This window comes from Henckelia pumila, chromosome 4 (assembly GCF_033568475.1).
Source record: "Henckelia pumila isolate YLH828 chromosome 4, ASM3356847v2, whole genome shotgun sequence".
Taxonomy (NCBI): domain Eukaryota; kingdom Viridiplantae; phylum Streptophyta; class Magnoliopsida; order Lamiales; family Gesneriaceae; genus Henckelia; species Henckelia pumila.
In genome coordinates, this window is record NC_133123.1 from 155,658,988 (window position 1) to 155,720,021 (window position 61,034).

The 61,034-nt window shown below is 34.1% G+C and overlaps 1 protein-coding gene across 2 annotated transcripts; it reads right to left on the bottom strand.

The window, feature by feature from the left end:
• Positions 1–46,678: 46,678 nt before the first annotated feature.
• LOC140866571 (transcription factor PIF7-like) lies at positions 46,679–50,405 on the bottom strand. 2 transcript variants are annotated; one of them, XM_073271596.1, is made up of 6 exons: positions 50,270–50,400; positions 49,046–49,799; positions 48,858–48,950; positions 48,419–48,484; positions 47,301–47,723; positions 46,679–47,050 (listed from the first exon to the last, which is right to left on the bottom strand). In XM_073271596.1, the coding sequence occupies exons 1-6, from the start codon at positions 50,314–50,316 to the stop codon at positions 46,931–46,933; spliced, it is 1,503 nt and encodes a 500-aa protein (XP_073127697.1). In that variant the 5' UTR covers positions 50,317–50,400; the 3' UTR covers positions 46,679–46,930. The 2 variants fall into 2 exon arrangements, with proteins under 2 accessions (XP_073127697.1, XP_073127696.1); XM_073271595.1 differs by having other exon boundaries at positions 46,681–47,050; positions 50,229–50,405.
• Between the last annotated feature and the right edge of the window lie 10,629 nt (positions 50,406–61,034).

Here is a 61,034-nt window from a genome sequence, read left to right on the forward strand (position 1 = left end):
CTGAATTGTTGCCTACAGTAGTAGCTGTTACTTCACCTTTGGGTGGAGGAATTGTTTCTGTCCGACTAGTCAGGAACTGTGAACTTTGTTTTGAGGGGAATTTGTTAGAATTCGACTGTATTGTACTTGGGCTATCAGATTTTGATTGTATTGTCGGGATAGATGCTTTAACCAAGTACAGGGCGACAGTTGATTGTTTTCTGAAGGTTGTCAGGTTCAGACCTGAAATGGCAGACGAGTGGAAATTCTTTGGTAAGGGTTCTCGATCTAGAATTCCTTTGATTTCAGTGTTATCTATGACTCGTTTGTTACAGAGAGGTGCAAAAGGATTTTTGGTTTATGCGGTTGATGTACTGAAATCTAGCCCAGCTTTGGTTGACTTACCAGTGGTTAGAGATTTTGCTGATGTGTTTCCGGAAGATGTTCCTGGATTGCCACCCATTCGAGAGGTTGAATTCAGCATTGACTTAGTGCCAGGTACTCAACCTATTTCAAAAGCTCCTTATCGTATGGCACTTATTGAATTGAGAGAGTTGAAGGAGCAGCTTGAGGATTTGATTGCCAAGGGATACATCAGACCTAGTGTATCGCCTTGGGGTGCTCCTGTTCTATTCGTTCGGAAGAAGGATGGTTCTATGCGGCTCTGTATCGACTACCGCCAATTGAATCAGGCTACAGTTAAGAACAGGTATCCTTTACCCCGAATAGATGACTTGTTTGATCAACTGCAGGGTTCTTCTGTATACTCTAAGATTGATCTGAGGTCAGGCTACCATCAGCTGAGAGTGCGAGAGGAAGATGTTCCTAAGACCGCATTCAGAACGAGGTATGGTCACTTTGAGTTTATAGTCATGCCGTTCGGTTTGACTAACGCTCCAGCTGTTTTTATGGGTTTGATGAACCGTATCTTTCAGCGTTATTTAGATGAGTTCGTCATTATTTTCATCGATGATATTCTTATCTACTCGAAGAACCGTACTGACCATGCAGAGCACTTGAGAATCGTCTTGCAGATTTTACGAGTTGAGCGGTTGTTTGCCAAGCTATCAAAATGCGAATTCTGGTTAGATCGAGTTGTCTTTCTCGGTCATATTATTTCTGAAGATGGGATTTCTGTCGATCCCAGCAAAATCGAAGCGGTTATGAATTGGCCTAGACCGACATCAGTACCTGAGATCCGAAGCTTCATGGGTTTAGCTGGTTATTACCGTCGTTTCATCGAGGGTTTCTCATCTATTGCCAAGCCTATTACCCAGCTGACTCAGAAGAATGCGCCTTTTGTCTGGACTTCAGATTGTGAGGCTAGCTTTGTTGATCTGAAGAGGAGACTGACCAGTGCTCCAATTCTTTCTATTTCGAAGGGTACTGGAGGTTTCACAGTGTATTGTGATGCTTCTAACCGAGGTTTGGGTTGTGTTCTTATGCAGCATAAGCATGTGATAGCGTATGCATCGAGGCAGCTGAAACCGCACGAGACTCGTTATCCTGTTCATGATCTTGAACTTGCAGCGATTGTATTTGCTTTGAAGATCTGGCGTCACTATCTTTATGGTGAGTCTTTCGAGATCTTTTCTGATCATAAGAGTCTTAAGTACTTGTTTTCACAGGCAGAGCTGAATATGAGACAGAGAAGATGGTTAGATCTGTTGAAGGATTTTGACTGTGAGATCAAGTATTACCCAGGGAAGTCGAATGCAGTTGCAGATGCTTTGAGCCGAAAGCTTTGTTCTCTATCTCTTTCAACTATCGGTGTTTCTCAGTTGGTCGATGATTGTTGCACTTCTGGTTTAGAGTTTGAAACAGATAGGGAGACTATCAGAGTGTTTGCTATTCAAGCCGAGCCGGAGTTGTTTGTTGCAATCAGAGAAGCACAGAAGTCTGAGCCGAGCATTCAGGTATCGGTAGAGAAAGTCAGAACTGGGCATCAGTCAGAATTCCAGGTTAGAGATGACGTTTTGTTTGTGAATAACCGTATTGTTGTGCCTGATATTTCGGAATTGAGACAGCGTATTCTCCGAGAGGCTCATTGCAGTCGGTTTAGCGTTCATCCTGGAGGTCGTAAGATGTACAACAATCTGAAGAGTCAGTTCTGGTGGAAGAGAATGAAGGACGATGTTGCGAGATTTGTATCTCGGTGTTTGAATTGTCAGCAAGTGAAAGCAGAGCGGAAGCGACCAGGTGGTCTTTTGCACAGCCTATCTGTTCCTGAATGGAAATGGGATCACATTTCTATGGATTTTGTCACAAAGCTACCACGATCCGTTCGAGGATGCGATGCTATTTGGGTAGTGATCGACCGATTGACGAAGTCCGCGTGTTTTATTCCGTACAGGATGATGTATCGCCATGATCAGATGGCTGAGTTGTATGTTAGCAATGTTGTGAGATTGCATGGTGTGCCGAAGTCGATCGTTTCAGACAGAGATCCTAGATTCACTTCTCACTTCTGGCACAGTCTTCAGGGGGCACTTGGTACTCGATTGCATCTGAGTACAGCTTATCATCCTCAGACAGATGGACAGTCAGAGCGGACTATCCAGACGTTGGAGGATATGCTACGAGCGGTAGTGCTAGACTTTGGCACTAGTTGGCAGGATTCTTTGCCTCTTGTCGAGTTTTCTTACAACAACAGCTTCCAAGCGAGTATCGGTATGGCGCCTTTTGAGGCTTTGTATGGTAGAAAGTGCCGATCTCCGTTGTTTTGGGATGAATTGTCCGAGTCACCAGATTTGGGACCAGAGATGCTTAGAGATATGGCAGAGCAGGTTAAGATCATTCAGACCAGAATGAAGTCAGCTCAAGATAGACAGGCGAAGTATGCGAATGTCAGACGTCGACCTCTGAGTTTTGAGCAGGGAGACCGTGTATTCCTTAAGATTTCTCCGTTCAGAGGCACCGTCAGATTCGGTAAGAGAGGAAAGTTATCTCCGAGATTCATCGGTCCGTACGAGATTCTCGAGAAGATAGGCGATCTTGCCTACAGACTTGCACTTCCTCCGTCTTTATCTGGTATTCACGACGTTTTTCACGTCTCTATGCTGCGAAAGTACCAACCAGATATTTCTCATATCCTTCAGCCTGACGAAGCCGAGTTAGACGAGACCCTGAGCTATTTTGAGCGACCAATTCAGATCTTTGATCGGAAAGAAAAGCAACTCAGAACCAAGTTGATTCCGTTGGTGAAAGTGCAGTGGAGCCGTCACGGAGTCGAGGAAGCAACTTGGGAGACAGAATCTGACATGAGACAACGTTTTCCAGAGTTGTTCGGATGACGTGAGTTCTTCTTACTGTCTTTAGTTCTTTATTCTATCTTATGAGTTGTGGTTCTCGTTGATTTCGAGGACGAAATCTCTTCTTAGTGGGGGAGAATTGTAACGCCCCGTTTTTATCTTAATTGAATTTATTTGAGTTAATCAGAGATTACAGAGTTCTCGAGCCGGTTTGATTTTGATCAGGGTCCTTTTTGCAAAAATTGGATTTTTCAGGGACTAAAATGCAAATATGGAATTTTATATATTATCTACAACTTGATTGGATTGAGATTGGTCTTCTTCTCCTCCTCCTTTCCTTCTCCACGCCTCCAACCTCCATTAGAGAGCCAAACGTGAGTTTGGAGCTTTCAAAATCCAGTCCGAGCTCGATCCGTCCGTTAGAAATTAATTCTGAAGGCAGATTATCGATCACTGCAGTGAGAGCTCTGTTATATTGTAAGTATTTCTCCGATCGGATATGTTTTGTTTTTCGGAGGTTGTTAGAATCGATTTAGATTCTAGTATGTTGTTCTAGACAGAGTTCTGATCGTTTATTATCTGTCGGTTTTGAATTAGAGCGACGTCCGGATTTGTTATGATTTTTGGAAGCCATTTTCGAAAATGTGGATTTTGAGATTGATGGGTTTGCTTTGTTATTGTTGTTTTGGGCATTGAATTGAGTTGTTATCAGTATTGAACTGCTGTCTGCGTTGCCGGTTTGTTCAGTTTATAGCCGTTATGCCGTCGGTTTGAGTTTTGGGTTTTCGAATCGTTTTTGTATTGGTTGAAGTCTTGGTGTGTGAGTGATCGTGGTTGTTGATCATCTCTTGTATCTGAACAGATTCGTTTGGAGTTGTCAAGCCCTGAGTTAGCAGCTGATTGATCGTTTCAGAGTTGGACGAAGATCGGTAATGAGATTTACCTTGATCCGTAGTTGTTGTTTAGATTGTATAGTTGTTGATACAATCTTTTGTTGTAGCTTTCCTGGAGTTGGAACTACTGCATTGAAAGGTAAAAGCAGTCATCGTAGCGGGATAGCATACTCGGGACTGTTGGTTCTCGAGTTTCCCTTTTTAAATCACATATTGCATTGATACTTGTTCTAGCACGTGAAACTTGTAATTGTTGATTGATTGAGTTTTTTTGTTATGTGGCTTATGTTTATGTTTCTGTTATGCATTCATCTTGAGCCTACTTTGATTTCAGCGGGCAGAACCGCCCTTTTTGTTAGACGTTTGGGAACTATGATTGAGTGGCCTAGGTTGTAGTATTTCGCCTAGTGCTAGCATACTCATTATGGTTGCTCAAAGTCAAGAGGAGTGGGATACGTGGCACCACCTCGATTGGGAGAGTCGGTGAGTTGTTACGTGATCTCATCCTCGGGATCCCAAAAGCAGAGCAATACTCCCGTGTTTATCAGAATCGATATCCTGGTTTTAAAGACATGCATATCATTAACTTCGACGTGAATATGTGGTTTGATAGCATGTTGTATATTCATTACTTGATATGTTGCTTTTACTGGGATTATCATTCTCACCGGTTATCCGGCTGTTGCTTTGTTTTGTATGTGTACTTGGCAACAGGTGGGGCAGGAACAAGTCAAAAGAGGCATGGTTAGCTTCGAGGGCAAGTAGTAGAAGTGAGACTCGGTTTAGAAGTCGAATTAGCATGTTTATCTAGTTTAAGATTGAAGCATGTTAGAACTCGAACTTGATATGTTTTGTTATTCGAATTAGTTTGTATTCGGATTGTAATCTGAAATCGAAGTATGTTGTTGTTGTATCGATTTAGACTTCTGGTTGTTTTTAGGCCTTCTGAAAGCATGACTGGTTATGGCATGTTTCCCTACACCCTGTTATTGTAATTGTATTTGAAGGCATGTCGGACCAAGCGCAGAATCCCTTTTCATTTTCTGAAGCCTGAGCATTTCTGCCCAGGCCTTCCGCGCGCGGGCGAGGCGTTCCTCGCGCGCGCGCGAGGCCTCCGTTGGGCCTCTGAATGGTTTGCCCGCGCGCGCGCGAGCTTGGTACCTCGCGCGGGCGCGAGCCTTTGGTTGGTCTCGGGATCGTTTGCCCGCGCGCGCGCGAGCTTGGTACCTCGCGCGGGCGCGGGCCTTTTAAAAAAAAAAAAAAAAAACTTTTGAATTGTTTTACTCTTGGATTCTTGTTCGCTTACTTGTTGTTTAATCCGAGATTAGTGGTTTAGAATCGAGGTCTCACATTTACCGACTCTATTGGGGTCATCAGGTGTCGGGATTGGGTACAGTTACAACACATATAGGAGTCGATGCTTTGTTGTCAAGGATTCACCACATACTTGCGAGTGTGGATATCCTATGCAATCTGAGGAGATATTAGTGTGACGAATCTCTGGCCAGAGTACATGATGTGTTTTAAGAAATGGTTTCTTAGTAGCACATGCGATGTCACTATTTGATCTTCAAGATGCATTGCATAGTTATCGAATCTCGAACGACTCTCGATTTACCAATGGTTGTTGATTCGATCGGGATATATGGATGAAGGGACCGTACTGTACGCTAACCAAAATTTATTGGTTCTTGCAGGCACTATCAGTGATACCTAGGGAATCATGGGGCGATGTTGCTAGGCGCTCTTACCATGATTCGATGGGCAAGTCGGAAATTGTTGTTCCGAGTCACAAGGAGTTGTGAGCCCACGGCTAGCTGTATCCCTGAACCATTGCGGGTCACACAGAGTAATGGATTTTTAATCCTTGTTGAGATAGTTAAATTTAAAGAGTTAAATTTAATGAACAAAGAAGTGTGACTTCTTATTTAAGAGTAGAGGAGTAAGATTTCCTAAAATGACATAGGGATGGGCATTTTTGGAAACCACTGAATTCGGATTCAGAAAATTTATCTTGACTCTAAAAGATGCAGAAATGGTTTCTGTGAACATTGGTGAAATTGGTTTATCAATCTGAGTCACGATGAATTTTATATTAATTTCTGAACATGCGGGCTTTGCTTGTCAGGCTTGAACTTATGACTAATGGGCCCTAAGCTGTTAGCAGCCCACATTATAAATAAGTTATTGCAGTACAGAAATAAGACAACAGAGGTCACAAAATATTTTCGAAAACCCTAGCTGTGTTTTCTCTAAGTGGCCGTCCCCCTCCCTCTCTCTGTCGGGAAAATCCAGCCTGTGAATTTTGAATTTGCAGTCTGGTTTAACGGATCAAATTCGTTAATTCTCTTCGTAGAAACTTCTGATAGATTTTCTAGTGCAATCTATCAGAGGGATTAAATCTCTGTTCGTGGACCTGATTGAAGAACAGTTCGTCCATCAGTTCCTGGGAGATACAACAAGAGCAGAGTAATCTGTTGGTGTCCATAATCTCGATTCGAGATTGGAGGTAAAAATTTATAATTGTTATTTAATTTTTACACACACAATTTAATCGTATAGTTTTGATACCCATTATGGAATCGTTCCATATAAAATTTTTAAACTTCCGCTGCACCGGGTATCAATCCTGATTGATCTGATCGACGGTTATCCAACAGTGGTATCAAAACCAGGTTGCTCAGATCAAGCGATTAAATTAATCGATTGTACAAAAAAATTTTAAGCCTCGGTTTTTGAAACAAAATAAATTTTTTTTTAAAATAAAATTTTTTTCGGGCAAAACACCGGGCAGCGATTTGGATCGCTGCCCATGGGCGGCGACGTGATCGCTGCCCTAGGGGCAGCGACGGGCTGCCCGGCCCGAGCCCCTTTGGGGCGCGGGCGGCCCGGGAAAAATTAATTTTTTTATTTTAAATTAAAATTTTAATATGTTAAAATTCTATTTTTGGTCCGATCGAAAATTGTTTTGATTGGTCCACGAGGCGTCGGATCGAATTGTTTGAGTCCGAAAATTTTAAAATTGATTTTTGGATAAATTTGAATTTTTAGAAAATTTATAGATTTTATCCGTTAAATCAGATTTTATGAAATTAATTATTTTTGGTACAATTGATGATAAGATATGATCTTATGGAAATATTGAGTAAAATATGATTTTATGTATAAAATTGGATTTTATATGTAAAATATGATTTTATTTGATAAAAAGATAAAATATGATTTTGTATGTAAAATAAGATTTTATATATGGAATATGATTTTATCCTTTTAATTTAAATTGTCATTGCATGTTATCCAATAAATTAATTTTGAATTAAATATTATTGGATAAGGATGATCGATTGCCATGACCAATTTTGTAGGTGTATGTTAGGAATTTACATTTGTTTTTATTGTTGTTGGATTTATTAATGGGTCTGGTTTATGACCCAATATGAATTGTCATATGTAATAAAAGTGGGCCTGGTTTATGGCCCGTTCCCACCCCTTAAAATGTATCCCCTACTTGTCATGGTTATTTATTGTAAATACATTAGACTTAGTGGGAGATGAAGATTTGAAGACGGAGGTGGGCCCAGCAGACAATAAAGACAGAAGAAATGTAAATTGGAAGCTCAATGTAATAGGATTGCATTGCATACCTGCATATTACCTAGGATTGGACTTAGACTCGTGATTGGCAACCACGGGTCGATTAGAAATGGAATCGATCATCCTATATAATATATGATATTATAGTTGTATGCATGTTTTAGACAAAATTGTATGAATCTCGCAAGCATACAAATTTTAAAATGATGAGACAAATTTTCAAAATTAAAATCCCTCATTTTAAATATGATTTAAAATTGATATCAAGATAAATAAAGGAAATTTAAATATTGTTTAAATGTTCCTACCTTCCATCAACGATCAATGTATGAGATGCTACCCGCGGATACGGTCCGGCTCATATTATTGGGGGGGGCCGTTCGTCGGAAAGCTGTACATTGGATCGACAAATGTTGTAAGTTGGGTGGAACTCCCATGGGATCGGCTCATATTATTGGGGAATCCACATGGCGACCGTCCATCACAACTTAATATTGATGGGTCATCTTGACATGTCACAATAAACGGCGTCATATTATTGGGCCCTTAATTGGACATGAGGTAAAAACGTGGAGGTTGCTTTGGAAGCAATTGGGCTCTACCTTTTGAAAATTATGGTTGGCTGATATTATTCGGGACCATAGTTTGTCAATTGGACTCCATGTTCCCACTAAGGAAAACAGTTTCCCGTTTTCACTAGAGGGTAGTGAAACCGTTAAAATAGTGGGACTGAGATTCATAAAATAAATTTTGCCGATTTTATGTCTTAGTAAATTAATTAAAAAATCACCGATAATTGTCTGTTTCATCTCAGTATTTCATTAAGATGAATTCGCGCAATCCACTATTCTCTACTCTCTAACAAAATAAACTGACTGGCGCAAACAATACAGAATGATTCCATAAGTTAAGATTGTCCTAAGTTCGAAAAAGATTTTCTAAGTGTTAGAAAAGGCTTCTCCGAAAACAGCCCCGGCTGATGTAACTGCCGAAAGGTTGGCCGAACTAGAGAAATGGTTGGACCATGATCTCAAGGCCAAATGTTACATGCAAAATTGGACAAGTCTAAACAAGTTTGCCATCACTGCAAGAAATCCGGTCATTGGAACGTAACTGCAAGGAATGCCTCGAGCAGTTGCGAACTGCAAAGGGTATGTTTTACATTGAAATAAATGTTTTTCTTAATACTACTTCTTGGGTATTGGATACCAGATGTAGATCTCACATTTGCAATGAGTTGCAAATGATGACAAGAAGTAATAGGCTAAGGATGGGTGAGACCCAGTCAAGGCTCGGAAATGGTTCCAGAGTTAAATTCATAGCTATGGGAAATATTTGTTTAAATTTTGCAAACCAATTTTAAGTTGTATTATGAGAAAGATATTTTTATTTATGCCAAAGATTTCATTAAAATATTATTTCTATTTCTATGCTTGATAGAGATGGGTTTTCTTGTAATTTTGTGAATGGGATTTGCAATATTTACAAGAATGAATATTTGTTTTGAAGTGGACAATTTAAAAACGATCTATATAACTTAAAATTAAAAGACGTTCCAATAAATTATGTTGATAAACCGATAACAACGAACAAAAGGAAAATTGATAGTCAAAACCCGGCAAACCTTTGGCATGTCAGGCTAGGTCATATTTCCTCAAGGAGGATGAACAAGCTAGTGGGAGAGGGCATGTTTGATATGTCTGATATTAACTCTCTACCTACTTGTGAGTCCTGCCTGAAAGGAAAAATGACTAAATCTCCTTTTAAGGGGAAACCCGAGCGTAGTCAAAATCTGTTGGATTTGATCCATACAGATGTTTGTGGTCCATTTAGAATTGGTACTCAATTTGGCCACACCTACTTCATTACCTTTACTGATGATTATTCAAGGTATGGGTATTTATATTTAATGAAATATAAGTCTGAAGCATTTGAAAAGTTCAAAGAATTCAAGGCTGAAGTAGAAAACAAGCTAGGTAAAAGTATTAAAGCACTTCGATCGGATCGAGGTGGAGAATACTTATGTACCGAGTTTTTGGACTATCTGAAAGAGAATGGGATTCTCTCTCAGTGGACTCCTCCTATGACACCTCAGCTAAATGGTGTATCGGAGCGTCGTAATCGAACTTTGTTGGACATGGTTCGATCCATGATGAGCTTCACTGAGCTTCCACCTTCGTTTTGGGGCTATGCGCTTGAAACGGCGGTGTTGTTATTGAACAACGTCCACACCAAAGCAGTGGACAAAACACCATATGAGTTATGGAATGGCAAAGCTCCTAAGTATTCGTACTTGAGGATTTGGGGATGTCCTGCTTACATGAAGCAGACAGTGGGAGATAAGTTGGATAGTCGATCCACCTTATGTTATTTTGTAGGGTATCCGAAGAATTCAATCGGATATTATTTCTATCATCCTGATGAAACAAAGGTGTTTGTTTCAAGGAATGCCACCTTCTTGGAGAAGGAGTTCTTATTGGATAAGAAAGGCGAGATGATGGAACTCGAAGAAATTCGAGAAGAACCCGAAATACAAAATAATGATCCTACACCTCAGGAACCAATTATGGACACGCCTATACCTAGAAGATCCGAGAGGACTTCTAGACCTCCTATTCGATATGGTCTTCTTCTTGAAGGGGATCAAGATGAACCCGATGTTGGATGTGATCCAAGAAACTTCAAGGAAGCAATTTCTGATGCGGATTCAAAGTTATGGTTTGAAGCTATGCAGTCGGAAATAGATTCGATGCATACAAACCAAGTTTGGTCTTTAGTAGATCCTCCTGATGGAATTGTTCCAATAGGGTGTAAATGGATCTACAAGAGAAAGCTTGGGCCTGATGGTAAGGTATTGACCTACAAGGCGCGATTGGTGGCGAAAGGTTATACTCAAAGACAAGGAGTTGACTATGATGAAACCTTTTCACCAGTTGCAATGTTCAAGTCCATAAGAATCCTTATTGCCATAGCTGCTTGGTATGACTATGAGATATGGCAAATGGATGTGAAGACTGCATTTCTTAATGGAAACATTAAGGAAGAGATCTATATGACGCAGCCTGAGGGATACACATCCATGGGAAGCAAGCATAAGGTATGCAAGCTTCAGAGATCGATCTATGGTCTCAAACAAGTATCAAGAAGTTGGAACCAGAAATTTGATGAAACAATAAAGGATTTTGGTTTCATCAAGAACCCGGAGGAACCATGCGTGTACAAGAAAGTAGTTAAGGATGCTGTGACATTCTTAGTACTTTATGTTGATGACATCCTACTCATTGGGAATGACGTAGGGATGTTGCAGTCAACAAAGATATGGTTATCAGGTAGATTCTCGATGAAGGATTTGGGTGAGGCATCCTATATTCTAGGGATACAGATCTATAGAGATAGATCTAAGAGAATGATAGGACTTACTCAAGCTACTTACATCGAAACCATATTGAAAAGGTTTTCAATGGATGGGTCCAAGAGAGGACATCTACCTATGTGTCATGGAGTTTCTCTATCCAAGTTTATGTGTCCCAAGACTGATGAAGAGATAGAGAAAATGACACATGTACCATATGCGTCAGCCATTGGTAGTATCATGTATGGGATGATATCTACCAGACCGGATGTAGCATTTGCTCTGAGTGTCACGAGCAGATATCAAGCTAATCCCGGTCAAATGCATTGGAAAGCCGTGAAGGACATTCTTAAGTACTTACGAAGGACTAAGAATATGTTCATGGTATATGGAGGAAGAGAACTAAAATTGGAAGGCTATACCGACTCTAGCTTCCAAAGTGACGTGGATGACTCGAAGTCAACCTCTGGATTTGTGTTCATGCTCAATGGCGGTGTTGTCTCTTGGAAGAGTTCCAAGAAGGACACCACAGCGGATTCCACCACTGAGGCAGAATACATTGCAGCATCAGCTGCTGCTAAAGAGGCGGTTTGGATGAGGAATTTCGTCCAAGAGTTGGGCGTCATTCCTGAAGTTGTTGGTCCAGTCCCGGTGTACTGTGACAACACGGGTGCCGTTGCTCAGGCAAAGGAACCAAGGTCTCATCAAAAATCCAAACACGTACTGAGGAAATACCACATCATCCGGGAGATTGTGGAAAGAGGAGACATCACTGTCGAAAGAGTGGCCTCTGCAGACAATATCGCTGATCCACTTACTAAGCCCTTGCCAGGACCATTATTTGACAAACATCGCGAAGAAATGGGTCTACGTAGTATGACTAGTTGGCTTTAGGGCAAGTGGGAGATTGAAAGAGTGGGTGCCCGGTGAGCCAACTTGTGGCTAAGGGCTTTGATGACTCTTTGTATAAACAATCTTTTGTTTAATATAATTTACACTTTTTTTAATGGCAATGACTTTATCTTTCTTCATATTGTTATATTGTGATATACTATTGTTGTTTTGATAAAGACCTTGAATATACTATAGTGTATGTAAGATGTGGTAGTACATGGGGATGTCTATCATGAAACACATCTTATAGTCACTGTATATTCTAAATGGTTCCTAGTCGATTGAGTCGTCCGTTAATAAGGATAAGGATCGCTCGAGATTGAGACTAGCATTTGCGATGCCGAGTACCACGTTTCATTGGTATGGAACATAGAGATGTTCAAAGCATGCAAATGGATATTCATACGATGAATGATCGAACTACCCTATCCGGACTTTCCAAGTGGTTATCACTTATCGAGTGGATGAAGTCCGCGGTTTTGGTTTTACACCATTAGTCCTTACTACTTGAAACATCATTGAGACTCTATATGCTAGTACTGTACTTTGACTCGTTTACCGACACTATTGGGGTCATCAGGTGTCGGGATTGGGTACAGTTACAACACATATAGGAGTCGATGCTTTGTTGTCAAGGATTCACCACATACTTGCGAGTGTGGATATCCTATGCAATTTGAGGAGATATTAGTGTGACGAATCTCTATCAATGATACCTAGGGAATCATGGGGCGATGTTGCTAGGCGCTCTTACCATGATTCGATGGGCAAGTCGGAAATTGTTGTTCCGAGTCACAAGGAGTTGTGAGCCCACGGCTAGCTGTATCCCTGAACCATTGCGGGTCACACAGAGTAATGGATTTTTAATCCTTGTTGAGATAGTTAAATTTAAAGAGTTAAATTTAATGAACAAAGAAGTGTGACTTCTTATTTAAGAGTAGAGGAGTAAGATTTCCTAAAATGACATAGGGATGGGCATTTTTGGAAACCACTGAATTCGGATTCAGAAAATTTATCTTGACTCTAAAAGATGCAGAAATGGTTTCTGTGAACATTGGTGAAATTGGTTTATCAATCTGAGTCACGATGAATTTTATATTAATTTCTGAACATGCGGGCTTTGCTTGTCAGGCTTGAACTTATGACTAATGGGCCCTAAGCTGTTAGCAGCCCACATTATAAATAAGTTATTGCAGTACAGAAATAAGACAACAGAGGTCACAAAATATTTTCGAAAACCCTAGCTGTGTTTTCTCTAAGTGGCCGTCCCCCTCCCTCTCTCTGTCGGTAAAATCCAGCCTGTGAATTTTGAATTTGCAGTCTGGTTTAACGGGTCAAATTCGTTAATTCTCTTCGTAGAAACTTCTGATAGATTTTCTATTGCAATCTATCAGAGGGATTAAATCTCTGTTCGTGGACCTGATTGAAGAACAGTTCGTCCATCAGTTCCTGGGAGATACAACAAGAGCAGAGTAATCTGTTGGTGTCCATAATCTCGATTCGAGATTGGAGGTAAAAATTTATAATTGTTATTTAATTTTTACACACACAATTTAATCGTATAGTTTTGATACCCATTATGGAATCGTTCCATATAAAAATTTTAAACTTTCGCTGCATCGGGTATCAATCCTGATTGATCTGATCGACGGTTATCTAACATTGTGTGCGCGTGTGCTTTACAAACATTAATATTTATTTAAATTGGCAGCAAATCTCTAAAGTTTAAACCATTTTCTCTGTTTGATAATCTCGTAAGGATTGTGTGCGCGTGTGCTTTACAAACTTTAATATTTATTTAAATTGTCAGCAAATCTCTAAAGTTTAATTTTTTAAATAAAATTAGGACTATTTTAATTACAAGTATTGAATATTTTCGTATTACTCCTCGTGGGATCGACACTTCACTTACTCTTTACTAAAACTTGACAACCGTGCGCTTGCGAGCGTAAATTTCGCAACACCACTGATGTGAACTTTTGATGTCACTGATGTGGGCTTTTAATGCCACTGATGTGGACTTTTGATGCCACTAATATGGGCTTTTTGATACCACTGATGTGGGCTCTTAATGCCACTAATGTGGGCTTTTTATACCACTGATGTGAATTTTTTATGTCACTGATGTGGAGTTTTGATGCCACTAATGTGGGCTTTTAATGCCACTGATGTGGGCTTTTGATACCACTGATGTGGGCTTTTAATTTTTGTTGCTGAATACTAGACCAGTTTTGTCTCTATTGGATTTCTGTGTCTCATGCAGTTCACTCAACAGAGCTGATGACTTATTCCATGTTTGGAATTTTTCAGTCATCCTCCAATTTCTTGCTTTTAGTTGTTGATTTTCAACATATAGCTCTTCATTTTGGATTCTGAGCTTTGCAATTTCTTCTTCTAGATTAAATTTGTCAACTGGCATTTTCCAATATGGTTCAGTTGAGCAGTCCAGCGGATTACTTTTCTCAGTCTTAATTTCTTCAATTACCAAGCAGAGTTTTTTATATTCATTCGCCATCTCATGTAGTGCTTCAGATAACTCTTCCCGAGTGAATTTTTCAGAGTTAAAGTCAAATACATATTTGTTGGCATTTGGTAGATCAAATTATTGCTCTTGTGCTTGAATAAAAGATTGTTCATCATGAGCCATAAGTCACCTGTCTTTTTCTTTGATTTTCTAAGTTGCAGGGCTATCTGAGTTCGTTCTTGTGATTCTGACATGTGTTTTTGTTTTGTTTTGGTCTTAAGTTTTTTGTGGTTTTTTTTTTCAGGGATTATGTTTCAAGACATAACGACACTTGTGTCTAACCACACGGCGTTCAAGGATGTTTTTGACATATTTGTTGACAGATACAGAGACATGAGAATCTCTGTTGTTGCTGGTAAATTTGTTTACATTAAATTCCATTTTCCCTTTCTCCTTCTGTTCGTGTTCAAATCTTATCGTAGGATTGTCAGAATTTTGAGCAATAGTAAATGCATGCATACCAGATTTGATATGTTGAATAAAGGTTGTTTCTTGATTTCTTACATCAAACGGCTCGGGTCATCCTTATATCAGATTATATTTCTGTTGGGATCTTTATAGACTTTTTACGGGAATCAGTATTTTCTTGGATCCCTTCTTATGCTCAGTCTTGTGTTAGTTTTGGTATCTTGACCCAACTTCTTATTGAGCGGCATAGTCAATATTGGCTCTTTTGACGACTCTCTATCGACCCGATATGAAAGATTATTGGATTATCTCTTCAGTGTCTGACGACTATATTAGCCACATTATTTGGCACATCTCAGTAAGCTCAAGAACCAAGAAGTTGTTTCAACTGTGGAAAAACAAGACATTTCATTGCCGATTGCCCCAAACCAAAGAACTTTGACAAAAGGAAAAGTTCAAGGAATGACAGACATACCTCAATACAGAAGCATGAAGCATTGGTTGCAAAGGACAGCAAGACCAAGTGGGCAGAAACAGACAGTGACTCAGAGGAATCAAATGGTTCCTCTAGCTCAAGTGATGATGAATAAGAAGTCAAATGTCTTATGGCAAATGATCATGAATCTCCATCCACCAGTGAATAGGTATTTGATTTTAGTCCTGAGGAATTTACCAGAGAAGAACTAATCAAAGCTCTTCATGATATGGTAAATGAATATCATCAACTGTCCTTAGCATTCAATGAAGTTAGAGCCAAGCAAAAGGATCTGCAAGACAACTCAACTGAACTCTCCTTTGAACAATCAGTTGAGATAAGCTGTCTTGAAACAGAGATTGCTGAGCTCCGAACTGAGAATGAACAGCTCAAGATCAATATCAAGAATCTTACAATCGAAAAACATAATATGGATGAAATAATAAAATCATGGAATAAATCTTCAAGACTTTTGACAGAAATGAATGATTCACAAAGACCAACCCATGACAAAACTGGTCTTGGATTTGGTAAGACAGTGGAAACTGGTGAATCAAGCACTCTACCTAAACTGAATATGTGCAAAGGTAAATACATAAACTTTGTACGAGCAGTTAGGGAACATGAAGATGAAAAACCTATTCTGATGACTTGGCAACAAATAGAGCAGATGAACAGAAGAAGATTTGGTATTGGCTTCAATCCTCATGAATCTAAGGCAAAGATTAGTAAAAGTCCTGAACAGACTAATGCATCTCAACCTAATCTCATGAGAGGAAATAGGGGTCAATATCATAATCAACATCCAGTTAAAAAGTGATATAGAAATATCAAGGATATTGGAAAAGGCAAACAACATACAGTTTCACAAGCACATTACACTCTACTATCTAGAGCATCTAACTTAGTGCATACCTATAGGAACACACAAACTGGCAAACTGGTTAAAGTATTCCAGGTTTGGGTTCCTAAAGGATTAATCCCTCGTGGATCCAAATAGATATGGGTACCAAAAGTTATTCAACTTTGTGAATGCAAAAAGCAGGTATCAATAAAAGGGAAGAAGAATCATGGTACCTAGACAGTGGATGCTCGAGACACATGACTGGAAATGATGAGCTATTATCTGAGCTTGTTGAATTCAATGGTCTCATTATCACCTTTGGTGACAACTCAAAGGGTAAAACCGTGGGTAAGGGTAAGATTATCCACGGCAACATTATCATTCAAGATGTCCTATTGGTTGAAACTCTCAAATATAACTTACTCAGCATTAGTCAAATGTGTGACTATGGGCACTCTGTTGAATTTCAAAAGTTAAACTGCATTATTAAGGATGCCTCTGGTAACATTATTCTGACAGGAAATTGATATGGAAATACTTATAAAGTATGCTGGAATATTCAGTCTAGCAAACCAGTTTGCCTAGTAGCCTCCAATTCTAAGCGCAACTGAATTTGGCACAAGCGACTGAATCATCTTAACTTCAAATTAATTGCCAGTCTGAGTAAGCTCGAGCTAGTAACAGGACTGCCCAAAATTGATTTTTCAAAAGACAAAATCTGCTCAGCTTGTCAATTTGGAAAGCAAGTTAGATCATCTTTTAAAAAAAAAGGGTTATAACTCATCTTCCCGGTGCTTAGAACTGCTACATATGGACTTATTTGGTCCAATCCCAGTAACAAGCTTAGGGGGAATGAAGTATACACTTGTCATCATTGATGATTACTCATGTTTTACCTGGGTTATTTTCTTGAAATCTAAAGATCAAACTGCTTCTCAACTCATAAAAATCTTTAAAAAACTTTTTAACGAAAGATCAAGTAATATTGACAGAATCAGAAGTGATAGAGGAACTGAATTTTTCAATCATACTTTATCTTCATTTCTAGAGCATTATGGAATCAAACATGAATTCTCAGCAGCTAGAACACCACAACAAAATGGTGTTGCAGAAATGAGAAATCGTACTCTTAAAGAAGCTGCGAGAACCATGTTAGTTGACTCCAAGATTTCTCAAAAATTTTGGGCAGAAGCTGTGAACACTGCTTGCTATACTCAGAATAGATCAATGATATGCAAGAAACTTTTTAAAACCCCATATGAGATCTGGAATGGCAGACAACCAAATGTATCATACTTTAGGATCTTCGGGAGTAAATGCTTCATTCACAACAATTGTAAAAATCATCTGACTGCATTTGATGCAAAGTCAGATGAGGGTATTTTTCTAGGGTATTCCTCAATCAGTAAAGCTTACAGAGTCTTCAACAAAAGAACTCTAAATGTTGAGGAATCAATCCATGTTATTTTTTATGAAGATCTTACTATTGATGTTACAACTAATACTCATCAACTCTCAGATCTATTTCAAGAAATACATTTGGACAACGATAATCAGGACGAAAGTGAAGACGAAACTTCACCACCCACAAGAACTCTTCAATCTCCTGAACTGGAACTAGTTGATCCAGTAGTTGAGGATCTTAACATTGATCAAATAGTTGATACTCACCAAACTCCAACAATTGAGGATATTAGATAACAGCACCATGAGACCACAGAGCTTGACCAAACTAACATAACTAGTCAAGATCCAAAAACTCAAGTAATCAGTGGAAATCAGTCTAATACTAGACTGAAATGGTCCAAAAAGCATCCACTCAATTCTGTAATTGGTAATCCTTTAGCACCTCTAAGGACTCGAGGACAAATTATTAAAGAACTTCTTCACGCAGCCTTCATATCTCAAGAAGAGCCAAAGAAAATTGAAGAAGCATTGGCTGACAGCTGTTGGATAGATGCAATGCAAGAAGAGCTAAATCAGTTTACTAGAAATGCAGTCTGGGATCTCGTTCCAAGACCAACACATCAATCAGTCATTGGCACTCGATGGGTCTTTAGAAACAAGCTAAATGAAGAAGGAACTGTGGTTATAAATAAGGCAAGATTAGTAGCTCAAGGATACAGACAAGAAGAAGGAATTGACTATGACGAAACTTATGCACCAGTAGCTAGACTGGAAGCAATAAGAATATTTCTTGCTTATGCTTCATTCAAGAACTTCAAGGTTTATCAAATGGACGTTAAAAGTGCTTTCTTGAATGAAAAACTCCAAGAAAAAGTGTTTGTTGAACAACCACCAGGATTCACAAATCATCAATTCCCAGATCATGTGTATCATTTAAATAAAGCTCTTTATGGACTGAAACAGGCTCCTAGAGCTTTGTATGACACTCTAACCAAATTTCTTCTTGAACACGAATTTACTATAGGCACAGTTGACAAAACAATGTTCAAATTTACGAAAGGTGATCACACTCTATTAGTTCAAATATATGTTGATGATATCATCTTTGGGTCAACTAACCCCAAATTATGCACTAGATTCTCAAAGCTAATGCAGGAAAAATTCGAGATGAGCATGATGGGTGAACTGAATTTCTTTTTTGGATTACAAGTTCGACAAATGGACAGTGGAACATTTATAAGCCAAACTAAGTATACCAAGGAATTAATCAAAAAGTTTGGTATGGAAAATTGCACGGTTACAACAACTCCCATGGGTGCATCAATCAAACTTGACAAAGACGAAGGGGGAATATCAGTTGATGCTACAATGTATCGAGGTCTAATTGGGTCATTGCTTTATTTAACAGCCAGTAGACCTGACATTGTTTTTGCAGTATGTTTATGTGCAAGATTTCAATCAAATCCTAAGCAATCCCACTTCATAGCTGGAAAGATGATACTGAGGTATCTAAAGGGAACTCAAAATGTTGGCCTATGGTATGCTAAGCACAACTCATTCAATCTAGTTGGATACTCAGATTCTGATCATGCTGGATGTAAACTGGATAGAAAAAGTACCAGTGGAGCATGTCAATTCCTTGGGGATAGACTGATTTCATGGTTTAGCAAGAAACAGACATCCATTGCAACCTCCACGACGGAAGCTGAATACTTAGCTGCAGGAAGTTGTTGTGCTCAATTGCTCTGGATTCAACAACAGTTGAGGGACTATGGAATTGAAAAACAGGATTCACCAATCTTCTGTGATAACACCAGCATAATTGCAATTACTTACAACCCTATTCTTCACTCAATAACGAAGCATATCAAAGTTAGGCATCATTTTATCCGAGATCATGCACTCAAGAAGAACATTCGACTGGAGTACATTTCAACAGAACAACAGACAGCAGACATCTTCACAAAACCTCTCCCAGAGTCTAAGTTTTCTTATTTTCGAAATATTTTAGGACTTATCAATTTAGAGTAAAATTAGTTTATCTATTTTGTCCAAACAGATTAGTATGACCTAAACTGAATTATTTGCAGGGCTTTAAACTAACTTTCTAGTTGTTATTTTAAGTATTGATAAATTCTTCTCTATCTTAAAAGGTTTATGCATATTTTAAGGGGGAATTTCTTCTGCAGGACATCAGATAGACTTGCATCAAACAAAACAACAACAAAAAAAAACACATTCAAAATAAAAACTCATTTTATTAATAAACTCTTTTTACAATATCTATTTCTATTTCCACAGCCATTTTCAACAGGCGAAGATGCTCCTCTAATGGGCCGTCTTCCACCTATTCCAGGTCATGGAAAAGGATTACCACCCTTAACTCCTTCTTCAAGAGCAGGAGTCATATGCCTTCCCGGCCAAGGACGTACGCAGCATCATTTATTCCAAGCACTTGCTTGTATTTCTCCAGACGTAGCACCTCATCAGGATCGAGTGCATCTGGACCTCTGAACTGCATTTGGATCAGCTTTGCTCGCAGTCGAGCAACTTTTTCTTCAATAAAATCATCATGAGCAATTTTCCAGCTCTCCATTTCTTCTACTCTAGTGTTTATCTGAACTTCTTTATTTTGTTTATACATATATAGACTAGAAGTCTAGTTATCGAAGAGTTTTTTTCACATTTATTATATGTTAAATTTAAGTATTTGGAATTTCGAGAGTCTCTCACGTATAAATTTTCAAAAAATAAGGCACTGTTTATGACAAGAAAATCTCTGAAATACTGACTGCATGTAATCATCACCTGATAGCATAGTTTCTCGTGCCCTTTAGTGGTTCAGTTTACCTTCACTCAATTAACTACGATGCACCATATCAGTTTAGGAAAAATCAGTTGATGAACAAAATCAGTCTAGATAAATTAACTATTTTTATTAAAACTTCAGAATAAAAAAGGTTACAATCACACACTTTTTATCTCCCTCATCATGAGAAAAACTTCATAACTTCAGCTTGTCACCCATGCTCGAAGAGAAACAACAGCAGGATCAGTTAGCTCATCAGTTGCAATGCAAACCAACGTGATGTACTCTTTACTAAGCATCATATAGAGAATATGTTTATCCTTGAAAATATCTCTGGGTGCAAAAGTATCCAGTGCTATCATGTAATACATTGCCCTTTGACCTATCTCCTCAGCATCCTCAAATTTTCTCGGAGGAAATTGAGCATGATGATACATATGAAGTTTTTCAATTTTTAGCCAGACTTTCATTACTTTTTCAAAAACACGTTCTTCAATCTTCCTCTTCTCAGCTTCAAAATATTTGTCACGACATGCTTCACATACCACATACGGATTTTGATCAAAACCAAACAAAGGAATATTATCACTCATTTGTTCTATATAGCTATCGTATAACAAGCTTCACCTTTTTATAGGATTATCTGTAGCGTGTTTAGAGGGAAATACGTATACTTTCTCCCGCCTTACTGTACTATTAAATTTGAATTTTAAATTCCTCTGAAAGCCACGTCACTCCTGTGTCGTATTGACCAAGTCTTTCATCTCATTTTACAAACAACTAAGTTCTTCAAGGAACCCTAACTTCAGTCTAACTTCTCTTCTATTGATTCACAGGAAAGAATATCAATGGCTACCTCATCTGCAGTTTACATTCTCAATGCTCTCGCCGTTGATTTTGAATCCCTATATGGAATGGACAAACCAGAGATATCCAAGGTTTGCACTGCTTTGGAACAATCTGGACTTCGCAAATTTTTAGATATCAAAAAGTTGAGCATCTACCAAAACGATCTATTGTCACTATATCATCACTGTAAGCTCGGCGATGATGGAATTCTATTGGTTTCTCTCAGAGGACATTCTGTTCAGATCAGTGAAGCATTCTTCTCCAGCACTTTCAGTTTACCTACCTCAGGTAACACTGATTTCAACATTATCTCAACTACTGATATCACCGAGATGCAGCATTTATTTTCGGGCTCTAGTCAACCGATTTTTTTATCTGGACTCAAAAGAGATCTTAAACCTGAATATCAAATGTTAGCTGATATTGTTGCCAAAAGTATTTTGGCCAAAGGAGGATCCTTTGCTAGGCTAACTGTTAGAAAGTTTAAAGTAATGACAGCTATCATGAAAGGTGTAAAGATCAATTGGAGTAACATTCTGTTCAATATCTTTGTTCAAATGATGACACCTACAAAGCAATCCTCTGGTTATATTCTTCAAGCCAGTCAACTTCTCGAAGCCCTGGGAATTTCTCTCCAAGTTTCATCCCAACTGCACAAGTTCAGAATTCTGAATCATGAATATCTCACAAACTTTCCATCCAGAGAATCGGCTGACTCAACAAACGCAAAAGTACAGAAAACACCAACGAAGAAGTCCACCAAAAAGAAAAGAAATTTTGTCATTGATGATAGTGATGAGAATGACAGTGAAGAAGTGGTTAAATTGCCTCAAATCAAGCGAACAAGAACATTACAAGCAAAGGCTGTGACTTCTCCCTCTAAACTGATCATTCCTATTATTCCTAAACCAGCTAGTTTGGTCTCAACTGAAGATACTCATCTCACTGATAAAACAGCTGAGGAATTAACAACCAAAACTGATCCAAAGGGAAAGCAACCTTTGATGATTGAACCACTTCGAAGTCGTCAATCATCGCTAGAAATCCCAACATCCGAAGATTTGAGCACTATTGTTAAAACTCAGAAATCCACCCTGCAGTCTATCTCACCAATTATTGCTCTGCCTCCAGCAAGACCAATCAGTGGTCTATCCTCGAAACAAATCGTTGAATACACTCACTCTGGCTTGGAATTGGTAGCAGGAAGTTCACAAATCGCTTCATCCTCAGATCCTGACAGACCATCCAATGCCATTCAACTACAGATTGACTTGACCATGGATGAAGTAATTGAATATGCTGAAAAACGCACTGCTAAAATATTTGATACTTGGCATCAATACAGGACTTCTACCTTAGCCAGGCACTTCACCAAGAAAGCTGAGCTCTCTAAGTTTGTCAAAACTGAAGAGATTGTGCTAAGAGTAGTCAAGACTGCCAATATTCAAGAAGCTTTGATGAGAAGAAAGTATTTCTATGATCTTCTGCGGATAAAGAAGCTAGGAGAAATTGTTGATGAATTCCAACAAAATTATGATCCTCGGGCTAGAACTTCTTATGAAGACAGAGCTGTATTCACTCAACTACAGACTGATCTCATCAACATCCAAACAGAAGTCAAATTCTGGGAAACTGATCAAAAATTGGAGATTCCATAAGCATTTGAATGGAAGAAACACAAAAATCATTCCTCATCAAAATCCAAACACAAGAAGAACAAGAAAAGTCATGCCTCAACTGAATCCTCCAATCAGTCTATTGATCAGGCATTTGATGAACTTCAAAAAGAAACTTCAATTGCTCCGGATACAACCATCGAGCAGCAACTACACCCTTCAAATTTTGATAAAGCTCTACCTGAGCTTCAACTTATGAACGTTGATGAAGTTATCTCTCACATTGAGGAAGAAAATAACTCAACTCTGATGATATCAGCGCTAGCTACAGAAGAATTTGTGTCTTCCGCTCTCCTTCAAAAAGAACTTGAAAAACCTCAACAACTCTTCTTGGAAGCACAATCTTCTCCAATTCATGATCAAACAGACGAGTCACTCACTTTAACTCAGATGAAAATCTCAGAACCACATCTGTCTCAAGTAGATGAGTTATCAATCCCCATCGAATCAGTTATGACAGAACCTAAGGAAGTCACTCAGCCCTTGGACAATCCATCTCCACTCAAGGACACACCTACTCCAACCGAGTTTGCTGCAGAGGAAGCACCTTCTAAACTCACTTCAATTAATGATACTTTTATTTACTCAGTGCATCTTCAGGACAAGGAGTTGCAAGAACCAATGAATGAATCTTCCCCACATGATCAAATTATCAAAGATTCATCTCCTCCTGCCAAAGCTATTGAGACAGAGACTTCATCTCAAACTCTAGCAATGGTTGTTCAAACAGCTCCTGAATCATCAAATCATCTGGATAAGGGCAAAGAAAAGATTGAAATGTTCGCAATTACTCCGTCCTCTCCTCCTAAAGGATAGAAACAAGATTTTTCCAAAGAATTCCTTTCAGTCACTGACAAAGGACTTCACTCTCCAACTTCCACAGCTGAAGATGATTTGTATCAAACACTTTCTCAAATTGAGAACTCAGTTTATGCCATGTCTAAGACTATCACAAGTCTTAAAGAAAATCAACAAACTACAGACAGCAACATCTTCTTTTTGAGACAAACAATGAATGCTGAGTTTGGAAAACTTCAGGAAAAACTTGCACTACTGGATAAGCTCCTAGTAGATACAACTCAATCAACTAGCTCATTGTCTCATCTGCAAAACTCTCATCAGTCTTTGGAGACAAAAGTTGACAACTTGAATAACTTTGTTCAATCATTTCACAACTCAGTTCAGTCCAATTTCCAAGGGATCTCTCGGCAGCTGAACTCGTTATCAGACTTATCTCAGAATATATTGCGAGCTCAACATGAATCTCAGGCTCTACAACGCTCTCATTCAGCGGCTCATCCAACAGCTCGTAGTTCAGCATTTCACAGACCATCCTTTGATCGGCGATAATTTGCTTTTCTTACATCAAAAAATTTATATTATCTACTCTTATATCTTTCAGTTTATCAAAAAGGGGGAAAGAGTTCTTACGAAGTGTTCTTACGAGTTCTAGTCCATATGATTAAATCTGCATAACAAATGAATATCAGCTTATGATATGACAAACTGAAATGTTTTGATAAACACCAAAAAGGGGAAAATTGTTGGAAAATTTAGTTTTGGTATTTATAAAAGAAAGCCAAACTATAAACTGATATTCAAGAAATGATGACGTCAGCACTAAACTGAAATGCAAAGAAAGATTCAGTCTACCTCGACTAAAACTCAGTTTACCTTGCTAAACTGAATTCATCAGTACATCTTTACTCAACTGATCATCTCAGAGAATAAAGCAGTTTACCCTACTAAACTGAATCTATCAGCAGTCATGTTCAGTGTACCATTGCTCAAATGATTGCGCATGTTTAGTGTACCGTTGCTCAACTGATTGTGCAAATGTATTTACAGATAAAGATAGTCCGTACTCTGACACATCTGCAGAATGTAGTACCGCGATACCAAGAGAATGTCAGCATCAGAGATCGTTGATGATAGTGACAAATCCAACGGGAATAATTTGAATCCTATCTGAAGAACATTTTGAAATTATGACCGTTGCAAACCAAAGCTTATAAATAGGGATCTTGATCAAAGTTCAAGGGTTGACACACTGCTGTAGGGAATGGACAAACTGCAAAGACATGTGTAATTTGTGCTGCAGTGGGACATGCTACTGACATGTGTCCCATACTTCAAGAGTACGCTCAAGACTTGATCAAGAAACTCGAAAGCTCACACATTGATAAGCATCATTCTGACCATTGAAGGGTCGATCTTTGTGCTAAAAGATTTCGAGTTGTATTTACTCTACTGTAAAATCAGTCTAGTACTGAAACCAAGGTGATATACTAATTTAGGCAGTTTTAAGTCCTAAATCGGATTGAGTTTGTGCAAATTGCTTGTATAAATCAAAATCTTCTAGTGAATCCTTCCGAAGTGGAAGTAGGGGTAACGTAGGAGTATTTGAAATCTCCGAACATCCATAAACAATTTCTTGTGTCATTTCAGTTTATCATTCATCCTCATACTTCATACTCCTAAACTGATTTACACCAAGTGTTTTAAATCTGTAGCTTGACATCTTTCCGCACACATTTTGTTTGCCAAACTACATTTGACACTAAGATAAACCTTGAACTCATTCTTAAAAGGATCGAGTTCCATTGTACTTAGCTAAAAACTGCTTGAAAGTATATTCATCCCCCCCCCTTCTAGACTTTCAACCGAACCTATCATGGTACATTGGTGTGGCTTTTTTGTTTGTTTGTTTTTTTTACAATTATTTAATATTTTTTTATTTTTTATAATTATTTATTACAAAAATAGATCATACAACGTGCATGCATATTCACAAAACGCGAGCAGTTTGATTATTAAGTATAAGAGGGTGATATGTTGGTATGACCATATTTCACTATTTAATTATGATAATGCCATTAAGTTATTTATTTACAAAAAAAATCACTTTTCAAATTTTTTCTCTACTTTATTTTCGGTTTTTTGTTTAAAAAAAACTGTAATGTGTACGAGGCATGATTTTGACATCATTCAGTCATGATTAAATTTGTTATTTCTGGCGGGGAGCAAGCTGTTTTAATAATTTGTTCGACTTCAACTCGAGTTGATATGTTCTTGCATTTGATGTTTATTTTGTTATTTTTTTACCTCAAAATTTTCAACCATTGTTTTTTTAATTATTGTGTTCTTGTTTTTGAAAGACATATACAAACATATAATAATTATTTTCGTCATTTTTATAAAAGGCTACGGCTCTTCCTAATATTGAACCTTGGATCCGTCCGTGTTTTGTTTGCTAGGTGACAACCTAAAAAGAAAAAACACCATTCTCTAACTCCCGTCTCAACTTATGTTTTTATCGCTCTTCGGCTTGATTCTTACAAATAATTAAATACATTGCAATAAGTTTAGGTTAAAGTTCACTTTGGTTCCCCATGTTTTATTATTATTGTATATATTATTATTACAAGTGTGGAGAAGATTAGAATTTATAGTTGTCCAAACGGACTGAGTATTGACGAGAAGAACTAACTAATAAGCCGTTCGAACTCAATATTTGGTGGGGCGTGTCGAAAATATCTCAACCCAAATAGATGAGGGGACTAGCCTAGCCATTTTTTAGCTAGGGATTCAGTGATTATAAGATCAAAGGTCACATACTCACATAGTCACATTACACAAAATCATAAAGAACATTTTGATAGGAAATAGAATTACCATGAACAATGTTTTTATATATTGAATAAAGTTACTAAATTTAAGGAGGAAAAATGTAGATACATTATTTATTATCCTGAAATTTATTGCATTTTGGTCTCACCCAACAATTTTTCTGCACTCGTAACCGGCCCATTTGAAACTTGAAAGGCCTTTAAAAAAGATGAATTGGGCTTTTAACCTTAAAGAAATTAGGATAATGTAATATAACTATATCATAATTAAATTAAATTAAAATAATTAAAATGAGCTACACATATCAATACCCATCAGATTCCATTCCTTACAATATTTCAAAATATAAAAAATGCGTGCAAATTCGACTTTGAATAATTTAATCATTTGGTCACCAAATTATATTTTAACTGAATTTAATTAGCATCGAACAAAAACTTGAAATCAAATAAATAACGTAATCTTTTTTAAAAAATAACAAGTAATTAAATCGTAGCCATAGCTTTCAAGATCAATACAAAATGGGTAAATAAATCAAATTTATTTTTCCAGGTTGTGACCAGGGAAGCAAGCGGTCCATGCATGCTGATAATGAAGAAGAACTTAAGTCATCTTGACTAATTCAGGTTTCTTCCAGTTCCGCCAAAAATATGAAGAGTGTCGGTGATGACGATTAATTAACAAAGTTTGGTTTTGGGACATTTATAACTTTTAATTTACGACTATTTTGGTTTAATTACTGATGTTGTATAAAAAAAATATTGATGTAACAATGCTGACATGATATCGAAAAATTGTAATTTTGATCTTGTATGTTTGTCATTTTGCAATTTCGGTCCTCTATATTTTCAGATTTCAGTAGTTTAATTTAGTCATGTATGATCCGATATTTGGAAATTTTAGTTATTATCTTGGAAAATTCTTACGCGGCACTATATACGTCAGCTCCACAGCAGCACTGCATTGGTACTACATCATCGTCGTCACATCGAAAAAAAGACTAAACATTGCCAAAAAAACAAAGATAGTAGACTAAAATTGAAATCTGAAAAATTAGAGAAACAAAATCGCAAAGTGATAAACATACAAGACCAAAAAATCAATTTTTCCAAATCTTAATTTTCTAATATTTTTGTTTAATTACTGATGTTGTATCAAAAAATATCGATGTAGCATCGAAAATGCATGTTAACATGATATCGCAAAAATATATCCGAGAAGAACTGTCGCTCATGTACATCCCTCGATTTAACCTCCGCATGAATCAATGTGCCTCTGACTCATGTGGGATGGGGTTCCCTTCGGGGTCAAACCTTTTTATGTTAATGAGTACCGATAAGATATGATTATATGTATGTACTAATGTGAACGTAATATTAGATGATATCTTTTACAAAAAAATAATTCAAAATACGTTTATGATATTTTGCAAATGATAATGATACCAAGTTTCAATCAATATCGGTAAGAATCTATTGGCATAATGATTTTATTGGTCCCGTTCGTTGAAAACGAGTTCTTTAGAGACATATAGTGGTTCCCATATATATACAGATATAGTTTTAATACATGATCACAATCTCACGGGGGTTGATCTTTATTAATAAGTGATGTGATGATTAGTTGTATGTAACACACCATCATTTGATGAGATATAAGATTCACCATATTTGTTTCTTCTAACATTTGGTTCGAATTTTACGATATTCATGAAGTTAAAAATAGTTATGTTACGTAATTCAAAAATTCAAACATGTGAGTGAGTTTATATTAAGAGGTTATTATATCGTGTATACATTATTTATGTGAAATCATGATATCGCTGAAAATCTAATATAACTATTAACCCTTTGTGTTTCTAAATTTTGAGCACACAAACCCATGAAATCAAGTACGAAAAAGAGGTTGTATACTTGTGTGCTCAAAATTCGAAAACATGAGAACGTGTATGCTCAAGATTCAAAAACACGAGGAGTTAGTAGATCTTTTTTTTTTTCATAAAGAGTTTTTAATAATTTCGATATTTCATAGAGATAGAGTATGCAATTATCTCTTATATAAATATCTCGTAATCTTTATTTAGTCAAACTGCGGTGTCTTTATCATAACTAGTATTCCACTGCACGCGTTGCGTGCTTGTACATTTCGTTTTTTTTTTAAAAGACAATAAATAATAAATTAAAAAATTAAAAAATAATAAAACAATAAATAATAAATTGTAAAATAAAAAATAATAAAAATATAACGTTTCTTAAACACATATTCACAAAAAATATATATTTATAAAGTGAGTATCATATTTATAATTAAAATAATATCAAAGGGCACAAAATGAGCTTTTAATGGCTAAAAAAGAGGAAACTGTATAAAATGACTATTTTGTCCAATAATTTTGGTTTTATTAAAAATTAAGTTAGAAGATAATGGTAATTTCAAATCAAGTTTCATCAATTAATTGAAAATTTGTTAATTAAATGGTCTCTAATTTAATAAAATAGTAAGATGTCGAACTATATTTGTTCCATGTAATCTTAATTACTAATATTAATTTTATTTATTTATTTATTTTTGGTCGCACTGAACATTAGATATTCATATATCCTTGCCCATGATCATAAAGTTGACATTTATATAAAATCTTGAAAAACATTGATTTCTTAAGGTCATGGGCAGATCGGTAGGAAGTCAATGTCAATCAATTGATAAACGCATACAAGAACTTGTATAGTATACTATTATCAAAATAAAATCACACTAAAACCGAAACACAAAAAAACCCTAATATATAGCATAAAATTCTTATGGGCAATTTGACAAGTTAACTTTTATAATACAAATATTCATTCGACCGGAGTGATGAACTCAAAAAAATATTACTTTTTATATTTAAATATTATTTTTTATTACAAATGTGATTCAGATAATGCTATGTGTACATAGAGTTGTACATAGAGGGTTACACGTCCTATAAATTAGGAAAGTATATCAAAAATCTTTTAAAATATCTTTATTTTCAATAGTTTGTCTTGCTCAAAAAAACTTTTAACGAAAATATTATTATTTTTTATTTTATTATTTATTGTGCAGTTTTAGGGGGTGTCAAAATTGAACCCGACCCGAGCTGACCAAAAAATTATCGGATCAAGGTTTTGAGGTTTTGGGATTCGGGTTGACCTGAAATATTTGAATTTTTTTTATTTTTAACAAAATAATTAAATACACATAATAATAATAATCAATATATTTCAATTTAAATACATAATAACAAAATCTCACTTATATAGTTTTATATAATTTAAATTGAAATTTTAATTGTACAAAATTTAAAATATACTTACTACACAAAATAAAAATTATTTTTAAAAATCAATACCCGAATAAATCAATAGCGACCGACCCAAACTCGACTAACTCGATCAACTCAAACCTACATGATTTGAGTTTTGATTTTGTTTTTTTAACAAAATATTAACTATTACACATAATAATAATAAATATATTTTAATTTAAATACATAATAATAAAATCTCGTTTATATATGATTTAAATTTGAAAGCTAAATTTTAAAATTTTATAAAATAATTATTTTTGTTGAACTTGGTAAATTAATTCTAAAAGTAAGTAATAGAATAAAAATAATAATATTTTAGAGAAAAGTTTTTAGAGTAAGACAAAAAATTGTAGGTTGAAGAGAAAAAAAAAATTTAAGATACTTTTCTAATTAATTGACGTGTAACCCTTTATGTATAACTCTATGTACACATAGCATTGTCCCAAATATAAATCCATAAGACTACCTTATAATAATTATTTGCTCTATGTATTATATCCACGCACAAACGGGGCATTTAGTATATATATATTCCAAAAGTTTTGTGGAAATATTTTTGGAAAATTTTTATATTTGGATCATATATAATATATTATTAAAAAATATTTAGTAATATTATGGAGAAAAAATTGGTTTTTTTTTATATATGTTTGTTTCTTTGAGATTTTGATCCTTAATTTTTGTTATCAAATTTCAGTTTTAGTCCGATATTTTTTTTTTTTTTTGAAAATTTTAGCCATTTTTCAAATTTAACACTTACGTGGAACTAATACAGTGATGATGTGACGTTGATGTACATAGTATCACATCAGTACTCCCAATGAAAAAAAAAAGAATAATATTGCAAAAAAAAAAAAGGTACATGACCAAAACTAATATTTGATAATATAAAATATCAAAATCGCAAAGTAATAAAATTATAAGACCAAATCTGCAGTTTTCTATTATGAAGAGACGAAAAATTTGCTAAAAGTAATAAAAGTAATAATTATGCCTGAAGATTTAAAAAAAAAAAGGCCGGTGGGTGGAAATGAACTTTGGGCAAGGTGAATAAAAATAAATTATGGTTTTAATTGAGGAAAGCAAATTTATTATAAGAACTAGTTACGAGCACATGCGTTGCGTGTGGAATATAATGTATGATATTAAAATTTTGTGCTCAGAAAATGTATGTGGGTGGGTAGTTAGATGAAGAGAAAATGGGAGAATAAAGGGCAAAAGTGGAAAGAAATTTTGGTGTTCTCACACCATATCAAAAACAGTTTTTATAAGGGTTTCATGTATTATAATATAATAATAATAATAACTAGTAAAAAATGCACACATTTTGTGCGTGTAAAAAAAATTCTTTTAAAAAAAAAAACAAATCATGGAGTAGTGGAAAGTTTTTAGTAAAATAATAGTTAGCAAAGGATAATTTTGGAATAAATTATTTTGGTGTCTTCAAGATAGTTATTCTAACCTACACATCTTTTATAATATAGATATATAGATATAATATAATATAATATAATATAATATAGATATATAAAACGGTATTAATTGATGTCTAGAAAATCTGATGTCATAAAAACCATACACATGCACGCACACAAATATATTATATATACTAGCATAATCGCACACGCAACAATCGCACACGCGTTGCGTGTGTATAAAATCATACAATATATTTAATATTGTATGTTATATATAAATATTATTTTTTCAATAATATTTAAATTTATTTTTTAACATTTATAAAATAATATAAAAATAAATTAAATTTTTTTTTATTAATTTATCTTATCTACAATGTTTAGTTGAGAAAAATATGAAAATTTGAAATATCAAAATTTCAAAAAAAAAAAACAAATAAAAATAAAATTATAATATTTATATTATATAAGGGCAATTTCGGCAATTTAAAATATGGTGTCTAAGGGGGAGATTCTTTATATATAGGGAGAGATATATTATATATATATATATATATATATAAGTAAGGAGAATGATATTTACACTCCAAAAATTTATAAACACACTTCACTTTTAATCTTTATTGTGATTTCTTACAAAATTACCCCCACTTAATTATTTCATATTTTTTAAGTCTAACTAATATAACCTTCTTTATATATATGTCTCTTTCCAAAAATATTCACTACATTTATGGGTTATAAAGATCATCTCACATTTCCTCATTAAAATTATTTTTGATAAGATTTTAAAATGCAATAGATTAATGATTTACAAAGTTTGATTTGCAATCATAAGATGTAATCGTAAATTTGGAAAAACTTTATAAATAAAGTGTGGGGATTTCTTTGAAAACTTGCTTGATAAATATTTTGAGTTGTATGAACATCAATAAATTATAATATGTGCATAACTAATTAAAAAAACAAAGACGACAAAAAGAATATAATATGTCATTTGGAAAAAAATTCAAACTTTAATTAAATTATGTATAAAAATTGAATAAAACAGAATTAATTAGAATAACAGTCATCTTAAAAGCATGTAAATGTATATTTTTGTGAACTTATTATATGAACAAACAAAAACGTGGCTAATTTAACATTGAAAATTTAATCACATTTTAATATAATTTTTTTTACAAATTTTAAAACTGGAAAATATCTACATGAATATTTACATTTTGCCAATTTTATCTTCATTATCTTTTGATTAAAAATTTCAGAAAAATCTCATCTTTAAGTTAAATTTCGATAGCAATAAACTAGTCCAAAAAATAAAAAAAAATACTTCAAATATTAAATTATTATTATTTTTGAGAGAGTGACAACAATCAACGTAAAAATTTTCTTTATTTTAATATTTGTTGCAAATGCTACTTTTATTATTTTTTCAATATCGTCAACAAACTATAAATTTTGAATAATATAATCATTCTCCCATGTTAAGGAAAGTGAAAGACGAAAAAATAAATTAAAATTTTGAAATGATCTAAATTAATTAAATAAAATATAATAGTAAAAGTGAATAAGTAGTAAGATTGAATGATTCATAAAATGGTATATTAATCTAATAAAATATGGAATAATTAAGTAAGGGTAATATTGTAAGAAAATACATTAATAATCAAAAGTGGAGTGCAATTATAAACTTTTGGAGTGTAAATATCATTCTCCTATTAGTAATTCATGCACGTGAATTTTTGCGTGTATAAATAATTTATGTAATATCTAAAAATTATAAATATTTTTTTTATTCTTTTAAATTGAAAAAAATAAAGTTAAAATATGACAGTACACAGAGTACATGCGTTGTATGTGCATAAAATATATATTATTAATTTGAAATTAAATATTATTTTATAAAGTTGAATTTAATTATAATTTTTGTTTAAATGTTAGGATAATGTGATATTGGTTAAGGTAAAGGGGATAATAGAACAAAAAGTGGGAAGTTTCTAAACAAAAAATTTACTTTTTTGTACCTACATTATTAAACATGTTAGAAGAATGATAAATGATAAATTTGAAAATACATTAAAATGATCAAATATGATTTTTTTTCTTTGGGGTTTATGTATTATAATATAGTAAAAATATATATAATAATATTCTACATAATGAAAATGGACTAGACTTTCGAATATCTTCATGATTTCTTTAATAACAATCGTTGAATGTCATTAAAAACAACAAACAAACAAACAAAAACTATTGCTAATCTCTTTTCAATATATTTGCATTTACGCATACATTGCAGTACTATATGTTGGTTCCAGGTGCGGCATCACGAGATAGAAACTATAGAAATTCGATGGCTCACCATCCTCTGTTAATAAACAATATGCAATGTTACTTTTAGTGACATAATCTGAAAGCCAACCTGGTGGTCTTCTCTCTCGAGTTGACTGCCTCACTTTGGAAACCTCTGACTCAACTGGTTCTTGTACCTCGTGCTCTGGTACTGCTTCTCAAGAAACTTGATCTTCGTCTGTCTTATTTTCCACCGCAACTGTAGTAGTTTCTGAATTCTGTGTGCCTTTATCTCCCTTCACTTTATCTTCCTCGAAGATAACATTTCTGCTGATGATAAACTTGTGGACAGTAGGATCCCACAAGCGAAACCCCTTTACTCCATCAGCATAGCCCAAGAAGATACATTTTCTGGATTTGGAATCCAACTTCGATATTTCTTGTTCATTGTACATAACGTACACCGGACTTCCAAATGTATGTAACCGAGAATAATCAGCTGGCTTTCCAGTCCACACCTCCATCGGAGTCTTCAAATCAATCGCCACTGAAGGAGAACGATTGATGATGTAAGAAGCGATTTTGACTGCTTCTGCCCAAAATGACTTTGGTAGACCCGCAGTACTCAACATGGCCCTTGTTCTGTCCAACAAAGTTCTGTTCATCCGCTCTGCCACTCCATTCTGCTGAGACGTGTACGCCGTCGTGAACTGTCTTTTGATGCCCTCATGCTGACAAAATGCATCAAACTCATCACTGGTATGTTCTCCTCCATTGTCAGTCTTCAAACACTTGATTTTCTTGTCAGAATCAAGTTCAACCCGCGCTTTGAAAACTTTGAAGACTTCGAAAACATCTGACTTCTTCTTGATTGGATACACCCAACATCTCCTAGAGAAATCATCAATAAACGAGACAAAATATCTCGCTCCTCCTAGGGATACCACTGGTGCTTGCCAAACATCAGAATGAATCAGCTCCAATATGCCTTTGCTTTTGGCAGTAGATATGCCAAACTTTAATCTGTGTTGTTTACTGGTAACACAATGCTCACAAAAGGGTAGAGTCACTTTTGTAAGCCCCGGCAACAGCTTCCGTTCTGAGAGAATCTTCATTCCTCGTTCTGACATATGTCCGAGCTTTTTATGCCACAACATTGTCGATTCTTCTCCCGAACCAATTGATGCAACAGCTAGTTCCGCCTCTTTGTGTGTTTCTCCCATCAGTACATACAGATTTGCAGCAACCTTTTCCGCCTTCATAACGACAATCGCGCCTTTCACAATCTTCATGATCCCTTTCTCGATACGAGTTTTGCACCCAATATCATCCAATTGCCCCAAAGACAAAAGATTCTTTGTCAGGCCCTTCACATGTCGTACCTCCTGTATGGTGCGAATAGTGTCATCAAATATTTTGATTTTGATGGTACCGACCCCAGCGATTTCTAAGGCATAATCATTTCCCATGAATACAGATCCTCCCGAGACTGGTTCATACTGGTCGAACCATTCTCTCCTTGATGTCATATGCGACGTCGCTCCTGAATCCATAATCCATGCATCACAAAATTTGTGTTTGCCTTCTGCAACCGTTGCTGCTTCGCTGAATAATATTTCACCACCACCTGAAGTACTGGCCACATTTCCTTGAGATCCCTTCTCGATGCTCTTCGTACACTCTCTCTTGAAGTGCCCTTTATCGCCACATTTAAAGCAGTAAATATTCTTCTTCTTACTTCTTGACTTGGATCTACCATATCTGTGGCTCCCACTGGAGTCACGCTCCGTCAATCTTCCTCTCGTCATCGGTAAAGCCTCTGCTTGCTTCGACGTTGCCAACCTATCTTCCTTGTTCCTTCGACGACTCTCTTCTCCAAGAACCGCAGTTAAGACGTCGTCAAAATTTAAATTATCCGAAATAACATTGTTGGTAACATTGATGATGAGCTTATCGTATGAATCTGGTAGACTTTGAAGTAGAAGCTCCACACGTTCTTTTTCCTCTATTTTATGCCCCATAGACGTGAGCCGGGAAAATAGAGTATTTAGTCATCGATGAGGATTCCGCCATCCGAAGAGTATAGAGCTTTCTCTTTAGGAAAATTTTGTTGTGTAGTGACTTGACCTCGTACAATTTTGTCAGAGTATCCCAAATAAATTTTGCGCTTTTTATTTCAGAGATACTTGACAAAACTTCATCCGCTATAGTCAAGTGCAAATTGGCAACAGCATTGTGATTCATCTCGTTCCACTTTTGATCGTCCGTGACATCCGCCGGTCTATCTCCAATAGCTATCAAGCAACGCTCCTTTTGTTAGAATTGCTTGCACCTTCAATTTCCACAGCAAAAAAATTGCTCCCATTGAACTTTTCTATCTCATATTTTGCCGACATCTTGACTACAAGAATCCTGCCTTATAAAATCTTCAAAAAAATCTTTTCTGATGTGGAAGATCAGTCACAGCTGCAACCACAGAGCATACTCAGAATTTTAAGAAATTTTATGCCAAGGCTCTGATACCACTTGTTGGCCCCAGGTGCGGCATTACGAGATAAAAACTATGGAAATTGAAGAATAAATAGACACCAAGATTTACGTGGAAAACCCCCAAAAATTATTAGGGTAAAAACCACGGGCAAGACCAAAAGATTCCACTATAATATTTGGAGAATTACAACCTCTCTCTGTGTTTCCAAAGAAACACTCACTCTCTTAATACAGGAGAAAACCTATCTCACAAATATATATAGAAGCACACTCAAAATATTTGAATGTTATTAAACTGAAAAGGAAACTCAGAATGGGATACTCTGAAGAATGAAATGAGAGATCTATATATAGAATTGTCTTTCTCATGTTCATACCGAAGATTTGAACCTATATATAGATCTCTCATTTCATTCTTCAGAGTATCCCATTCTGAGTTTCCTTTTCAGTTTAATAACATTCAAATATTTTGAGTGTGCTTCTATATATATTTGTGAGATAGGTTTTCTCCTGTATTAAGAGAGTGAGTGTCTCTTTGGAAACACAGAGAGAGGTTGTAATTCTCCAAATATTATAGTGGAATCTTTTGGTCTTGCCCGTGGTTTTTATCCTAATAATTTTTGGGTGTTTTCCACGTAAATCTTGGTGTCTATTTATTATTCAATTTCCATAGTTTTTATCTCGTAATGTCGCACCTGGGGCCAACACTATACATGCATACATAAATACATATTATATTTTTATATATAGATACACTAATATCTTTTTTATAATTTGAGGATCTGCAACCACTACCAATCTGTAAACCCTCGGCTAACACAGTAACTTTCAAATCTTGCTAGGCAAGAGTTAAACCGCACTAAATAAGTCATCTCGAAAACATAACCATTGATCGCGCTATACAAGTACATCGATCATTAATCTCCTTGTACAGTGTTTTGGCGTGACAAGCTATCAGGTTTCTTAGAGGGCTGGATGGCCTGTTGCCTATAGAGACTCGCTATTCTGTTGTAGAAATCCATGTTCATAGATTGCTGAAGCAGATAAACAATTAATTAAATTAATGGAAATTAAATTGCATAAATAATATTTGATTTTTTTAATTGAAAAAATTAAAATCAAATGATGGATATAATTGATAAATGATAATATATTGAAATATGAAAGCAGAGACAATTTTTTTCTATTTATTATTATTATTAAATTACCAAATTATCTACTCTAAAGGGTTACTGTATTATTATATAGTAAGGTGATTGTTACCAAGAACAAAATATACTCACTTGTTCGAAAAATGTCCCGTAAGAGTTGTTGAAATCAGACATAGATCTATTGATATCGGCGGTATTAACGTTGGCTTTCAATTGAGCGAGAGGGGGAACTAGAGAAGGCACGGAGAAGGGTGGTGATACAAATGATGGGACAAGGCTGAGAGGCGTGGCTCCGTGGAGGAGGGACGTAAAAGGTTGGGGCATGTTTCGCGCCAGATTGTTGACATCGACGATTCCCATGCCAACCGACTCCATTCCCATTCCCATACCCATTCCCATTCGTCCCAAAAGAGACATATGAAGTTGTTGTTGCATCCCTAAAGGCATTACCATTTGGGGTGGCATGGCTCTTGCATTGCTCAGCATTTGAACTTGTGCTTGGAGTTGTTTCAAGTACTGGATTACGTCATCTAGCATGGATGCTTTGTCAGTCTGTGAGAGAGAATTTTCATCGAGTGAGTATTTGATAGATCATATGTAATTGAAAGCCAAAATATTCTGTTTAAAATATCGGTCTCGGATGAGCTATAAGTTATCAACGTACGTGATGCAGTTTTAACTACAAGGAATTTTGTGGGGTCTATAATATTGGAAGCGAAGGGATCATTTTGCGCGCTCATATAGTTACGTGTATTTAATTAGCTAGGTTTTTGAAAATATATAATTTTTTAAGGGAGTTGTTTTTGTTTTTTCTCTTTTTGTACTCATTCTTTGGCACAAATTTTTTTTGCATATATAAATCTGTGTTTTCTCTTACTTTACATCAGCTTCATATCTTAACTAATTACCCATCAAGAGTTTTCTGCATAAATATGTGTGTTCTCTTACTTTACATCAGTTACATATTGTATTCTAGAAATGAGTCTCTTGTGATACGGTCTCACATATCTATATTCATAAGACGGATTGACCCAATCCAAATCCGTAATGAATATTAATACTTTTTCATGGGTCGATTCGGAGTTCCGTCTCACAAAATTGACTCATAAAACAGTCATAAGATCGAGTTTTGTGTTTTGAAAAAGACTTGGTCGTTATTCAAGCATATAAGTTTAATATATATATATATATATATATATATATATATATATGTTGAAAAATATATTATTATTATGTTGAATATTGAATATTGAATGTTGAATATTGAGTTGTAAAATGTGGAAAATTAGTGTGTGATGATGTAGATGATGATGTTTTAATTTTTGGACTAATCTCAAATGTGGATCTATAAATAGGTCTTCATTTGTGATGAAAAATACAATTGAAGTTGAGAGAAAAATATTATAAAGTGTAGAGTTTGATATATTTTGAGTTTTGGAATATTTATTTTTTACCGTAAATTTTTACTTTTTCACAACACGTTATCAGCACGATCGCTCGAAGGTTCTCTATATTTTCCGACGATCCAAAATACAAGAAGAAGTCAAAAATATTCAACAAGTAAGAATAATTATTTTATTGTTTATTGTGTATATATTTAATATATATTATCATGTTATGAAAAAAAAATTAGTTTTTAAAAACTTGTTATAAATCCTGGGAGGATGTTAAGACGACATCCCACACTCCCGGTAAGGGATACGACAAGTATAAAAGCCTCTAAGGTTTTTAAACAATAACGTGATATGATATATGTATATATACTGACTATATCAATATATAATTTCATGTTATTATATAAGAGGTTGTCTAGGACACTGACCTTATAATAACGTGATATGATATATATTTTATTGCGTATATTTAATTATAATTATCATTATACGCATCACATGATTATCACGAATTTTTATTCAACACATAATCATTTTTTTCTTACCCTCAACGGTCACAAACGGTCATAAACGGCTAGTTTTTTGCCTATAAATATGTTCACTCAAACTCATTTTCAATCACACCAAAATTCATTCTTCATCTCAAAACATTCTCCTCGGTTTTTTTCGAAAAAGAAGATGGAGTTTTTGGCTTTTCTAAGGATATTTTTCATAACGACTATGATCATCATGTTCACGAGTTTTGTACTCACCAGCGATTTTCCACCACCTATTTTTTCTCTATTTGTATACGCACTTGTAATCTTCGTTTATCCATTATTTTGTATTGTCATATTAATGGAAATTAACTAATAAAATGTATTGTTATTTTTCTAGTACCACCATGTCAAATTTGGCAAAGATTGAATTCGTTGCGCTCGATATCACTGGAAAGAATTATATGCCATGGACTCTCGATGTAGAAATGCATCTTGAGTCATTGGGTCTAAGTGATACCATCAAAGAAATTAATATATCAACCTCACAAGATAAAGCAAAGGCAATGATTTTCTTACGCCGACATCTTGATGAAGGGTTGAAATGTGAGTATCTCACAGAAAAAGACCCAATGATTTTATGGAAAGGGTTGAAAGAAAGATTTGAGCATATAAGGGAAGTGATACTTCCGACCGCCCGTGATGAATGGAATTCGTTGAGAATCCAAGACTTTAAAAAAGTCAGTGAATATAATTCTGCAATGTATCGAATAGTCTCACAATTAAAATTCTGTGGACTTGAAGTCACAGAGATGGAAATGCTTGAGAAAACATTTTCCACTTTTCACGCATCAAATATAACTCTACAGCAACAATATAGAGTACGTGGTTTTACGAGATATTCCGAACTCATTGCATGTCTTCTTGTGGCGGAAAAGAACAACGAATTGTTAATAAGAAATCATCAATCCCGACCCACTGGATCAACGGCATTTCCTGAATCAAATGTCGTAATGAAAAATCAAAATCAAAATCAAAGGCATAGACCAGATTTTGGTCGTGGACGAGGTCGAGGACGTGGGCGTGGACGTGGACGTGGACGTAAAAATGATCGCGGTCGTGGTCGCGGCCGTGGATATGAAAATAATAGAGATAGTTACTTCAATAACTCATCTCAAAAGAACGTCGCGAACCACCCACCAAAAAGGCAGCATGAAACCCGAGTGAAAATGAAAATCACTCAAAAAGATCTGAGAGTGTTTGTTATAGATGTGGCACTCCAGGACATTGGTCACATATTTGTCGAACCCCTGAGCATCTATGTAAGCTTTATAAAGAATCGACAAAAGGGAAAGGAAAAGAGACCAATTTTGTTGAAAATAGTGACCATTTAATTGGCTCAACTAGTTTCAATGCTGCAGATTTTTTGAATAATTTCGAAGACATTGATTAAAAGATTGGTGGGACTATATTGTAACAAATTTGTATTTTTAATGCATTCTTGTATTATAAAGCATGTTATATTTTGCATTTGTATTGTACTTAATTTTTCTTTATTGCATTTTTTGTGAAGTTTGATATGGAAAATGCTATGTGCAAACATGGAAATAATATCATGGAAATTTGCATACCAGATAGTGGTACAACACACACTATTCTGCGAGATGAAAGATATTTCTTGGAAATAAAACCAACAAAAACAATGGTGAATACCATATCAGGTCCTGTAGACTTGATTGAAGGTTGTGGAAAAGCACATTTTTTGTTACCTAATGGTACAAAATTTCTGATAAATGATGCTTTATATTCACCACAATCGAAAAGAAATTTGTTGAGTTTTGATGACATATACTCTCATGGGTATGATACTGAGACGATAACTGATGGAAATCAAAAATATATGTGTCTTACCATATATAAATCAGGAAAGAAATATGTGGTTGAAAAATTATCAATGCTCCCTACTGGATTGCATTATACACATATAAGGCCAATCGAATCAAATATGGTGGTTAATAGTTCTTCAATATTAACAAATTGGCATGATCGATTGGGACATCCTGGTTCAATAATGATGCGAAGAATTATTGAAAATACGCATGGTCATCCATTGAAAGACCAGAAGATCTTTCAGAATAATAAGTTTCAATGTAAAGCATGTTCTCTTGGAAAACTTATTATAAGACCATCACCAGCTAAAATCCAAACAGAATCACCCATATTTCTTGAACGCATTCAGGGTGATATTTGTGGGCCAATTCATCCACCATGCGGACCATTTCGATATTTTATGGTATTGATCGATGCTTCTAGCAGATGGTCACATGTATGCTTATTGTCAACTCGGAATGTGGCATTTGCAAGATTAATGGCTCAAATAATAAAATTGCGGAATCAATTTCCAGATTATACAATCAAGAAAATAAGACTTGATAATGCTGGAGAATTTACATCCCAGACTTTCAATGATTATTGTATGTCAATGGGAATCACTGTTGAACATCCTGTAGCTCATGTTCATACGCAAAATGGATTAGCTGAATCATTGATTAAACATCTACAACTGATTGCTAGACCAATGATTATGAAAACAAAACTCCCTATTTCTATATGGGGACATGCAATTTTACATGCTGCGGCATTAATTCGCATCAGACCAAGTGCATATCATAAATTCTCCCCATTGCAACTTGCATTTGGTAAAGAACCAAATATCTCTCATCTGAGAATTTTTGGATGTATGGTGTATGTGCCTATTGCACCACCTCAACGATCAAAAATGGGTCCTCAAAGAAAAATCGGTATTTATATCGGTTATGATAGTCCATCAATCATTAGATATCTTGAGCCTCAGACAGGCGATGTGTTTACAGCACGCTTTGCTGATTGTCATTTTAATGAAGAAATCTTCCCAGTGTTAGGGGGAGAAAAGAAACACATCGAAAAAGAAATCACATGGTATGTACCATCATTGTTACATTTGGATCCAAGGACCAAACAATGTGAGAAAGATGTACAGCAAATTGTGCACATGCAAAGAATTGCAAATCAAATACCAGATGTATTTGCAGACACAAAAGGGGTAACAAAATCATATATACATGATGTAAATGCCCCTGCTCGAATTGAAATTCCAAAGAAACAAATTGAAGACACTCATGATGTCATAAAACGCTTGAAGCGTGGAAGACCAGTCGGTTCCAAGGATAAAAATCCTCGGAAAAGAAAAGGCATAGAGAAACACGACGATCATAAAATAGAAAATGGTGTTCCAGAAGAATCACCTGATGATGAAAATATTCTGTCAGAACCACAAACTGACGAGAATCGTGAAATCTCTATCAATTATATTAATACTGAAAAAATATGGAACCGAAAAGACATAGAAGATATTGATGAGATATTTTCTTATAATGTGGCTTGTGACATCGTAAATGAAAATGAGGATCATGAACCAAAATCTTTTGGTGAATGTAAAACTCGTCATGATTGGGTCAAATGGAAAGATGCCATCCAGGTTGAATTGGATTCGCTGAATAAACGTAATGTTTTTGGACCTATAGTCCTCACACCTGAAGGTGTAAAACCTGTTGGATACAAATGGGTTTTTATTCGAAAGCGAAATGAGAAAAATGAAATAGTCAGATATAAAGCTAGACTTGTTGCACAAGGTTTTTCTCAAAGGCCTGGAATTTATTATGAAAAAATGTATTCTCCTGTTATGGATGCAATTACGTTTCGATATTTGATTAGTTTGGCAGTGTCTGAAAATTTGGAAATGTGTCTTATGGATGTTGTTACAGCTTACTTATACGGATCACTTGATAGTGATATATACATGAAAATCCCTGAAGGATTTAAGATGCCTGAAGCACAAAGTTCAAAACCCAGAGAATTTTATTCTGTAAAATTGCAAAGATCATTATATGGGTTAAAGCAATCCGGCCGAATGTGGTATAATCGGCTAAGTGAGCACTTGATGAAAAAGGGATATGTAAATGATCCAATATGCCCTTGTGTTTTCATCAAGAAAACAACATCCGGATGTGTAATTATTGTTGTATATGTTGATGATTTAAACATCATTGGAACGAATAAAGAAATTCAAGAAGTTATGATGTACTTGAAGGAAGAATTCGAAATGAAGGATCTTGGAAAAACCAAGTATTGTCTGGGTTTGCAAATCGAACAATGTGGAATTTTTGTTCACCAGACAAATTATACAGAAAAGATCCTTAAACGTTTTAATATGGATAAATCAAATCCATTAAGTACTCCAATGGTTGTAAGATCATTAAACATAGAAAAGGATCCATTCCGTCCATGTGGAGATGATGAAGTTATTCTTGGTCCAGAAGTACCATATCTAAGTGTCATTGGTGCCCTTATGTATCTTGCAAATTGCACTAGACCTGATATATCTTTTGCTGTAAATTTATTGGCAAGATTCAGTTCATATCCAACAAAGAGGCACTGGAACGGAATTAAACATATATTCCGTTATCTACGAGGAACGATAGATTTGGGACTTTTGTACTCAAAAGACACCAATCAAAGTATCATTGGTTATGCTGATGCTGGATACTTATCTGATCCACATAAGGCACGTTCCCAAACCGGATATGTATTTACTCGTGGAGGCACCGCAATTTCTTGGCGTTCACAGAAACAAACACTCGTAACAACTTCATCAAATCACGCCGAGATTATTGCATTACATGAAGCAAGTCGTGAATGTGTATGGTTAAAGTCAATGACCAAACATATTCAAATATCGTGTGGATTGACAGTAGAAAAGAAGCCTGTGACACTATATGAAGATAATGCTGCATGTATTACTCAAATGAAAGAAGGATACATCAAAAGTGACAGAACCAAACATATCCCCCCAAAATTCTTTGCCTACACTCAAGAGCTTGAGAAGAATAAAGATATTGATATCTGTTACATTCAATCAAGTGAGAACTCATTAGATCTCTTCACAAAGGCTCTTCCCACGACGATATTCAGAAAGCATATATACAACATTGGGATGCGCAATCTACGGAATATGTGAAGAATCACTCATGTTAACATGAGGGGGAGTTTACGTGGCTGCACTCTTTTTCCCTTACTATGGTTTTTATCCCACTGGGTTTTTCCTAGTAAGGTTTTTAACGAGGCAGTATAAAACACGTAATGAATACAGTCATCATATCACGGTCATCATCACAAGGGGGAGTGTTGAAAAATATATTATTATTATGTTGAATATTGAATATTGAATGTTGAATATTGAGTTGTAAAATGTGAAAAATTAGTGTGTGATGATGTAGATGATGATGTTTTAATTTTTGGACTAATCTCAAATGTGGATCTATAAATAGGTCTTCATTTGTGATGAAAAATACAATTGAAGTTGAGAGAAAAATATTATAAAGTGTAGAGTTTGATATATTTTGAGTTTTGGAATATTTACTTTTTACCGTAAATTTTTACTTTATCACAACAATATATATATATATATATATATATATATATATATATATATATATATATAATATAATATAATATAATATAATAAATAGTTTTAGTTGTAAAATGCCTACCTTGTTGGCATTAGGCACCAACTTCTGCAGAGCTTTCATCTTCTCGTTGATCCTGTCTTTACGTCTCTAGTAAGTCAGTACCATGCATTATATTGAAGACAAGCGATTTAAAGCAATATCTCGAAATCGAATATAATTTATTTTTAATTTCTTTGATTTTTAAGACGAACAATTAAGAAATATTTCAAGTCGATTAATCGAATATTATTTTGTTTTTGAATTTATTCTGAAATGAATCCGAAAAATTTATAAACATACTGCACTTTTAATCTTTATTGTGATTTCTTACAAAATTACCCCCACTTAATTATTTCATATTTTTTAAGTCTAACTAATATAACCTTCTTTATATATATGTCTCTTTCCAAAAATATTCACTACATTTATGGGTTATAAAGATCATCTCACATTTCCTCATTAAAATTATTTTTGATAAGATTTTAAAATGCAATAGATTAATGATTTACAAAGTTTGATTTGCAATCATAAGATGTAATCATAAATTTGGAAAAACTTTATAAATAAAGTGTGGGGATTTCTTTGAAAACTTGCTTGATAAATATTTTGAGTTGTATGAACATCAATAAATTATAATATGTGCATAACTAATTAAAAAAACAAAGACGACAAAAAGAATATAACATGTCATTTGGAAAAAAATTTCAAACTATAATTAAATTATGTATAAAAATTGAATTAAACAGAATTAATTAGAATAACAGTAATCTTAAAAGCATGTAAATGTATATTTTTGTGAACTTATTATATGAACAAACAAAAACGTGGCTCATTTAACATTGAAAATTTAATCACATTTTAATATAATTTTTTTTACAAATTTTAAAACTTGAAAATATCTACATGAATATTTACATTTTGTCAATTTTATCTTCATTATCTTTTGATAAAAAATTTCAGAAAAATCTCATCTTTAAATTAAATTTCGATAGCAATAAACTAGTCCAAAAAATAAAAAAAATTACTTCAAATATTAAATTATTATTATTTTTGAGATAGTGACAACAATCGACGTAAGAATTTTCTTTATTTTAATATTTGTTGCAAATGCTACTTTATCATTTTCTCAATATCGTCAACAAACTATAAATTTTGAATAATATAATCATTCTCCCATGTTAAGGAAAGTGAAAGACGAAAAAAGAAATTAAAATTTTGAAATGATCTAAATTAATTAAATATAATATAATAGGAAAAGTGAATAAGTAGTAAGATTGAATGATTGATAAAAGGGTATATTAATTAATCTAATAAAATATGGAATAATTAAGTAAGGGTAATATTGTAAGAAAATACATTAATAATCAAAAGTGGAGTGCAATTATAAACTTTTGGAGTGTAAATATCATTCTCCTATTAGTAATTCATGCACGTGAATTTTTGCGTGTATAAATAATTTATGTCATATCTAAAAATTATAAATATTTTTTTATTCTTTTAAATTGAAAAAAATAAAGTTAAAATATGACAGTACACAGAGTACATGCGTTGTATGTGCATAAAATATATATTATTAATTTGAAATTAAATATTATTTTATAAACTTGAATTTAATTATAATTTTTTGTTTAAATGTTAGGATAATGTGATATTGGTTAGGATAAAGGGGATAATAGAACAAAATGTGGGAAGTTTCTAAACAAGAAATTTACTTTTTTGTACCTACATTATTAAACATGTTAGAAGAATGATAAATGGTAAATTTGAAAATACATTAAAATGACCAAATATGATTTTTTTCTTTGGGGTTTATGTAGTATAATATAGTAAAGATATATATAATAATATTCTACATAATGAAAATGGACTAGACTTTCGAATATCTTCATGATTTCTTTAATAACAATCGTTGAATGCTTGAATGTCATTAAAAACAACAAACAAACAAACAAAAACTATTGCTAAATCTCTTTTCAATATATTTGCATTTACGCATACATTGCAGTACTATACATGCATACATATATACATATTATATTTTTATATACACTAATATCTTTTTTATAATTTGAGGATCTGCGACCACTACCAATCTGTAAACCCCCGGCTAACACAGTAACTTTCAAATCTTGCTAGGCAAAAGTTAAACCGCACTAAATAAGTCATGTGAGACAGACTCATGCCGAAAAGATGTTGGTAAGAGTCGAAAACAAAACCATTGATCGCGCTATACAAGTATATCGATCATTAATCTCCTTGTACATTGTTTTGGCGTGACAAGCTATCAGGTTTCTTGGAGGCCGGCTGGATGGCCTGTTGCCTATAGAAACTCGCCATTCTGTTGTAGAAATCCATGTTCATAGATTGCTAAAGCAGATAAACAATTAATTAAATTAATGGAAATTAAATTGCATAAATAATATTTGATTTTTTTAATTAAAAAAATTAAAATCAAATGATGGCTATAAGTGATAAATGATAATATATTGAAATATGAAAGCAGAGACAATTTTTTCTATTTATTATTATTATTAAATTACCAAATTATCTACTCTAAAGGGTTACTGTATTATTATATAGTAAGGTGGTCTTGTTACCAAGAACAAAATTTACTCACTTGTGCGAAAAATGTCCCGTAAGAGTTGTTGAAATCAGGCATAGATCTATTGATATCGGCGGTATTAACGTTGGCTTTCAATTGAGCGAGAGGGGGAATTAGAGAAGGCACGGAGAAGGGTGGTGATACAAATGATGGGGCGGTACTGCTGAGAGGCGTGGCTCCGTGGAGGAGGGACGTAAAAGGTTGGGGCATGTTTCGCGTCAGATTGTTGACATCGACGATTCCCATGCCAACCGACTCCATTCCCATTCCCATACCCATTCCCATTCGTCCCAAAAGAGACATATGAAGTTGTTGTTGCATCCCCAAAGGCATTACCATTTGGGGTGGCATGGCTCTTGCGTTGCTCAGCATTTGAACTTGTGCTTGGAGTTGTTTTAAGTACTGGATTACCTCATCTAGCATCGATGCTTTGTCAGTCTGTGAGAGAGAATTTTCATCGAGTGAGTATTTAATAGATCATATGCAATTGAAAGTCAAAATATTCTGTTTAAAATATTAGTGTCAGATGAACTAATGCAGTTTTAACTAAAATGAATTTTGTGGGGTCTATATTGGAAGCGAAGGGATTCTGCGCGCTCAGATAATTACGTGTATTTAATTAGCTAGGTTTTTGAAGATATATAGTTTTTAAGGGAGTCGTTTTTGTTTTTCCTCTTTTGTACTCATTCTTTAGTACAAAAGTTTTCTGAATAAATCTGTGTGTTCTTTTACTTTACATAAGTTGCATATCTTTTAACTAATTACCCATTTAAGAGTTTTTTGCATAAATCTGTGTGTTCTCTTACTTTACATCAGTTGCGTATTGTATTCTAGAAATGAGGTCTCTTGTGATGCAGTCTCAACATATCTATATTCATAAGACGGATTAACCCGATCCAAATCCGTAGTAAATATCAATACTTTTTCATGGGTCGATTCGGAGCCCCGTCTCACAAAATTGACTCATAAAATGGTTATAAGATCGAGTTTTGTGTTTTGAAAAAGACTTGGTCGCTATTCAAGTATATAAGTTTAATATATATCTAAAATTATACACTATTATATATATATATATATATATATATATATAATATAATATAATATAATAAATAGTTTTAGTTGTAAATACCTACCTTGTTGGCATTAGGCACCAACTTCTGCAGAGCCTTCATCTTCTCGTTGATCCTGTCTCTACGTCTCTAGTACCATGCATTATATTGAAGACAAGCGATAAAGCAATATCTCAAAATCGAATATAATTTATTTTTAATTTCTTTGATTTTTAAGACGAACAATTAAGAAATATTTCAAGTCGATTAATCGAATATTATTTTGTTTTTGAATTTATTCTGAAATGAATCCCAACATAAACACGATATTGCATCAAATATTTATATCTAGCCATAAACTCGAAGACATATTAAAATGAAAACTTTTTTCTAATCAATGCGTATGATAAAATATTGGTCCACCCTCCTTGCACCTTAATTAGTCAATATTTAGGTTCCGAATACAAATGAAATCTATCATTTCATCAAAAAATATTATGTGTATATGTAAAATAAAATATACCCGTTCCGACTGATTGTGTACCACACCAGCACGGCTGCGTCTTGCTGATGACTGGGATCGAGCGCTTTCCTCTTTATTTTCGAATTCCTCATCCTGATTTTCCATCCAAAATGTCATCCATCAAACTTTTAACCAATTATAGCTAGTAAAAACGACGAATATACGTAATGTAATATATATTTTTTTACCGAGAAATCTTGACATGCGGAATCATCGTCGACATTTCTTGGAGTTTTCATGCTTGGAGCTGATTCAAATGAAGCCCAAGTCATCATGGTTGTGTCTGTATTCTCTTTGCAGAAATTTGCACTTGCACCTACACCCCCACCTGCTGATGATCCCCTTTCTTCCACCTGAAAACAAATTTTTCCCGGATATTTTTCGGGTTCGGATCTTATCCGCTTACCTACCAAACCCGAGCTCGAGTTCTCCGCCCTCTTTCCCCCGGAGTAGTCCCCCGTGGAGCTTATTTTAAGCCCGGAATATGTAGGCATGGACCCTATTTTTACCCCATGATGATCATTTGGCTCCATTTGCATATGGGAAGTACTGTTTTCCCTCCACTTTCCAGCTGAGGATGCTGTCATGGAGCTTATATTCGCTGCGAGGTTCTGCCCGGCCATGTCGATATGGGCGGAGTTTTCCCTCCATTTTACACCGGAAGATGATGCGGATTTGGAGCTTCCAACGACCCATTTTCCTGTCGAAGATGTGGGGATTGAGGCCGAATATGTCGGGCCTAAATCCCCTCGGTGGCGTAATTGTGTGGTGCTGCTGAATGTAGCTTGATGAACTAGCGATTCGAGGGTGTCACCCGTCCTAGTACTGCCCCATGGCTTTGTCAGGGGAGGGATCTGGATCCCTCCATGCCCATGCAAGGGCAGTACTTGTTGCTTGTCGTAATTGTCCCATGCTAACTCTCCTACTTCATGGCTTATAGACCTAGGTAGCACAAGATGGTTAATCAGTTGGGATCAATTTGTCACAAGAAATACCCTCTAATTAAAGGCCGGAAATAATTAATCTACATTTTTATCTAATCTATAAATTTTTAAATTCTAATATAAAAACACATAATTTTTCGATCAAATTCTTGTATATGTCTTTGTATTCTCATCTATATATGGATTTGAATTACACTCTGAATCTATGGCTAGCTGTATGCATGAAAATCAACGAAAAAATGACTTTCGAGATTTAGGACGATCTCAAAGATAAGACATGTGAATTAAATAATATATGTATTTATTTCCTAGCTATTAATCCCATGTAATTTGTACCATCCCACGCACGCGCAGACACACGAAATCAACATGAATCACATACATATATCAGACAATTAAATGGATATGGAGGATATGATATTCATACATGGGAACAATAAAACTGAGGTTTGGAGGAGATTGTTGTACTTGGGAGGATATAATGTTTGTATTGTTCCTCTGATGATCATCTTCATGACCTTCAATTTCTTGTTGCCTTTGTTTTGATCTTGAATTCCAATCAGGTACTATACAATGACTCATCATGAGTTAATTCTCTCCCTCTTTCTAGCTTGAGGAGTACTATACACATATAATAATGTGAAATGGGGAGTTTGGAATAATTTATACAAATTATATTTTATAATATTCCTGAATGCAATAAATTGGTCCCCTTTGGTTATATCAACTTCAAGTTAATTGAGATCTTGACATGATACATGTGGTAGCAAGGCATCTTAAACATTAATGTTGCCCTAAGGATAAGTTTTTGTGTTGTACCACTCTTCCTGCTTCTTGGACACCGTGGTGCTGAGTCGACACAGGGACGGGCTGGGATCGGCTCCCTTTGTATATTTTAATGTATTTTAAACTAAATTCATATATATATTTGTTCCTTTATGTATTTGTGTTGTATATATCGCTGTTCCCATGTCAATTTTAACAGTACTAGTGATCGACTCACACATCTGCAATTTTTTGTTTTTGAAAAAACAGTTTTAATTTTCAAACTTATATAATAGTTTTTCCAGCTATATTATATTAACAGAATAGTACTTTTCTTTTATTTAAGGTGGTTATTTTTTTCCTTCTTCTTTATTGATATTTGTATATTTTTAGTTAAAGTAGGAGGACCATAAATGACAGACCAAATTGGTTTGTATATATACTTGGTTGAAGTTTAATAAACAATATTGATATAGATATTATTAAAGTAAGCATTACATTTTTGGTTCTTTACGCTCTTTAATTTTTGTTCTCATCATGTAATCGATTAATTTACAGACTTATTCAGCTCATTTGCGTTTTTTCTCCGATGTTGGTCTTTTTGCCGACGTGTCCGATATCACGCCAACACTCAATGAAAATTGCTAAAACCGAAGAAAAAAATGCAGATTGTTGGATTAAGACTGTGAATTAACCCTAACTAGACAAAACATATAAAAAAAAACATGTTAATTATATGACAAAAAACTATATTTTTTTCCTATTACAAAATGTGTCACAATATACAGCATAAGATTTCATTTAACAGCAAGTCTAACCGAGCTTTAATTTGTCCACGGAAAAAAAAAGAAATTTAATACTATTTGACAAATTAAAGAAATCTCTAGAAGAATGTTAATGCAGGGGTCCTCCTATCATGCAAGTGGCAAATGATTGGTTCATAGGTAGTTGAAAATAAGGATATGTAGTGAATGAAGTCGGGTACAACTTAAGATCATCTCGTATCCTTCTAGGACCATATATATGAATTGAATATATTATCTGATCATGAAGATACTAATTTGATTAGTTTTTATCAAATCCAATCTATAATGTGAATTCGAGATTTGTTTTGATCAATCAGCTACATATATTGAAAAATCGACGTCATGTATTAATAAAATCATGAGTATATATAGTTAGATTCTTGTGAATTTATCGCTGAATTATCTGACAAGAGATTCACAAGATAGATTGAAAATTGAAATCGGCCAATCATCCTTGGGTTATTTTTCAGAGTTTTGATCAAACAAATGTCATTTTCATATATAATTTCTTGAACAGGCTAGGGATATGGAATTGTGTATGACTGAACTTATATTGGTGCGATGTGAATCATGTAATTTGATCCCACTTTCAACAAGTTTATGTTGTGATGCGACAAATTAAATTGTGTTTGATCGTAGATATATAGTAAGTGTATCATCATCGGCGGAAAAAAAAAGTGTACAATGTATGTCGATGACATCTTGATCTAAATTAGAAAAAATATATATAAAATTTGACATTTAAGGGAAAATGATTTTTTTTTTCATTAACTTGTCCATTTTTTTTGTTTTTGGTACATTAACTTTTCAAAGTTTGGTTTTGATACATAAAATTTTAATTTTTTATTATTTTGGTCCAATTCTTGATGTGGTGGCTTGACATGTCAACATATTTTTCGATGTCACGTCAATATTTTCCTATGTCATGTCATCCGTTGGACTAAAATAACTGAAAATTAAAAGTTAGTATACCAAAACCAAACTTTGAAAAGTTCATGCATCAAAACTAAAAAATTAGTTAAGTTAATGAACTAAAAAAAACTATTTTTTCGACATTTAATATAGAGAAAAAAAATTACGAGTTAACATTGGAGATTCGAGTTTTTCAGCAATATTACTATTGAGAGTTGAGACAGTCTCACATGTTAATTTTGTGAGATTTTGAACTTGACTCGACCCTATGAAAAAGTATTATTTTTTATGGAAAATTGTTTTTTTGGTCCTATAGGTTTGGTATTTTGTGATTTTGGTCATCTATGTTTTCATGTTTCTGTTTTAGTCCGCTATCTTTATTTTTTTGGCAATTTTAGTATTTTTTATGATGTGGCGCTGATGTGGAGCTGACGTGTATAGTGTCATGTCAGCATTTTCGAAGAAAAAAAACTGAAATTGCAAAAAATAGGAACATGCAGGACTAAAACTGAAATATAAAAATATAAATGACCGAAATCTCAAAGTGACAAACATAAATGACCAAAATTACAGTTTTTTTTACTTTTTATGTCAAAAATACTAATTTTTATTGTTAGCTGATATTGACTAGTCGATTCCTCTCACGAATATAGATCCGTGAGATCATCTTACGAGAGACATACTATTTTAATTTATATTATATATAGTCATTTAGCTTGTGCAATTCTGACACGATATATATTTTATAAAATTCAATCCTTTATATGTGTAAAATATTGTGCCTCTTATCTACGAACAAAATATATAGTATCAAATTCACCAATTATTGAACTACTACTATATGGATCGACGTTTCCAGTGAAATTAAATGGTGTGGCCATGCCAATCATTCCAAATTTAATTCAAAGTCACATCCAATTATATTCTATACATAAATCTTGCTCCAATTATAGCCCTAGCTCTTAATTAATTTCATTTCTTGAGGCACAACGCCATATTTATATATATATATTTATATATGTATATGCATATTCAACAATTGAATCATAATATATATATATATACAAATCCGATCCCCTGCACCCTAGGATGCAGAAAAACTATGTGCGACCTGGGTTTTAGTGGGTTTTTTTTTTGTTTTTTTTTGCACCACTGTGCAAGGTATATATATATATTACACACACATATATAAATATATATATATAATGCACTTGACCATCATGAAATTTGGATATCGTCGGCAATGTAAATTAAATGAGTCGATTCTAAAAAAAAAATTTAATGAGTCGAATTCAAGTCAAATATTTATTCATTTTTGGGTCCATTTTGAGGCACACGGATTTTCGTACTTTGTTGGATCCCCATATATAATCAAATCGATTTTAAATTGAGATTAGAAATGATTTTGTATATGAACAGTACATTCAAATATTATTTATTATAATATATTGTACAATATATTAAAAAATAATCATAATACTGTTAAAAAGTGTAGACATATATCATGATCAAGCTCAAATTGAATGTTGAAACTAATCATTTCGCAATTTTGGAGTCATCAAACTTTGTAGAAGCAAATATCTGAATAAGTTCACTTTCCATTTTTTTTTATATATATTATGACTGAAAAATATTTTAGATATTTTCTTGGTTCATCGATACATATAGTTTGTCTTATATGATCATATTAAAAATTGACATATTTTGTTCATCTCGTTAATTACAATACTTTCAAAACCTTATTTATAGTATTGTGGGGACATTTGGCTCAAATTTTGCACTTTAAACTTCATATTTTCTTTTTAAGTATGACAAGATGATTTAAGTTAACGAAAATTTTTTCGCTCCCCAACCAATGATGCTCAACTCATTCCCGACCAATCCGGTATCGTGTTTTAGTTATGCGATAAATTAAAAAAAAAAAAAAAAAAAAAACTAAAACCCGATACCGAATTTTAGTGATCGAGGATGAGGTGGAAAAATATTGTTGGACAGCTAAAAAGTCCTCATGAGTTAACATATCGTAACTATATATCTTCCTTGTAAACTATATTTTTTTTCTATATTTTTTTTGCTAAAGCTTCGTTCGGCGAATTCGCTCGATTAAATGAATTTGTGGAAGATTTAGTTTTTTGTGGTTTTCGAATCCACTCACGGCTAGTTTTAACTATTTTAATCGATAATTATTATGGATTTCAACTGCATCAAACGTGAGTACGTGCTTTTGAAATACTGGTTTAAAATCATTTCTTAAATTAAAATATGATCTCGACCTAAATCGAATGTAAATGTATGGAATAATATCACAACTTCGCCACAATTATTTTAAATTGCGCCCCACGTTATGATCACAACTGATTTAAATTTGACAAAGAAATAAATTATACGTTCGTCAATATATCAATTATTGAATTTGATGTTCTACATTTATCGAATTAAATCTTCTTCTTGGCAGCATGCATTCACACCTTGTGGACCATATATATGTATGTATATATATACATGTAAATTTATGATCTTTTGGACAACTATAGTGGATTACTACGTGAACAACGACCGATGTGATATTTTGTACATCTAGTGAGTGAATGTCACGTTAATCAAGGGCGGAGCTAGGATCTTGGTTCGGTGTAGGCGACAATATAATATAATTAATAAAGTAAAAGAAATCACTGGTTAATCGACATTCAGAATAATGTGTCATAAGCTTTGAATACAAGATACACGCGATCAAAAACACCAGTTAGTTTTTGTGATAACATTAAAAAAATGACGAATAACAACACATTCAAAACCCACAACCAAAATAAAACTTGGAAAAATTTTTATATATCCTACATTTCAAAAAAAAAAGAGGGAACATGAATTGATTCTCGGTCACCATAAGGGAACATAATAATTTAAAAAATAATTGAATGGTCGATGAACATTGAAAAATAATTAACCTAAAATTTGGTGAAATTATGGGTTTTGTAGAGAATATAGATAGTCAGAAAATATGTAGTGCAAATTGGAATGTGTCAATCATATAGACTTGTATATTTTGAAAATAATAACATATAAAAATTTAAAATTTAAACCTAATCCTGGGTGTAAAAATTATAAAAAAGTAAAAAAAGATTCTTATCTTTTTTAGTCAAATTTAATAAACTAAGGCCATAATAATAAGTAAAATTTTAAAAAAAAATTATAAATAAATAAATATATATGTATATATATGTTGGGCCCAGTATGGGCAAAAGCCCACACTCGACATGATCTATCTCCGCCCTTGACGTTAGTGGGTGCTCATGTAGGTGTCCACAATAATACATATATATAAATAGTTAATATAATATGTTGCCCACCAATTACTGGGCATTGCGATATATTCACATAAACATTTCAAACATTTTTTAGACAACACATTTCTTGAGATTTGTGCAAAGGCGAGCAGATGTTAACACAAATATAATAACCTAAGACATCGTTCTGTTCACCATATTATTAATATATGTATAACTCATCTCATCTTATCTCACGTTCTTCTCATCATATTATTTATCCATATATTAACTATTTATTTTACATCAATCAAATTATTAATTATTTATCTCATATCAATCAAATCATTGGATTCAAATTACTATATTATCATTTATAAATAATATAAATTTTATTTTATTTATTATTAAAAGGACAAAATAGTCATTTAACATTTTTATATAAAATTTAATCAATCAAATCAAATAAATCATAATCTATCAATCAAATCCAATACTATTTTAACTATCATTTTTTATTTATTTTTATTACATTATATTACTTATCTATATATTAGTTATACCATACATCAAACCAAACGGTGCCTAACTCAAACGTGATTAGGTCCATACGACTAGGGGTAGGTTTTCGGTATACCGTATAAAAAATATTGGTATGAAAAAAATTCATACGATACCGATATCGAAATTTCAAAATTTTGGTATGGAAAAAATTCATACTAATATCGTATAGATACCGAAAAAAAATTCGATATACCAAAAAAATATCTATTTATCAAAAAAATTTCGATACAATATCCCAAAAACTCAATATTTTGTTTCGGTATCTCACACTACATACAACAACTATTAGGAGTTCGCTAAAGTGGTACGACAAGGCTTAATTAGTGCCTTAGTGGGGTTCTTTATATTATTATTTTTTTAAAAAAAATCATTCCTAGTATTAACAATTATTTTGAAATCGTAAATAAAAAATAACTGGGATTTTTTCTTGAATAAATGCATTGGTAACTTTTTAATGGGATTAATTAATAAAATAAAAATTGTACATTATATTCTAAAATGATTGACTCCGAATGAGACCTCATCTCACATGAGTCAGATGCACGTTGGCTCATACGGGGTTAAATCGAGGGATGTAATTTGGATAATGTATTTTTCTTATATTTAAGAATTAATTTGATAAATATTGTAAACTATATTTGAATTAATAAATTTATTGTAAACTATAACATTTCTAAAATTTAGACTTCGGGTGAAATATAACATGCTAATCATATTAATCTATGCTGTATATTAAAGTTGGGGAATAGAGACAAAAACCTTATGTTGGTATGGTTTTTTTCTTAATTGCACAAGCATCTATGTTTGTTTTGATATTTATCGTTTGACCCTTATTAAAATGATCCTTATTAATTTTAATTGTAGTATGACCTTTAATTATTTTTATATTATAAAATAATTTTTATTTTAATATAAAATAAATTAATTAAAAAAAGACGGTGACACAAGTCACACAACACAATGCACATTCTTATGAGGACTGGTATATCCGTTTGTGTGTCTATATATATATATATATATAAGGACTTTTTAGTTGTTCAACAATATTTTTTCATCTCGTTTTTAGTTGTTTTTTTTTTATTTTTCGCATAACTAAAACACGGTACCGAGTTTTAGTGGTCAGTGACGAGTTGAACATCCATCATTAGTTGGGCAGCTGAAAAATTCTATATATATATGTGTGTGTGTGTGAGATAAGAATGACTAGTTGACCATGACATTACACAAACTTTTTTTTATTTCTTAACAAAAATTTCACTAACATTTAAATTGAAGCAAATTAAAGTCCTTATAAACAACGTCTCTCAATAAAATAAGGTTGAGTGCATATATATATATATATATATATATATATATATATATATATATATATATATATATGAGTAACACTCTTGTGAGACGGGTCAATTCTACCCATATTTATAATAATAAGTAATACTTTTGACATAAATTGTAATACTTTCTAATGGATAACTCATATAAAGATCCGTCTCATAAATATGACCCTTGAGATCGTCTCATAAAATTTTTTGCCAATATATATATATTCAGGCTTATGTGTGCTTTTACGTATATAGATTAAATAAATTTATTGGAAAAATCAATTTGACAAAAAAATGTTTCATTTGACTGTATTTAATGAATATTTTAGTATGATAAAAAATTTATTGAAATAGTTAATGTATCTAATGATGAGAATAGATTTGTCAAATAATATACAAAATAATACTAAATAGGAAAATTGAACTATATATATGATAACAAAGAAATCACATAGACAATATTAAAATTTAAATCATATGTATATGATTTATTTATCATAGTTTTGATCCCACGCACTTTAAGGTGCAGAAATCCTTGTGTATCCGTACCTAAAATAATTTCGATTGTTTCGAAATTTTCATGGTAGGATCGTCTCGAAAATATGAATCCAACTATGTATCATATGATACAAATTTCAATCTCGGTGGTCGGAAATGTGAAGATGGCCGAAATTACAGATTTCACCTAATTTTTGGCCATCCTCATGATTCCGATAACTGAGATTGAAATTTGTATATTATGATATATCGTTGGATTCGCATTTTTGAGACGATCCTACCTTGAAAATTTCAAGATAATCGGAGTTGTTTTGGGCACGGGTACACATGGATCCCCCGCACCCTAGGATGCGGGGTATCAAAATTGTTATTTATCAAGTTCTAAAGTATGCGATACAACGATAATGGCAGGGGTGTTCAATATCCGGATAAAATATGAAAGACCGATCAGACCATAATTTTCAGTTTTTTGGGTTTGATTTTTTCCAGTTATTAGATCGGTTTGAGTTTTGGATTCTAGAAATCATATTTTTTGTTGTTCTTTTTTAGAAATGAAAAATGAAATTTTTTAACTTTTGGGTTATATTGTACCCTATATCAGTGTTTTTTAGAACCAAACCGGCTGGTTCGACCGGGAACCGGTCGCGGGTCTGGTCCGAAACCCCTCCAAGAACCGAAAAATCGGTTCAACCGGTCAAAAATCGGAAAATCGGTTCGATCGGTTGAACCCGTGGAACCGGTTTTTTTGAATTATTTATTTATTTATTTTGAAAATTTGTTTTTTTTAAAACAAACTTTAAATTTAATATTTTTTATATATACACATGATTATTTGGAATTTGTATTTCATTAAAAATATTATTTTAATAATAATAGATTTTTTAATTAAATAATTTATAAATATTTTGAATATATTTACATATTTATTTAGTTTTCAAACTATGGTACATATATATTTTTTTGTCTATTTATATACATTTTTTTGAGTTTTTAAAATTCAAAATATATTATTCATTATATTATATTATATAAACGATTTTTCAGTTGGACCGGTTGAATCGTTTTTTTAGGTAGACCGGTTTGATCACCGATCTGGTTATAAAAATAATGCCCCAAAGATGTCTTCAAACTTACAACAATTGAATAAATAATGTTTAGGCTTTCGAGAAATAAGATTTAGAAGCATATACAAATCCAGAAATTAGAGATGAATTGGACTTGAATTTAATATAATAAATTATATATTACTGGTTATATACTGGTAAGATAACCCGGGTGGTGAGAAAGTCCGGGAGAGTTTCAACACCCGGGTGAGTAAGAAATCCCGGGACAAAAAAAAGGCACCACAATGACACTAATTCATCGGGACAGCGGAGCAGGTCCTAACTCGACTATTTTTAGGAAGTGTGGTTATATACTGGTAAGATAACCCAGGTGGTGAGAAAGCCCGGGAGAGTTTCAACACCCAGTTGAGTAAGAAAGCCCGGGACAAAACAAAGGCACCACAATGACAGTGGTGATAACCCGGGTTCTACCCGGATGATAAAATAACCCGGAGGGTTTAAGCACCCGGGCCATCTCAAAGACCCGGGAAGTCTTGGGGATCCCATGAGATCGAGAGGAGCCCGTGTAAAAGCATGGGAGCCGGGCATCTAGGAATAAGCCTTCGGAAGGTAGGAAAAAAAGGAAAGCTGGTGGGACTCGAGTTTTTCTATAATTAGAGCCAGGAAGCGGCCACGTCCGCTTGGAGTATTTCAGGTTCTAAGCACAGACCAAATCATTACTAATCACGTTTCAATGGAATGAGCTATTTCCTGAGATTACGGGATGTCTAAATCACACGTGGTAACCGTCCCATCGCCCTAAAAGCTGTCAGTAAGTCCATACCCAGTAATCATTGATGACCCGGGCGGACGAGTATAAAGACCAGGCTCGGGCCGAGCCTGGCCTAGGTTATATTTTTTAGAATCTCACACTTATCATTATCATTCCCACACACACTCACTTTCTCAAACATCATAAGCCGACTCCATACATCTTAGTCTGACTTAAGCATCGGAGTGGCGACGTCGAAAACCATTCCGGCTCCCCACTTATGAGTTTCCTTGTTTTTCAGCGTGCATGCTTCATCTCCAAAAAGACGAGGAACTCGCCTGCTCTTTCGCCCGAGAATTTACCCACCCCAGATATCCATTTTATGATAATCGCATCAACTACTATCAAAAAAATTGTAATAAATTATCCACTTTCGTTTCCATTTTTATCCATCTCAGATATGCAAGTTAAGTTTTCGTATTTAGTATTATTTTATAGGGCTCTTTTATTAATAAACTCCGTCATGAAATACATTAATTACTTTCTATATTTTTTTTTATCCTCTCAAACAAACATTAAAATAAGGATAAATTAAAAATTTCTTTCTAAAATGTGTTTTTCTTTTAAATTTTTTTTAATCAGTATGAAAACATACACTAACCTAAATATATGGAACGAGAAGAGTATATATATATATAAAATTTTCAGCTACCCAACCAATGCTGCTCAACTCGTCCCCGACAACTAAAATCCGGCACCGTGTTTAGTGATACGAAAAATAAAAAAAAACAACTAAAACCCGATACCAGATTTTAATGATCGGGGACGAGGTGAACAGAAATGGTTGGACAGCTGAAAATTACTATATATATATATATGTCAAAATAAGTTTTGTCTTAAAATTAACGAGGTGAGCTAAGTTGCGCTTGAGTGTGAAAAAACCTAAGCTTCGATGAGTTAAGCAAAACAACTTACACTATAATTTTTTCTAGTTTTATAGATGTATTTTTCATTATTCAAATTGACAATTTGTATTTCATTTTCTCCGCTTCTTCCAAATACACAAAATTTTATTCTTCTAAATATTTTAAAAGAATTTGTTTTAATTTTTAGAAGCAACACAATATTAACGGTTTAGTTTATGCTAACCCATTCGAGCAGTGCCCGAATGACTGCCCGAATGGGGATTCAACGGACAAAATTATGAACATCTCAAATGTAAAAAAATTGGGCCCTATGATACAGCCCATATGCTAGCATAGACTAAACCAATATTAACTAGTATTTT

Bases quoted from the DNA above. Each gene is read 5' to 3' on its own strand.
- LOC140866571 (XM_073271595.1), bottom strand. From the start codon at position 50,386: ATGATGAGTCATTGTATAGTACCTGATTGGAATTCAAGATCAAAACAA. The intron at 48,951-49,045 runs GTAAAAAAATAT...ATGGAAAATCAG, and splicing joins CCGCATGTCAAGATTTCTCG to GATGAGGAATTCGAAAATAA. The intron at 47,051-47,300 runs GTGAGTAAATTT...TATCTGCTTTAG, and splicing joins ACGGGACATTTTTCGCACAA to CAATCTATGAACATGGATTT.